The 70512-nt window shown below is 45.6% G+C and overlaps 3 protein-coding genes across 16 annotated transcripts in view; 2 read left to right on the forward strand and 1 right to left on the reverse strand.

The window, feature by feature from the left end:
• Positions 1 to 216: 216 nt before the first annotated feature.
• Positions 217 to 31812, forward strand: Strada (STE20 related adaptor alpha). 14 transcript variants are annotated; one of them, XM_087909863.1, is made up of 13 exons: positions 217 to 354; positions 7231 to 7310; positions 10489 to 10546; positions 13899 to 13927; positions 21704 to 21806; positions 22060 to 22181; positions 24142 to 24250; positions 24333 to 24456; positions 27732 to 27903; positions 28374 to 28478; positions 30111 to 30352; positions 30637 to 30679; positions 30951 to 31812. In XM_087909863.1, the coding sequence occupies exons 2-13, from the start codon at positions 7275 to 7277 to the stop codon at positions 31101 to 31103; spliced, it is 1296 nt and encodes a 431-aa protein (XP_087765989.1). In that variant the 5' UTR covers positions 217 to 354; positions 7231 to 7274; the 3' UTR covers positions 31104 to 31812. The 14 variants fall into 14 exon arrangements, with proteins under 14 accessions (XP_087765989.1, XP_087765991.1, XP_087765995.1 ...); XM_087909865.1 differs by having other exon boundaries at positions 7231 to 7286; XM_087909861.1 differs by lacking the exon at positions 217 to 354 and adding an exon at positions 756 to 896.
• A 2549-nt stretch (positions 31813 to 34361) lies between these two features.
• Positions 34362 to 36498, forward strand: Limd2 (LIM domain containing 2). The gene is made up of 5 exons (XM_085695944.2): positions 34362 to 34489; positions 35101 to 35195; positions 35339 to 35383; positions 35475 to 35614; positions 35709 to 36498. Exons 2-5 carry the CDS (start codon positions 35154 to 35156, stop codon positions 35866 to 35868), a joined length of 387 nt encoding a protein of 128 aa, XP_085552070.2. The 5' UTR covers positions 34362 to 34489; positions 35101 to 35153; the 3' UTR covers positions 35869 to 36498.
• A 1403-nt stretch (positions 36499 to 37901) lies between these two features.
• Map3k3 (mitogen-activated protein kinase kinase kinase 3) overlaps positions 37902 to 70512 on the reverse strand; it is an 84328-nt gene continuing 51717 nt past the window's right edge. The window contains exons 6-16 of the mRNA XM_085695943.2: positions 68658 to 68778; positions 51853 to 51986; positions 48601 to 48674; positions 46108 to 46175; positions 45809 to 45901; positions 45002 to 45193; positions 44256 to 44404; positions 43495 to 43626; positions 42896 to 43025; positions 42237 to 42414; positions 37902 to 40571 (exon numbers count right to left, since the gene is read on the reverse strand). Coding sequence (XP_085552069.1) covers positions 40343 to 40571; positions 42237 to 42414; positions 42896 to 43025; positions 43495 to 43626; positions 44256 to 44404; positions 45002 to 45193; positions 45809 to 45901; positions 46108 to 46175; positions 48601 to 48674; positions 51853 to 51986; positions 68658 to 68778 — 1500 coding nt within the window. The 3' untranslated portion in view covers positions 37902 to 40342. The remainder of the gene's footprint in view (positions 40572 to 42236; positions 42415 to 42895; positions 43026 to 43494; positions 43627 to 44255; positions 44405 to 45001; positions 45194 to 45808; positions 45902 to 46107; positions 46176 to 48600; positions 48675 to 51852; positions 51987 to 68657; positions 68779 to 70512) is intronic.

The raw sequence follows: 70512 nt of genomic DNA on the forward strand, positions 1-70512 counted from the left end.
AGGAACGAAAAAGAGAGCTTTCATTTAGTTGAACAATTTTCTTGGCTTTACATAGAAGGAATTTGGGACACACACACAGGGTGAGTTTCCTCTTTAGTTTGTTCGCTAATGCCTGAGAGACCCAAGCGCGCCCATTTAAGTCCTTCCAGGTGTTTGCCCGTGTAAAGCCTACCAGGTGATGGAATGGGGAGAGGCGGAAATGCTCCTGCCAGCCAAACCAGTACCTGTAGTTAGTTGGCCCTTGACCCTTCTCTTCCTGCTGGAGACAGGAAGGGTACCGAGACACCAGGGCTCTAATAAACCGCAGTTGGCATCAATGAGGTCTTTGGCGTGAGGAAACCCGCTTCTTCCTAGGTAAAGGCGCCCCCAGCAAAGAAAGGGGAAAGACAACCAGCCTTTGAAGCCATAAGAAGACGCTGGGGGAGGGGGAGGGAGGTAGGCGGAGCTTCCTTTGCGGGAGGGGGTAGGCGGGGCCGGGCGGGGCGGAGTTTCCTTCGCGGGCAGGGTGGGGCGGAGCCTCTTCCGAGAGTGGAGCTCGGCGGGCCTTCCTCCCTGGGAGGCGAGGGGCGGGGCTTTCTCAGGGGAAGGGGCGGGACTTCCTCCGTGGGGCGGGGTAAGGAGGAGCAGCTTCCACGGGAGGGGCGGAGCTTTCTTTTTGGGTGGGGCGCAGCAGGGCTTCCTCAACGGGAAGGGGCGGGACTTCCTCCGTGGGGCGGGGAAAGGAGGAGCCTCTTCCGTGAGAGGGGCGGGGCTCTGTCAGCCTCTCTGGCTCCTTTCACTGCGCATGACACGTTGCGTACCTCCCTCCCAGCAACCGGCCTGGCGGCAGCGCGGCCACCAAACTGAGGAGGCGGAGCCGAGACGAGTCGGTACTGCACTCTTGACTCCTAGACCAGGTACCGGGTGGCGGGACCGCCTGGTGCGCTCCCCGGGGGGCCAGTCCCTCTTGCCCGACTCCGAGTCCATCTTCTCGGGGGCGCGCCTCAGCGGTCATCCCGGCTCACCCTCGCCCTCCTCGGGCCTCGTTTAGCCCGGGTTCTGGGTTCCCACGTTGAGGGGTTATAGCCCGAGAGCAGACTAGGCTTGGGCCTGACGGGAGAGGCTGGCTCCTGCCTTCTCTCTCCATCTTTTCCGGTGCTTCCAGATGGGGTGCCTGGGACCATATGTCGTTTTGTCCTCCCGCAAAGTAGCAGCAGACCCTAGTGCTGACCTCCCTCGACCCCTCCATTTCAGGCGATGCTGGTCGGGCTTTGAGTTGAGCACGATCAGGGTTATTTTCTGCTTTGGTGAAAACGAAGAGGCCCTGATTGTCTTTTTTAAGTGCTCCCCAGCAGTTTTGGGAACCGGGTCTGGCGTTCGAGAGTGAGAGTGAGCACGACAGAAGGGGAGTGGTTAAATAAAATCGTTCATAATTTTAGGAAATAGAGATCTAACTTCTCAACTCAACCTTCAGCTAAAGACCCCAAGATACTTCAACTTGACCCGTTTCTCCCAGGCCGTTGAAATCGGCCTTATTGAAATATCTGTTGAGGTAGAACCAAGTTCCAATATGTGGACGGGTCTTCATGAACTACTTGATACTTTAGAGATACCCGACGCCTGAGACTGATTCTGGGCCCTAAGAAGTGATACACCAAATTTGAGAGTGCGGCTGTGGCTCAGTGCCTGAGTGTTTGTTGTCATTAGTGAGGACTTGCATTCCATTCCCAGCACTACCAAAACAGAAAAAGAAAAAGCTACCTAATAATTTAGTCATTATAGTGCTGAACTGGTCAACTCTCTTCACCCTTTAATTAGGTTTCTTAGAATAATTTTGGTTATGTGTTGTGATCTCAGACATGAAGGAAATTTAGGGGATCAGTGACAAAAATAGAAAAAAGTCAGTCAGAGCAAGCGAATTCTTACTGTACCTCTTGTAGTGGGGGCGATAACGGGACAGTTCCGAGTGTGGTTGGGTGGCCCCAGAGGTGGCTCTGGATAAGAGGACATGCTGCTGAAGCTTTAAAGACCCGAGTTCCAATCTCTGACTCGCATGTAAACAGCTCCAAGAAGATCCTATGCCAAGAGAAACAACAGAGCTTGCTGGCTGCCAGCTGGTGTCCAGGGTCATTGAGAAACCTTGATTCAAGGGAAGAAAAGAGAGTGGTAGAGTAGGGCACCCAACGTCCTTTGGCCTGACCATGCCTACAAACAGAGATTCACACACACAGACACACACGCGGGGAAAGCAAGTGGTCAGTGCGAACTTCTGTAACATAGGATACTTGAGGTGATTAGGGAGTGAGTATCAAAGTTAGGCTGGAGACAAGAAGGGAAGCAGGGTCTTTAGCCTCCACTTTTGTTTAGACACGTTGTAGCCAAGGATGCTATTAAACTGATCCTCCTGTCTCTGTCTCCTGAGCGCCGAGATTACAAGCATAAGCTACTGTTTTCAGCTTTGGATTTCTGTCACTTTTACAGCCTTAGCTATTGACCTCTAAATCTAGATAGCCATATTTAACTTGTTCTTAAATATCGATACTACCTTTCTAACAAATGGCTGTCCCCTCATTTTGGAAGATAATAAGCCCTTTCAACATTATTGAACTCTATATTAGTTAAAACCTGACAGAGAAAACCACCTGGTGTTCTTAAGGCCTCTGTATACGCACCCCTCCTGCACACCCTTGTGCACATATGCATACACTACACACTCATACATATACACTGATTAAATAGTTTTTTAAATATTTATTTATTATGTATACAATATTCTGTCTGCATGTATGCCTGCAGGCCAGAAGAGGGCACCAAACCCCATTACAGATGGTTGTGAGCCACCTTGTGGTTGCTGGGAATTGAACCCAGGACCTTTGGAAGAGCTGGCAGTGCTCTTAACCTCTGAGCCATCTCTCCAGCCCCTTAAATAAATATTTTAACTTATCCTTACGTTAAAGCCCCCTCTACTTCTGAGCTTTCCATTTCTCTTTGATCACTCAAGAACACAAACACACAATTAGAATCATAGCCATATATCTAAGAGAGTTTGTAAAAGATATTCTCCAGCCATGCTTGGTGATGCAGGCCTGTAATCCTAGCAGCTAGGAGCATAGCAGCAGAAGAATCAGAAGTTCAAGGTCATGAGCAGCTACATAGTGACCGTGAGATCAGTTTTGTATATAGGAGACCCTGTCTCAAATTATTCAAAGGGTAGAGAATGAGCTTGATAGTTTGGGAAGCGGGGGCAGCTTTATAATTTCTTCATTCGTAGCCACTCATCTGCTTCCTGGTATTTCCACTGCTATGGCTCTTATCTCCAGGAACACTCTTCTAACCAGCATGCTTTCCTCTGGGCCATTTTCACCCCTCCCTTTCTTCATTCCTTTATAGAGTAATGTTTCTTGGAATGTTCTTCCAGACAAGATTTCTCAAATCTTAGTTAATACCGTGGTCCACACGCCAGCAGCGTTGTCACTTCCAGGGAGTGTGTTAGAACTTGGAGCCCACTCCAGACCTGAATTGCAGAATTTTAACAAGATCTCTAAGTGATTTGTGGGTGCAACAAGATGTAAGACACACTGCGTAGACCACCATTGTGTGTCACTTCTATTGAAAGCTCACAGTGGCGTCCTCCCCCTGCTAATACAGCCTCGCATTAGCACGCACCAAAGGCCTGTCAGTGGTCCTCACACACTTCACTTTCGGGCAGTTATTCAGGGTTACTGAGTGGTGACTGTGATGAGCACTGTTGTCGAAGCTGGCGATACACCTTTGCATAATACAGCAAATACTAGGTAATAGTCACACTCTTGGCTTTAAGTCACCTTTGATAGGCCAGGCCCACTGCCACTAAGGCATGTTTTTGCTCAATTCCATAAGAAGTTGGTTGCTCCTTCCTTCTCATCTATCTCCTGTCCTGTTTATTGGTGCACATCCCACTTCCACAACCAGTTAAGGTCCTACTCCCTGGAGTGCCTCATGCGTCTTACACCATTTTGTATTGAGTTAGGCCCCTCTAAGGAGGTGCACACTTGACAAAAGCTGACTGGTTTTCTACCAGAGGCCTGACCCCAACATAGGCTCTGGGGTTTTAAGACATGTTGGAGATACCACAACCTATTCTAGATTCCAGGTTCATCTACTCTTCTTTCAGGTAAAGAAAAATAAAGCTAATTATTTTCATACTAGGGATTAAATTTAGGACCTTGGGCATGCTAGGCAAATTCTATTCAGCTCAGCTTTCCCAACCTATACTTTTTCTTCGTTTTTTTTTTTTTTTAAACAGGTTGGAACTCACTATGTAGTCCAGGCTGGCCTCGAACTCAGAGATTCACCTACTTCTGCCTCCCGAGTGCAGGGATTAAAGGCATGTGCCATTACCACCTGGCTCCAACCTATACTTTTAATGTAAATAAATATTGGCTATCCTAAAATAGATTTTGAATTTGTACAAAGTGTATAGGATTTAGTCATGCTAGCCAAAACCAAGGCCTCATTCTTAATTCTGAGGACTTCATTCATCTCAAGTGATAGTAGAGTCTTAAAATAACTGCTGCTTATAAGTAACAGAGCTGTGGCTAGGATGGGTGTTCTCAGTGGGAGTACTTGTCTAGCATGCCTGAGGCCCTGGCTGGATAGCTAGCACCACAAATCAATAAATAAAAAGTCTGTTTCTGTGTCTATCTACTAAGAATATCCCTCGGCCAGTGTATTATGGTGTTTTATGTTCTTGATAAAAATGCTTTAAATGACGTTTTATCCTTCCACCGTAATTTTGTATTTTTTTTTAAATGGGTGCGATCATGTCCAGCTTTTGTTTTTTGTTTTTTTTTTTTTAAGATTTATTTATTTATTACATATACAGTGTTCTGCTTGTGTGTACAGCTGAAAGCCAGAAGAGGGCACCAGACCTCACTACAGATGGTTGTGAGCTACCATGTGGTTGCTGGGAATTGAACTCAGGACGTCTGGAAGAGCAGTCAGTGCTCTTAACCTCTGAGCTATCTCTCGAGTCCCGTAATTTTGTATTTTAAGGACAGTTGAAAGCAGCATAGTGATCTTAATGTCACACAAAGTAGAAAAGGAAAGTACCTCAATATTCAGATGAATGTCTATTTTGTTTAGATTTTTTTTTTCCTTGACCAAGGATATCTTGGATTGCCAGGCTGGCCTTGAACTCTTGGTCCTCCTACCCCAGTCTCAGTAGTTCTAGGAGTACAGGTCTTTGCCATTGACACCCCGCCTGCAGTGCAGCGTTCAGGTCTAAATTTTTCTTTTGTTTTGACACAGGTCATTTAGCAGAGGCTAGCCTCAGAGTCACAGATAGCCAAGTATGACCTTGAATTCCTGATCCTTGTGCCTCCTGCCAAGTGCTGGGGTTATGCACACAATAGCACACCCATCTTAAAATGTTTTTTCTTTTGTAGAACTCTTAGAATCTCTTAAGTACACAGTCCTGTTACCAGTAAATAGTTTTACCCTCTCGGCCAGGTGCAGCCAGCTGCCTGTGAACCTCAGCCCTTGACCTAGGTCAAGAGGATTGTTTGAAGCCAAACTGTCTAAAGAAAGGCCTTTGTCTCAAAATCACAGATAGAGTACCTGCCTACAGTGGCTAAGACCCAATAGGAAAGAAAGGAAAGTCCTCTCAGCTTACTGAACATTTTTATTCAAACAAAAATTACACCTGTGTTTACAATATTCAATTTCATTAAATCAGACAAAGAAAAAAGTTATTGGGTGGGTGTGGTGTCACAATCCCAGCATTCAGGAGGCAGAGGTAGGAGGGTCAGAAGTTCAAGGTCATCTTCTGTTGTGTCTCTGGGGGGTAAGAGACCACCCTGGTTACCTGAGACCCAGTCTCAAAAAAGAAGGAAGAAAAGCCCAGTGGAATCTCAGCACTCCTGAGGCAGGGGCCAGTCCAATGTACAGAGCATGTTCCACCAGAGCCAAGGCTACACAGAGAAACCTTGTTTCAAAAAGAAAAAAAGGGGAGGGGGGAAAAAGCCAGAGAGTTTTACGTTTCACACACTAGGTGCCTGAAGCTTCTGCTGGCCAGTCTTGTAATGGAGTGGCACGGGAATTGGGGTGGAGGGAAGTAGACTGATGTGAGGAAATGGAGACACAGACGTGGAGTGATATGTGGAAGTGGGGGGCAGACGTGGAGTGATGTTTGGAAGTGGGGGGCAGACGTGGAGTGATGTTTGGAAGTGGGGGGCAGACGTGGAGTGATATGCGGAAGTGGGGGGCAGACGTGGAGTGATGTGCGGAAGTGGGGGGCAGACGTGGAGTGATGTGCGGAAGTGGGGGGCAGACGTGGAGTGATGTGCGGAAGTGGGGGGCAGACGTGGAGTGATGTTTGGAAGTGGGGGGCAGACGTGGAGTGATGTGCGAAAGTGGGGGGCAGACGTGGAGTGATGTTTGGAAGTGGGGGGCAGACGTGGAGTGATATGCGGAAGTGGGGGGCAGACGTGGAGTGATGTTTGGAAGTGGGGGGCAGACGTGGAGTGATATGCGGAAGTAGGGGGCAGACGTGGAGTGATGTTTGGAAGTGGGGGTGGTAGACACCTCTGCTTTGTTTTTAAAGGAATCTCACTCATTGTGCACTTTGTGTTAACTTTGGCTTTTGCACTTGCGATTCTTCAAGTAGAAGAAATTTCTTCCACTTCTGCATTGTGCCTCACTTCTCTGGCCCACCTTGCCCTGCCTTCCTCTCAACAGTTCTGCTGTGTATGAAGCCCATGCTGGCCTGCAGTTCTTTGTCCTCCTGCCTTAGCTTCCTGAGTCTTGGGGATACAGGGAGTGCATTGGCCTGCCTGACTCCAAACTTTTCTCATAGAAATGACAGTTTCAGAATGTACTTGTTCAAAGTATATCCAAGTTTATTGTCACTCAATACAACTGTAAACAAATACTCAGAAGTTAGCAAGTTATATATATGTCTGGTATGACACCTTGGAATGGTAGACTAGTAGTGCATTTCGTTCCACAGAGAAGCTTTATCTAGGCTGGCCATGTTGCTCAGTAGAATGTCTACCTAGCCCTTGAGAAAACACCTGGCTCCATCATCAACGCAAAACCCAGGTGTGGTGCACCCCTGTGATCCCAGCACTCAGGGTGGAGACAGGGGTTTCAGGAGTGCACGGTCATTCTCTACTGTGCAGTGAGTTGGAGGCTAGCCTTTGCTTCAGGGGAGAAAAAGATAGTTCTATAGAAAGATTTAACCAACTCTCCATGTTTCTCTTTTCCTTTTAGGTGTAAGTTTTTGAAATTGAAGTAGGTCTACACAGTAGGAACCCATGTCTTTTCTTGTAAGTAAACCAGAGCGGATTAGGGTGAGTGTTTCCATTCTTCTGGCTTTCTATTTGTTTTTTCTGAAAAGTAAAGTGTGGGTGGACATTGTGGTGACTGCTTTGTCTTGTTTTACTGTGACACTCAGAATTGTTTGGTGAAAAACAGGAAGGTGGCTTGTTTTATGAATTGATCAGTCACATGCTAAATAATTTGGGCATTTTCTATGTAGTTACAGAGCTGGTAAAGATCTATTACTTCTATTTTTCATGGATTTATGTTTTTAAAGTCAATGTCAGGTTATAGTTACTGGAACACATTTCTAAATATAATGAAGAGTCTTTAAAATTAACTGGAAGAGGGCTTGAGAGATGGCTCAGAGGTTAAGAGCACTGCCTGCTCTTCCAAAGGTCCTGAGTTCAATTCCCAGCAACCACATGGTGACTCACAACCATCTGTAATGAGGTCTGGTGCCCTCTTCTGGCCTTCAGGCATACATGCAGACAGAATATTGTATACATAATAAATAAATAAATATTTTAAAAAAAAATTAACTGGAAGAATTTATTATACCTTAAAATTTTTTATCGGGGCTGACCCAGCAGGTGCAAGGGCTTGCTGTAAGTCTGACAGCCTGAGTTCAGTTCCTAGGACCTACATAGTGGAAGGAGAGACCTCACTCCCATATGCCCTCTGATCCGCACATACACACACGCACAAAACAAATACGTGAGACAAAAGCTATTATCCTCACCTGGCAGGAGAGAGACCATGGCCATGAAGATAATTTCATAGACCAAGACTGATCACTTGCGCTCAGACGTGCTGACACCTTTGATTTCCCCAAACGCAGGAAGCTCAACTGTATAGTTGTGGTAGTGCGGACTTGGTTCCCATATTTCCTGTAAAAATTTTAGAATAAAAGGTCTTATCAGATTGTCCGTAAGAATAAATATTAGACTGAGTTTCTTTATAAATAAGCCCAGTGACCTCACTAAAAGTGTCATATGGTCCAGTGAGCTTGCTGAGCAGGTCCAGGGCCTTCATTCAAGCCCGGCAACTCGAGTTCTGTCCCTGAGAACTCATGTGGTGGAAGGAGAGATGAGTCCCACATGTTGTCCCTTCTTCAACAAAGTATATTGCTTAAAAAATTCTTAAAATATCCTCATCGAGGGGGCTGGAGAGATGGCTCATTGCCTGCTCTTCCAAAGGTCCTGAGTTCAATTTCCAGCAACCACACGGTGGCTCACAACCATCTGAAATGAGATCGGATGCCCTCTTCTGGCCTGCAGACAGACACACAGACAAAATATTGTATACATAATAAATAAATAAATAAATATTAAAAAGTCCTCATCGATTTTATCAAGTACTTAATTTTTTAATGTGATAATGATTCTCTAAAGATTTTAATTATTTTTAAGTGTTATGAGAGATGGGTTTATCACTCTCAAATATTATATGGTATAGTGCACAGAAGTTTTTATGTTAAACTGGGGAGGTGTTATTTCTTTCTTTTTTTTTTTTTAATTGGTTTTTCGAGACAGGGTTTCTCTGTGACTTTGGAGCCTGTCCTGGAACTAGCTCTTGTAGACTAGGCTGGCCTCGAACTCACAGAGATCCACCTCCCACTGCCTCTGCTGGGATTAAAGGCGTGCGCCACCACCTCCCGGCCTTGTTATTTCTTTTTTAATTCAGAAAAAATTGTCACAGAAAAGAACCAAAGTGATTTTATAGTTTATAGTTTCAGTGCGTATCATATAGCTTGATTTTATAGTTTATAGTTTCAGTGTGTATCATATAGCTTGTTTTAGGATGTTCTTTAATCTTCCCTTTCTTGTGTTTATATGCGTAAAAACAAGTTACACTGTAAGAAATAAACTTCAGCGTTAATTAAGAGGAAAAGGTAACCCTCTCCTCTGCCTGAACTCTGCTCAGTGGAAAGAATGCCTCTGTGCCAAACTTTAACACCAGTCATGAAGTGAAACAGAATCTGGATTCCGTTGCTTTTAAATATGAGCCACATTCTTATTTTAACCTGGCCTGATTAAGGTGAAACCAGACTCCTGATTAGTATAATGGAAATCTAACACTCATCTGAAATGGACGAGCAAGGTGTACATTGATTGCACTAGTTCAGTCCTGGTGAACTTGATAGAAAGTAAGTCTTCAGAAACCCTTCTAAATGGCCTCTGTACCCATACTGGACATGTGTGGTACATGGATGTGACACCAAGAAGATGCGTGTGCCCTCTATGCAAGTCCGACATGAAATTAAACAAGGGGAAACAGGGTGGGGAAGGGGCACGAAGAGGGTACTGGGCTATGAATATGATCAAGGTACGTGATCTGCGTGTGAAAATATATAAGGAAATTCATCCTCTTGTACAATGAATAGATGCTGTTAAAAAAGAAAAGAACTATGCATGGTGTAATCTCGTACTTGAGAAACCGAGGAAGGAGGATTAAAGAGTTTAAAGTCAGGCTAGGCTACAGAGAGAGACCCCGTCTCAAAAAGATAAAAACAAACAGAAGAAGAAAGCTTTGTAGATAAGAGAACATGGAATATGCTGAGTCTCATTTTATAAACTAATGGAGGCTTGTGAAGAATTCTTTTATTCTTGTTTTCTATACAAGTGTATAGAATTGTACACTTGTACAATGGAATTCAATAAGTGTTGAATTCCAATAATACTTTTCAAATTGGCAATGATGATCCAGGACTTCTGTAAAGAATATCTATGAAAGTTGGGTGGTGGTGGCACATGCCTTTAATCCCAGCACTCAGGATGCAGAGGCAAGTGGCTCTTTGTGAGTTCAAGGCCAGCCTGGTCTACAGAGCAAGTTTCAGGACAGCCAGGGCTACACAGAGAAACCCTGTCTTGAAACACAGAAACAAAAAAGGAGAGTATCTATGGAATAAACAAGATGGAACAAGTTTCTCTATAGGAGAGGAAAAAAATACTCATTCTTAGGGACAGTTCAATGTATTTCCCCTCTGTCCCAATTATGAACCAATCATGTTAGATACAGAAGACCAGAGAAAGAAATGAATCTACTGTTTGTAGCCAATTTCAAAATCCTTTTCAACCTGTCCATGGAAATGGGTCTGACTGTACTGCTTGTTTTTATATTTTTGTGGTATTTTGTCTCTAAAGGCTGATAGCTACTGTGTTGTGGCTTGGAAGATATACTAATTCTCTTTGGGGTTTTCCTCTTTAGCGGTGGGTCTCGGAAAAGTTCATTGTTGAGGGCTTAAGAGATTTGGAACTATTTGGAGGTAAGTACAGTATGGCACTTCGCCATCACTTCAGGATAATTATCACTATTCTTCTGCTGACTAGATCATTGTGTAGAAGTTAGCAGTTTGAAAAGCAACTGTAAACTATAGTTGTTCAGAGTCACTGGCTTCCTTTTTAATCTGGTCTTTCCCAGAAATCTGTGAATGAATCAAGCAGTTGTCCTTGGCCAGTAGGTTTGCCCTTTGAGATTTAACAAGTGCAGACATTCCTGTTTGGCCCTTTCCAAAGTAAGTCCTTTTGGAAATGATGATCTTAGTTCAGGTGGAAAAAAAATTTCTCTGTAAAAATAGTAGTGGTGGCTGGGCATGCTGGCACACACCTGTTTGCTGACCCTGCACTTGGAGTGCCAAGACAGAAATCATGAGTTTGAGGCCATCTTGTACTACATAAGGGAATTCAAGGGCAGATGGCAGATGTAAAACAAGATCCTGTTTCTAAAAACCAAAAAGTAATTATAACAAAACAGTGTAGCCCCATTCATTGTTTCCAACTGTCATGATAGTCTAGGTAAAGAAACAGCAGTCCATAGCATCCACAAATAGACAGAAAACTCAAATGTATTAATTTCTAGATGGTACTATTAACCTATTTTCCTTAAAGAATCTCACCGAAATTCTGGAGTAGTGGTGTTTAGCGACTTGGTCAAAGTATTACATTTTAGGTTAAAAAAAATCACAAAAAATGATAGGCTCTTTTTGTTTTAATTAGAACCAATAAAAATTATTATAGTAGGAGCTGGAGAGATGGCTCAGTGGTTAAGAGCACTGGCAGCTCTAACATAGGGCCTGAGTTCAACTCCCAGCAACTACATAGTGACTCACAACCATCTCTAGTGGGATCTGATGCTCTCTTCTGGCATAAAGTCATACATGCAGATTGAGCACTCATACATAAAATAAATCTTTTAAAAATTATTACAGTGTAAACTAATATAATGAAAAATAAGTTTTGTTACTAGTCTCATCTCCCTCTCATCATTAATGGGAATAAAATGCTCTAAAATTCAGTACTGTTTCTGATGAGATGTTTGTTTTGTCTGGAATCATGTAGAGGTGGTACAAGAACCAATCCCAGAGTTGTCCTCTGACCTCCACATGTGCCGTGACACATGTGCTCGCACACACACTAATAACTTTTTATAGAAATTGATTTGCAAGTTCAATTGATAATGAGTTAGTCACAAATATTGCATACTATGTGACTGGAATGAATGGACTCTCAGTTTCTGGCTGAGGGAGCGATCTTTGGATGTCTGGTATTTGATGGGATTTTTTCTTGTTTGTTTTGAGATAGGGTCCCACTATGTAGCCTTGACTGGCCTCAAACTCATAGAGATCCCTCTGTCACCACCTCCTGGGTGCCGGCATTAAAGGGATGGGCCACCATACCTTGCCTCTGGCTGTCTTGACAGCATCTAGCCTGTGATCTGAGGTTGGTAAAGAGTTGTTCTCTGCATGTTCACAGCTTAGTGTAGACAGACAGTATCTCCCAGTCTTACACAACTTGGAATTTGCCTTCTGTCAATTGGAGTTCATGTAACCCTCCCTGCCCCCCCCCATTTTGGCTTCTCACCTTTAACTAACTACTGTAAGCAATTGCTTCTGTTATTTGTATACCAGAAAACTGCTGTCTAGGGGGGAACCATTACTGCTTTGAGAAACCAAGGCCACATTACTCTTCCTCTAATTTTCTGTGGCAAGTAATGGGATACGTACTCAGTGTACCCAATGAAAGGCGTTTTCTTGGTGATTAAACTTTCCTCCTCTGATTTTCTGTTGTTTAAGGTACTTAGAATTGTGTGGTTTAAGATGTTTGAAAACTGTATAACCAGCCCTGTACTTTACAGTGGAAGCCCTTTCCTTTTTCTTCCGTGCTGAGCAGATGAGACTCAGGGCCTGTGGTTTGCCAGGCAGGCCCACTCCCACTGCCCTACACCTCCAGCCCCCATGTTACTGATTTTTATTACTTTTGAAGATGGAAAGACAAAAGGGCACACACAGAGGATTTGTGAGCAGGAGGAGGTTACTTGGTTATTCTGTGACTTGTCTGTTTCATTCTCAGCAGCTAATACCCAAAGCCACCGCTGTACTCAGTTCAGAGTCAAACACCTCTGACTTTGAGAATTGAGCTGGGCAGCCATCGGGTCCCGTAGATGTGTGCTACTGGGCTGAAAACACCGTTTGCCCTAAAACAAACAAGCCTCCCCACGCCCTCAAAAGGCAGTCCAGTCTCTATACTCTTCCAAAGCGGCCGACCAGCCCTGTAACTTTAAAGTCAATTTTGGAGCTTGACACAATGGGCCGCGACTGTAATCTCAGTACTCTGAGAGGCTGTAGCAGAAGGATTGCCATAAATTCCAGGCCAGCTTGAGATATATCAAGATATTGTCTAAAAAAAAAAAAAAAAAAAAAAAAAAAAGATATTGTCTGAAAAAAAGCCTAACGAGCAGGGCAGTGGTGGCGCACGCCGTTAATCCCAGCCCTCGGGAGGCACAGGCAGCCGGATCTCGTGAGTTCGAAGCCAGCCTGGTCTACAAGAGCTAGTTCCAGGACAGGCTCCAAAGCTACAGAGAAACCCTGTCTTGAAAAACCAACCAACTAACCAAACAAACAAACAAACGAAAAAGCCTAACGCTGAGTTCAGCCCTAGAGCCCACATGAAGGAGAACCATTTTCCACAGCTGTCTTGCTTCAAGCACACAATAATAAATGCTAAAATTCTTTAAAAGGGATGGAGAGATGACTCTGCAGTTAAAAGCACTGGCTGCTCTTCCAAAGGACCCAGGTTCAATTCTCAGCACCCATATGGCAGCCCACAATTGTCTGTAACTTTAGTTCCAGGAGCTCTCACACCCTCACATAAATATATAGGCAGAACACCAATGTATATAAAATAAAAGTAAATAAATCACTTAAAATTTTAAAAGTTTTTAAAGAAATTTAAAAAATACATGAGCTTGGGGGCATGGGTGTGTAGTTGCGTGGTAGTTAGTTGCCTGGCCTGAGTGAGAGTTAAAGAACAAAGGGAAGGGAAAGTGGGATTTTGTTCACCAAGTACAATGCTCAGGAACAGGCATGTGCACAGTAACACATGTGCTTGATGGTAAGTACATGTGTGCCCAGGGCGGTAGCTGTGGACGAGGCTCACATTTCATGTGCAAGTCCCTTGAGGCTGCATCGGTCTCGCTACGGCTCTGTGTAGTGTGCAGTGCTGTATGACTTAAATGGATTCTGTTATTAACTGTAGTCCTAAGTGTGATAATTGCTGGTCTGAATGTGGGCGTGTCTTCTGCTAACAACAAAATGCCAACAATCAATTTCTCTACCCCAGAGCAGCCTCCGGGTGACACTCGGAGAAAAGTAAGTGGCTTTCTGGGCGCTGGCTCTGTGTCTGCTGCATGGAGTTGATGTCTTGTAGAGATTGCGTGTTTTGCTGGCTCTTGTGTTATGCTTCTGCTGTTCTGTCTTCTCAGCTTGATTTGTAGTACAATTTTAATTATTTTTCTTTTTTACTTGTGATGATGCTTCAGGTTTCACCCTGGGAAGACTTTAGTGTGTACTTTAAAGAGCAGAGAAGTCTCAGCTGGGGATTCCAGCCTCCTCTCCTCTCATGCCTCCTTATTACCCACCCCTCCCTCGCCCTCTAAAATGAGTTCCTTAGTTTGAAATTTCAGTTTTAGCAGTTGGTGCTTCTCACTTCCTCATCTGTAGACTGTTAGCAGTAAATTTCACTCTACTGAGAAAATGCAGATCTCTCTCTGGCTCATAAGTCAAGACCTATGTCTCTTACTGTAAAAACAAAACCAAAATTAAAAAGTACAAAACAGGCTGGGTGTGGTGGCACATACCACACCTGTCATCCTGGCTCTCAGAACCGAGGGTAGGGTGTAGCTCTGTATGTCAAACATGCATAAGGCCCTGAGTGCCACCCTCAGTACCAGACAGAAGAGAGTAAACAACCAGAGTCAGGCGTGGTGGCAAATACCTGTAGTCCCACCACTTGGAGGTTGAGGCAAGAGGAGAGCAGGTTCAAAACCAGAGGTGGCTTAGCTGGTAAAGACCTACGTTGTGTAAGCCTGGCACCAGAATGAGAAACCAGCCTGAACCCGTATAAAGGTGGGAGGAAAAAACTGACCACACACTTACACATTTCTGCTCATGAGGAGAAAACTGACTACCACACACGTCCACATTCCTGCTCGTATGCACATGCAATTGGGGGAAAAATTTTTAAAACTCAACCTCCCCACCCCCACCCCCACAAAAAAAAATAAAAACTATACAGATCTTTTTTAAAACTGGCAAAAGCTGCAAGATTCTTGCTATCCTCCCCTCCGCTTGTGCTTTACTTTCCCTAGTAACTAGCACCAGATGTGCACAGTGCACCATGCTGTTTGGAAAATGTGAATCATGGTCTTACAAAAAGAGAGCACAGCGGCCGGGTAGACTGGCACTCACCTATGGGCCCAGCACTCTGGAGGCTGAGGCGGGAAGATTACCGTAAGTTTGAGGCCAACCAGGGTTTGTTCAAGAGTGAGACCCTGAGAGGTGAGGACAAGGTTGGGAACAGAGAGAGATAAGAACAGAACCTTCCCGTGGCAGACCCCTCTTCCTGTGAGCAAGCCCAAGGCTGAGTAAAGGGTGGTGATGCTTAGATTAGTTCTGACTGCATTTACACCGTCTCCCAGGCGTGTCTGTCCGTCAGACCCATGTGTTTTCATTCAGGAGACAAATACAATTTAAAAAATTAAAAATTTAAAAAAACCTTTAAGATTGGATTTTTTTTTCATAAAAGATACTAATGACATGTTTTTCATATGCTCATAGCTGCTGGTGTTCTAGCAAAAACAGTCCTGGGTGAAACCTGTAGAAAGTTGAATGTGTTCATTTGGTGGTGTATCATACTGTCTTATGCTTTATTGGATTTTGTTTTAAATAATGCTACTGGTTTATGGTTATTTGGTTATTTCTAGGTGTCAATGGCTTATGTGTTTTTAAAATGCTTCAAAATAAATAAAATGTTTTTTAATGTTGTGGAGACCTAAACAAACAAACAAAAAAGAACAGAATTAGTGTCTTTCCTTGAGTAATTTGAGATTCCAGGTTACAGTGGTGTAACTATGCTAGGCTGTGTTTAGTGAGCTAAAGTTTGCTCTAAACAGACTTTTAAAATCTGAAAGTCTTTAAAATCTGGTCTTCTGTGAGTCACAGCTGATTCTTCAACCCTAGCTGACTGAACCTCAAATTCTTTATCCCAAAAGCACATGAACAACCTCATAGTCTTCGCTTACTCCTGAAACTTCACAAGCCAGCCCTCCATCATCCACCCCACTCCTAGCGTTGTCTTCCAGGTTCCTGCAACAGCTCAGTGAGCTCTGAGCGCTCAGCAGCTTTTCCAGTCCCAAATTCTCCCCAGTCCTTCACAACCTTCCCAGCAGACCTGGCCGTTCTGACACAGCAGTGCCCATGTGCAGACACATGCACCGCTTCTTAGTGTGTTCTCTGTTGCTGTGGTAACACCATGACTGTAAGGAACTCATTTAGCTTACATATTCGGAGTCCTAGCCCATTGAGGGAAGTCAAGGCAGGAACTTGAACTTTAGGAGTCTGGAAGGAAGAACTGAAGCTGATGCCATGGATGAATGCTGCTTATTGGCTTTCTATGGCTTGCTCAGACTGCCTTCTTATACCACTGATGACCACCTGCCCATGGGTAGAGCCACCCACAGTGGGCTGGGATTTCCCACATCAGTCATTAATCAAGAAGATACTCTACAGACGTGCCTACAGGCAATCTAGTGGAGACATCTTCACAATTGAGGTTTCTCACTCCAGAGAAATCTAGCTGGGTCAAGTTGACAGAAAACTAGCCAGGACACCCCCTTTCTTGTGTCAGCAGCAGACCAGACCTCTCACGAATCCTTCTGCATTTTAATCCGTCTATGGAAGCCAGTTCAGATGTGTAATTCACTTCAGGTCTGTTAGAGGAGTGTAGATGTGTAGCAGTGCAGGTGACCTAGAGGGGATTGTTATATAGTGTGACTAATCCTGTTACCCAAGGAACAGGAAAATACTTCTGTCCTGTTTACAAAATTGTTCCCTCTCTTTCCTGCTTTGTTTGTTTGCTTCCTATGAAAACTGGCCTCTGACTGGCATAGCCACGAGTGGAAGCCTTGTTTTACAGTGGTTTGTGGTGAGTCAGGCAGAACCATGTAGAAGCCACAGCAGCCTCTAGACTAATTCATCCCCTGAAGCGCCACGTTTCCCAGCACCTAAAAATCTGATTGCTAAAGGTTGCACTTTCTGGTCATTTTCTGTACAACTAGATCATGGAAGTATTTGTCAGGTTCCTATGTAAGCAGTTCATTGAGGCTTTCCCTGCATGTGCGCAACAAGAAATGCCATAGTTGGAGCTCATAGTGTGTCTTGTATGCCTCCCTGCCAGAAAGTAGGACACGGGTAATAAAGAAATTTCCATTTGTAGATTTCCACAGAGTTGTTTAAAATACATATAATAAAAAAGTACATATAATAAATATTTTACTCTGAGGACTCAATTGTTGTTCTTCATCTCTTTTTCAAACTAGAGAAAGTTTAAGAAGTTTGGAAATGAGAGACAGCTGTAAACAGTTACTTCTCATCAGGGCCATAGTGTTGCTCACTTAAAAAAAAGTAATGAGCTGGACAGTGGTGGTGCACGCCTTTAATCCCAGCACTTAGGAGGCAGAGACAGGCAGATCTCTGTGAGTTCAAGGCCAGTCTGGTCTACTGGTCTACAGAGCGAGTTCAAGAACAGGCTCCAAAAGCTATAGAGAAACCCTGTCTCAAAAACAACAACAAAAAAGTAATGCTTGATTGCCCGCAGGTGTCAGGCTCTAGTGGAGGTGCTGCAGGACCAATGTATTACTTTGAGCCCTATTTCCAGAGGGATCGCCATTCACCCTACTTTCTCATTGGAAGGTTTCAGGAAGCTTCTTGAGTTCCTACTTTGCTTTTATGATTGTCCAGTTATTCCTGGTTATTACTGTTGTTACTGCTGACAGCAGTGAGCATGACAGTCAAGGACTAGAAATCACTAGCGCATTTCTAGTGGAGTTGACAGGAAATAGATGACTCAGCTTTAGCAGTGACTTCTGTGAGGAATGTAAAGCAAGTAGCGAAGTCAAGTGATGGGACTACTCTGCTTTGCTGGCAGGGTCATCTCTTAAGTATTTGAGACCTAAATGTAAGAAGACAGTGATGAGAAAAAAGATGGGCACATGTGTATTTGGTGTAAAACAGATGTGGTGGAGCAGCCTCAGCTACATAGATTTTGAGGCTAGCCTGAGAGCTGTATAACACTGTCTCAAAACCAAAACAACAACAAAAAAATGGGGATGGAAGTTGTAGCCAAGTAGGAGTGTTCCAGTTAAAGGGACTGCTGTTTTTGTAGAGACCCAAGTTCAGTTCTCAGCACCCATGTGGTGACTTCAAAACCATTTATATATAACTTTGGTTCCGGGTGATGTGACTCCCTCTTCTGGCCACTACAGGTATTGCATACATGTGGTGCGCTTGCTTATGTATAGACAAAACACACACATTGTCTTAGTTTGCTTTCCATCGCTATGATAAACACCACAACCCAAAGAAGCCTGGGGAGGAGAGAGCTTATTTCATCCTGCAGCTTGTAGCTCATCACTGAGGGAAACTAAGGCAGGAAGGCAGGAACCCGGAGGCAGACATTGCTCTCAACAATTTTTTTTCTTAAGTTCCCACAGAACAACCCATTAAGGGCTAAGTACTCAGTGGCTTTTCCAGCTCAAAGTTTTAAACTCTGTCCACAGTCCTTCCTAAACAACACGGACAGGTCTCTACAGCAGTACCCCATGAACCTGGTACCGGTTTCTGACTTAGTTTCTTTTCTATTGCTGTGGTAAATCCATGACCAAAAGCCATGAAGGAAGAAACTTGGGATTTATTTCAATTTACAGCTTTATTGTCTCCCTGAGGGAAGTCAGGGCAGGATCCTGGAGGCAGGAACTGAAGTGACATGCTTGTTCCATGGCTTGCTCAGCCTGCTTTCTTTAGGGCTACTGCCCAGGGGTGGCATCACCCACAGAGGGCAGGGCCCTCCCACAACAACCATTAACCAAGAAAATGCCTTCGACTTGCCTGCAGTCAATCCGATGGAGCCATTTTCTCAACTCAGCCAGTGTTCTCAACTGAGATTTGCTTTTGCCAAATGACTCCAACTTGAGTCAGGCTGGACAAAAAAACAAACCAGGACACAAAATAAGGATAAATTAAAAAAAAAAAGTTTTGCAGGTGAGATGATTGGTACAGGTTCACTAAGAGCAGAAACATGCTTGTTGCATGGGAAAGTGACTGGGGAGATGAGGAAAGTGAGGTGGGCTAGAACTCACAGTCCAGAGCAGGGAACTAGATCTAACAGCAACCCACCGGGCTTCCTGTGAACCAAAACTGGTTTTATTGAGAGCAAGATTATTCAAGAGGACTGGCAGTGTGGCTCAGTGGGTAAAAGCCCTTGCTGTGCAGACCCAGTGACCTGACTCCAGTCCCCAGTTCTCCCAGTTAAAGGTAGAGGGAGAGAACTGACTGCACAGAGATGTTCTCTGACCTCCAAAGCAATACGCGTGCACACCTACACGAGTGTATTATACACACACAATAATAACAATGAAATTAACACAATTAAAAACCATGCAGGACTGAGAGTGTGGTGTGAATAGTGCAGTTGTCTGGGAAAGCAATATTTCATTGTCTCATAGAGTTGGCTGGATGTGGTCTGTAACCTGGTAATTCTTTCTGGTCAGGAGACATAGTCAGACATGTTTGTAGTAGTGTGGTTCATCGTAGCGGAGCTGGGAAAGAACCCAGTCTCATCAGTGTGGGCATGGATGATTGAGATAGATTCCTGAAAGGAATATTATACAACAGTGAACTGTAACTGAATAGAATATTATGACCGAGTCTTAGAGTAGAAAAGATGGATTAAAAAACCGGGTGGCGGTGGTGGCACATGCCTTTAATCTCAGTACTCTAGAGATAGAGACAAGTGGATCTCTGTGAGTTCAAGGCCAGCCTGATCTAAAAAGTGAGTTCTAAGACAGCCAAAACTGTTATACAGAGAGACCCTGTCTCAAGGAAAAAAAAGAAAAAAGAAAAAAAGGGATTAAATTGAAAATAGACTTCATTAAAAGGGATCCATTTTGTTCTACTAGAGCCCTCCTAGTCTGCTCGCTCTCCCCCTTTTCCCTCCCTTCCTCTCACTTGGTTTTTTGAGACAGGGTCTCACTGTGTAGCTTGGCTGTCTTGGAACTCATTATGTAGATCAGGCTGGCCTCAAGCTCACAGAGATCTTTCAGCTTCCCCAGTGCTGGGATCAAAGGTGTGCGCCACTACACCCAGCTTTTAGTATCACTCTTAAGTATAAGGCAGAGCCACTTGGCCTGTTTATGGACTAGGCATTATTAATAGTTCTAAACCAGATGCACTCAGTCAGCAACAAGACACTTTCCCTGGCAGAGGCCTGGGTCTTGTCTGCGTCACATAAGCACATTCTCGTTACTTAGCAGACTGTTTACCTCCCTGGCCCGCACAGCAGTTGAGAACCACTGCTCTAGAACAAGATTATCGAAAGAGCATTAGTATGGTTGAGTTCTCCTTAATCTCAGCACTTGGAAGGCTACCAGGAAGATTACCATATATTCCAGGCCAGGCCCTAGCACTCAGGAGTTCAAAGGCAGGCAAATTCTAAGTTCAAGGCCAGCTGGTTTACAAAGACCTTGTCTTAAAAAAAAAAAAAAAAAAGTCTGTTTCTTCATCTAGTATGGGGAAGGAGGAAGGAAGATGAGACAGTGTAAATGGACTCTGAAGAGTATATTTAAATAGGATGCCAAGCACAATGATTTTGTGGCATCTCTGCAGTCATATTCTTGACTCTCTACCTTGTCTGAACATTTTCAGCTTTTACCGTTAATGCTGAGTCAAGAGCCGTTTGTGCATTGACAACAGTTTCTTCCGATTCAAGGCCAGGTTTGTTTTATTTTGTTTGGCTTTTTGAGGCAGGGTCTCCTGTATCCAAAACTGGCCTGGAGCTCCTGATCCTCCTGCTTCCACCTCCTGAATGCTAGGATTACAGGCACACACCATCACACTTGACTTAGGCCAGACTTATGACTGGTATACAGCATAGGCCTCAGATTTCTGCATTCCAGCTAGACACACCTGCAGGGTGGTGAGAAAATCGCTCCCCAAGTCATTTGAATGCATTTGGGCCTAGAAGGCCTGTGAAAGCTGTCCTTCAGCAATGCTGGCCACTTTTCTTCAGGACTTCAAAGGCTAGAGGTGTCCACATCCTCAGTGGCTGGTACCCAGCTTCATCCTCTGCCTGAGGGGACAGGGACCCAGGAGCTGACCATGCAGACTCTGGGCCTGTAGCTGAGGGAGTCAGTTACTCTCCCATCTTGTGGGGACATCAGGAATGACTAGCCTGGACTCTCGGTTTACTAAAGGAATGGGGCTCCTCTAGCACAGTGTTTGCACCTGCCTAATGTTACCCTTTAATACAGCTCCTCATGATCCCCAAACATAAAATTATTTTCGTTGCTACTTCATAACTGTAATCTTGCTACTGTTCTGAATTGCAATGTCAATATCCGATGTGCAGGATGTCTGATATATGACCTCCCCCATGGGTCACGACCCACTGGTTGAGAATCGCTGCTCTAGAACAAGATTATAGGTCTGACCATTGAGGACCTTGCAGTTTGGCACCTTAAGAATTGGACCCCAATGCAGCAGAAAACTGGAAACCATGTATTTCTCTAACCCTGGTTTTTTTTTTTTTCATGCTTTTCTCCACACATCCTTTCTCCACCAAGAACTGGGTAGACTTTAGCAGCCAGTCACTGGAGAGGTCAGGTAGAGTGGCAGGTGACCGGGACAGTTGTCCTCGTTTGTAGATTGAACAGTTGGTCTGTGAGGAGTGCTCACTGCGTTGTGATCCTCGCACTTTTCTGGGCCGCAGCCAGGGTTGCTGTGTGTGCTGTAGAAGTGATTCTCCCCATGCATCTGCTACCACCTCTGCTCCACCCCCATTTTCTCAGTTAACCTCTTCTTCTTTTTCCTTAGGCCAATGAGGCGAGCTCGGAGTCCATAGCATCTTTCTCTAAACCGGAGAACATGGGCAGCTTTCTGCCAGAGAGCGGGTGTTATGAGCTGCTCACCATCATAGGTAATTCCCAGGGACATGCTCCTCAGCCAGCTGCACAGATTCTTGGTGACAGTGGGATGTTGTGGGTTTCTTGTGCCAAGGATGGGAAGACATCATTTCTAGGAGGCCATGGACCACTACGAAAAGGACTGATGAGAAAACCAAGAAATGTCAGCTATATTATAACTAGAATTTTCTGCTGAAATTAAGTCTCTTTAGAGTAGATAAATCTTTTGTGGCTGTCTTTGTTTAAGTCATTTGTCTTTTCTCTTAGGTAAAGGATTTGAGGACTTAATGACAGTGAATTTAGCCAGGTACAAGCCAACAGGAGAGTATGTGACAGTACGAAGGATCAACCTAGAAGCTTGTTCCAATGAGATGGTGACATTCTTGCAGGTAATAAAGTGTGGGTGTGACCCCTGGAGGGTGGGCTCCCAGTTACATAGTAATCTCGTTTCATTCCTCTAGAAGTTGCTTTAGGTGGGCCATGTGTTCAGAAGTCAGGAGGCAGCAGCGAAGGGTCTTATGTATTTGACACTGTCCATCAGGCTGTGATGGGGCTCAGCCCAGCCGTCCCCTCTTCTTTAAACATTTCTCTTTGCCTTGTTCTGCATTATTCAGAGAGGCAGGCAAACCCAGCAGTGTAGGCAGCAGAGGCGGATTCAGTCCCAGGACGTCTTGTTCACAAGCAGGGCCACCTGCTCTGCCATCAGTGACCATTTTCTGGGCCATAGCATCATGTTTGCTGCAGATGCCTTTCGATTTGATAAGCATGGAGTCTCCATCTTGCTAAACTGGTGTAGGAACCAAGTGGGGTAAGACTCCTCATGGTCCTTTGATACCAGTGTGCACAGCGCCCAGCACAGTACAGTGCCCAGCACAGTGTGGACTCAGGTCTGCGTGCAGCTCCTGCACCGCATGTGGAGTGTGCTCCTCAGTGATGCTTACCTGATCATGTTGTTCAAGTTCCTCTGTTCACAGTTGCTGGATGGGGCCAGTCTAGCTTAGTTATCTGTAGGGGAAAACTTAATTTATTCCAGAACATGTTTTGCCCGTGTGATTTTTTTTTTTTTTGATTTTATTCTCTGAAACAATAAACAGGTAAAGGGAACTGCCCACATGGTCCCAGTTTAGGTCATAAAGGCCAAGAACCTGAAATTTGTGCATTTTTTGTTTTGTTTTTAATTTCTTTGAAGATAGGGTCTCCCATTCCAGCTGGTCTAGAACTCACATAGCACAGGCTAGCCTCAAACTCATCAGTTCTCCTACCCAACTTTCTAAACCAGTGGTTCTCAACCTGTGGGTCACGACCCCTTAGGGGTCCCATATCGGATATTTACATTATAACAGTAACAAAATTACAGTTATGAAGTAGCAATGAAATAATTTTTTTGGTTGGGGTTGCCACGATGTGAGGAGCTATGTCATCAGGAAGGTTGAGAACCGCTGCTCAGAGTACTGGGATCACACGGAACTCCCTGGCTCTTCTGAGGTTCCTTTGAATTTTTTTTAATATTTATTTATTTATTATGTATACAACATTCTTTCTACATGTATGCCTGAATCTTTTTTTTAAATGTTTCATATACCTGCTTCCGGGGAAGGGGATCCCAGTCAAGGTGCTCAGAAATGTCTCCTTGTATTCCATAGTTTCATTTGTCCATTAGTTTGGTCAACTCTTATACTTTGATGTATATATTTGTTTTTAAAAAGCATCCCACTGTTACCCAGCCTGCCCTCAAACTTACAGTCCTCCTGCCTCAGCTCCCAGGCTAGGATTATACTCTTTTTTTTTTAAGATTTATTTACTATGTGTACAGTGTTCTGCCTGCATGTTTGCATGTTCTGCTGCAGGCCAAAAGAGGGTACCAGATCTCATTAAAGATGGTGATGAACCACCATGCACCATGTGGTTGCTGGGAATTGAATTTAGGACCTCTGGATGAGCAGTCAGTGCTCTTAACCACTGAGCCATCTCTCCAGCCCGGGGATTGTACTTTTGTCCTAGAAAGAAGTGTAAGCCTTGACCTAGGATTAGGCGAATCACTTCCCAAGTCTTCAGCCACTGCTTTATTTTGGTCATCTCTGAGGTGGCTGACTCTCACTGTGTTGACAGCAGTGACCCTGCATGGTGAACGGTTACTTTTTGAGCCTCGTGGGTGTTGGTGGCTGGCAGGGCCACCCAAAGGCCCGAGTGGGCAAATCAGGTGACTTTCCCTAGGCACAATGGGCCTTCCTACACGGGAAGGACTCTGAGGAGAGCATCCAGAAGACACTAGGTCTCCACGCTATCCCAGTGCCATCTTCATGTTGAGTGCCATTCGTGACCCTGACTCAGCTTTGCCGTTGCTTTCAGGGGGAGCTTCATGTCTCTAAACTCTTCAGCCATCCCAATATAGTGCCATATCGAGCCACCTTCATCTCAGACAATGAGCTGTGGGTCGTCACATCATTCATGGCATATGGTGAGTGGGAAGGGTTCTAGGACACCTGGCAGTTCCTTCTGTGCCATTTTCTTTCTCCTGTCACCCTTGGCGTCCTTTTCAGGTTCTGCAAAGGATCTCATTGGCACACACTTCATGGACGGCATGAATGAACTGGCGATTGCATACATCCTGCAGGGGGTGCTGAAGGCTTTGGACTACATCCACCACATGGGCTATGTGCACAGGTGTGTTCCCAGCCACGTTACCCTTTCCTAATGAAGGATCTGGATTCTGAGCTTGCCACTTGGGGGACAGTCATTAGTCTGTCAGTCACTTGATCTTTATTGTGTGGGAGATATATCTACTGTGGACCACTGTCCCCTGACCCCTGACCCCTGCCTTACTCCTATGTGCCTCAGAGCAGGCCCATGGTCAGCTCAAAGACAGATTGCTTAGTGGTTTTGTCAGGAAAACCAGCTCATAGTGGGGAAGACAATGGAACTGGAGCCCTCCTTCCACTTCATTGGTTCCAGGGATCAAACTGAGGTGGTAAGGCTTGGCAGCAAGTGCCTTTACCCACTGAGCCATGTCACCAGCCCCACACTGCAGACTTACGTAGAAGGCAGTGTGAGGGACAGTTTTGGGACCTAGATACACAAGAACTAAACGTTTAAAAGCATAAAACAAGAAAATGATAAAGCTTAGATCGGCTTTAAAGATTTCTGTCTTATAAATGACATGATGAACAAAGTAATGTGTGCCAGGGTGACAGGTGTTAGTTAGCTGTGCTGTAACATACATGAGCAACAGGGAGATCTGGCAGGACAAGTGAAGAACAGCAGGGTGGCAGGATGGGAAGTTAGGCTGAGCCTTAGCAATCAGAGAACTGCAGATGAAGACATGATGTCACATTGTATGAGTAACTGGTGGTGGTTAGGAGGCTGGATGGAATCCAGTGTAGCCAGTCAGGGGCATGGACGCAGGCTCGTATCAGCTCTGGCTATGTGCCATCAGTGGATCCACATGCAGACATCTGCCGCATGCTGACATCTGCCGCATGCTGACATCTGCCACGTGCAGACTGCTGTTAGATTTGTACTAAGTAGAAGTATCTTGAGTGTCTCTCCCTGAAGAATGGAAATGGTAGGTCCCTTGAAGTCAGCACTGAGTGAGAAAAGGAGTGAATTTCTTAACAGAAAGGATTAAGTAAATTTAAAGCACATCCATGCACTTCTTAAGAACTGAAAGTCAAAGTATTAGGAGCCAGTCTGGGATGTGCATGGAAGATCTGAGTTCAAGGCCAGCCTGGTCTACATAATGAGTTCTGGGACAGCCAGGGCTACGTAGAGAAATCCTCCTGTCTCAAAAGCAAACAGATAAAAATCATTGGTCTATCTTTTTTTTTTTTTAATATTTTCATTTTCATGTGCAAGTTTACCTGTGTGTATGTATGTGTACCATGTGTGTGCTTGGTAACCATGGAGGCCTGAAGAGGGCCTTAGATCCTCTGGAACTGTAGTGACAGATAGTTGTTAGCTGCCATGTGGGTGCTGGGATTCAAGTCCTCATTGGTCTACCTTATATGCTGGTGCGTGCCTGTAAGAGGCAGACATCAGAGCATTCAGTCTCGGGGCCAGCCTAGATTACATAATGAGTTCCAGGCTGGCTGGTCCCATCCTCCAGAACATGGTCAACATGCCAGGGGCCACACTATTAAATACAACTGACTCTCCCTCCCCCAGAAGCCATCAACCTCTCAGTTAAGGGTGGAGGTTCTTGAGCCCCTTTCTCTCGAATGCTAGAATGCTGACTGGCTCAGTCTTCTTGGGTCCTATGCAGGCAGCCACACCTTCTATGAGGTCATGAGTGCAGTGGTCAGATCGTGTCCAGAGGACACTGTTTTGGTCAGGTCTTCCCCACTTCTGGCTCTTTTGTTTTGTTTTTCTTTTTTCAAGACAGGGTTTCACTGTAGCTTTGGAGCCTGTCCTGGAACTCACTCTGTAGACCAGGTTGGCCTCGAACTCACAGAGATCCGCCTGCCTCTGCCTCCCGAGTGCTGGGATTAAAGGTGTTTGCCACCACTGCCCGGCTCCACCTTTGACTCTTACCATCTTTCTATCCCTCTCTTTGTAATGGTCCTGGAGCCCTGGTGGGAGGAGAGTGACACAGATGTCCCTAGACACTCACTAACTACACTTTGATCAGCTGTCAGTTTCACCACTAGTCATCATCCATGACACAAAGAAACCTCTCTGATAAGGCTTGAGAGCTGCACTAATCTGCGGATATAAAGATACAAATTTAGAGGGTACTAAGGCACATAATCTAGGCACATAGGGGCTAGAGAGATGGCTTAGCAGTTACGAGCGCACACTGCTCTTGCAGAGGACTCAGCACCCACGTTGGGTGGTTCACAACTGTCTGTAATTCCAGCTCCAAGAGCTCTCACAACTCGGTCCCCTGCAGGCATATATGCACATAGCCACTCCCATACACACAACTAACATAAAAAATAAGTCTTTAAGCTGGAGAAACAGCTCAGTGGTTATGAGAGTCTATCAATTCTGCAGAAGACTTGAGTTTGGTTCCAAGCATCTACATTGATATCTCACTACTGCCTACAACTCCAGCTCCAGAGGATCTGATACTGTCTTCTAGCCTCCTTGTGCATATATACACCCACAGACAGACACACACATGTGCTCATGATTAAAAATAAAAAGAAACCTTTTTTGTTTGTTTGTTTGTTTGTTTAAATCAAATGGCTGGGTATGGTGGCACATACCTTTAATCCCAGTACTCTGGAGGCAGAAGCAGGTGAATCTTTATGAGTTCAAGGCCAGCCTGGTCTACAGAGTGGGTTTCAGGACAGTCAGGATTACAGAAAGAACTGTGTCTGAAAACCCAGAACAAACAAATCTAATGGTGGGCTGGAGAGATAGCTCAGAGGTTAAGAGCACTGGCTGCTCTTCCAGAGGTTCTGAGTTCAATTTCCAGCAACCACATTGTGGCTCACAACCGTCTGTAATGAGATCCGGTGCCCTCTTCTGGCATGGAGACATACATGCTGGCGGAACACTGTGTACATAATAAATAAATAAATCTTAAAAAAGAAAATCTAGGGGGCTGGAGAGATGGCTCAGAGGTTAAGAGCACCGACTGCTCTTCCAGAGGTCCTGAGTTCAAATCCCAGCAACCACATGGTGGCTCACAACCATCTGTAATGAGATCCGGTGTCCTCTTCTGGCCTGCAGGCATACATGGAGGCTGAACACAGTGTACATAATAAATAAATAAATCTTTAAAAAAAAAAAAAAAGAAAAGAAAATCTAATGGTACGTGAATGGGGCATGTTACTTTGTTTTCAGGTATGTTTGAAAATATTCATAAATACCTTTACGTATGTATGAGAGGCACTTATATGCATGTGATATGGGTGAGAGCTGACCAGGTCTAATATTTGGAGACTGCAGATTTGTAGCATCAGGACACTGATGACACTGTCTTCACCTCCCTGCAGGAGTGTCAAGGCCAGCCACATTCTGATTTCTACGGATGGGAAGGTCTTCCTGTCCGGTCTACGCAGCAACCTCAGCATGATCAGCCACGGGCAGCGGCAGCGTGCAGTCCATGATTTTCCAAAATACAGTGTCAAGGTCCTGCCGTGGCTCAGCCCAGAAGTTCTCCAGCAGGTCTGTGTCCTCGGGCCCAAGGAGCCCCTTTCTCCCACCCACTCATAATTTCCTAAGGAAGCCCAGGGATTTGCTGGGATGGGGCTTCTCCCTGTTTCTGGTAGAGTAAGAGGTTCTGGAGGGAAGAGCCCCTGTTGGCCAGGTGTGCCTTAGCACCCATTCCTGGCAGCTGTGGATGTGTGGGGTCCCCAACCTTACCCTAGTGTCTGCCTCAGGGACACTTAGCACCCTAAAGATAGAGAACATTCTGGAAGTACTTGGTGCTCTGTATCTGTGCCGAGCAGGCATACCCTTGCCAGTGTGCCTGCTCATTTTTCAGCAGTGCCAGACATTCACTCTCCTCACATAGCAGTCCCTGCAGCAGAAGGTGAGGGGCGTGGTCAGTGTCTGGTCCTGACTGCGACGGGCATTCACCTCCTCAGAGCAGGGCTGCAAATGGAGTTACCTGTGCCTTTTTTCTTCCAACTTAGAATCTTCAGGGTTATGATGCCAAGTCTGATATCTACAGTGTGGGGATCACAGCGTGTGAACTAGCTAATGGCCATGTCCCCTTCAAGGATATGCCTGCCACTCAGGTGAGCCTGCAGACTAGTGTTCCCTTCCTTTTCAGCTGCCTGAGAAATGCCCACTGCTTCCTGCCACACTGGGAAACTAACTGTGGTTACTAACATGTTAGAGTCAGTCTTTTTGCTTCAAGAAGTTTCCCACCCGCTTGGTGGAGGGCGCTTGTGCAATTCTTTGTTCCCTTCTCTGGTGATGAATGTTGTGGTTGCCGAGCCCAACCCATGGGGTGGGGCAAGTAGGGCAGTGCAGAGAGAGGCTCCATCATATTGGACACTGCATGGCTCTGCAGTGAACGGCACTGACCAATTCTGTTATGCTTTGTTTTGTTTTGTGGAATAGCCTCTTCCTTCCGTAGTTCAGGCTGGTATCAAACTTAGAGCAACCCTCCTGCCTCACTTTCAAAGTTTTGTGTTTATAGGCATGCACCACCATGCCTAGCTAAGCTGCCCTGTCCTTATAAACTCATCAGATTTGTTGTCTTCCTTCCTAAGTACAACTAGATGATCAGTGTCCAGTTTCAAATTCTCAGGCATCTCTGAGTATTGCGCCACTGTATGCATTCTGTGTCCAGCTTATGCTCACACCCCTGCCATGCCTGCCTGGAGGCCACCACTCAGGCCGGTGGTGTAGTCCGCTCTTAGACAGACCCAGAGAAAAAACTTGTCCAGGCCCTATCACACCCAGGAAATGGGGTTGGGATTGTCTGGGCAAGTGTCACTTGAATCTTAGGTGCCAAGAACAGGACCTAGAACGAGGAGGAGACAAGAGCCTGAGCAGGCCTCCCCCTCAGGCTCACAGATCACTCACCTTGGGGTCGCAGGTTGAAGCTAGAGAATGGCTGAATCAGCTACCCTAAGCAGAGACCAAAGGAACTTCTAGGGGGTGATAATACTTTGTCTAATACTTAAAAAAAAATTGTGTGCACACACATGTGCACACACGTTACGTATGTGTGGTTGCCTCAGAAGTTCAGAAGAGGGCGTCAGAGCTCCTGGAACTGGAGTCAGACAGTTGAAAGCAACCCAACATGATGCCAGGAACCAAACTCAGGTTCTCAGTAAGAGCAGCAAGGAATGCTGTTTACTGGCTTGCTCCGTCTGCTTTCTTATAGAACCCACCACTCACAATGGGCTGGACCCTCCCCCATCAGCCACTAATTTAAAAAATGCCCAGTGGGCTGGAGAGATGGCTCTGGTTAAGAGCACTGCCTGCTCTTCCAGAGGATCCAGGTTCAATTCCCACCATCCACATGGCAGCTCATGACTGTCTGTAATTCCAGTTCTAGGGGGCTCAACACTCATGGCAAAACTACAATGCACATTTAAAAGAGAAAGAGTCAACAAAATAAAGTTATATTTGGAAAAGAAAAAGAAAATGCTCACTGGCCAGTGGTGGCACATGCCTTTAATCCCATCACTCGGGAGACAGAGGCAGGTGGAGCTCTGTGAGTTTGAGGACAGCCAGGGCTACACAGAGAAATCCCGTCTTAAGAAAAAATGCCCTCCGAGACTCCCCTCTCTCACATGACTCTTGTTAGTGTCAAATTGTCAAACCCTACCCAGCCCCCAACTTTGATCTTCACTCCCAGAGATTCCATTTGTTCAGGGGAGCAAGGGCACAACCCAGACCTGTCTCTTCACCAGATGCTGCTAGAGAAGCTGAATGGCACAGTGCCCTGCCTCCTGGACACCAGCACCATCCCAGCCGAGGAACTGACTATGAGCCCCTCACGTTCCATTGCCAACCCTTGCCTGAACGACAGCCTGGCCACTGGCAGCCTCCGGCCTTCCAATGGTGACTCGCCTTCCCACCCGTACCACCGAACCTTCTCCCCCCACTTCCACCACTTTGTGGAGCAGTGCCTTCAGCGCAGCCCTGATGCAAGGTACTCTGCTGGCCCTCAGCTGAGTTTCTGGGGGATGGGGAGCTTGGGGTTTATACCCAGCAGGGAGGCCGGCTCTTAGGCAGAGATCTGGATTCCCAGAGGAGTGTGTGGCTCCACAGCAAGAAGAACCAGCTTTCTGCTAAGAAGCCAGCCTGGGTGGCTTTGGCTGGTAGCTGTTGGGAGAGCTGAGGGAAGAGGAGGAGGGTCTTGGAGGAGAGGGTAAGTGTCAGGGTTTGGACAGCTGAGCCCAGGGGTCATATGAGTCTCTTTCATTTTCTCTTCAGGCCGAACGCCAGCACCCTCCTGAACCACTCCTTCTTCAAGCAGGTATGGAAGCGTTCCCCTGGTTCCTACCCTGCTGCTGCTCTGTGGTTCTAGGCACCCCCTCACTTCTGACCCCTTAGTGTGGGGGTAGGTGTTCTTGCTCTGCCTGATTGAACTAGAGGAATACCATGTTTCTGAAGCCCTAAGAGGCACTCACCTGCCTTTCCTTTTTGGCTCCAGGGCACCACGGGGCAGGAACCATGGTCTGGTAACTGAAGGTCCTGTGGTGTCCTGAGTTGTAGGATCTACCCTCCAACTTGTCTCTCTCCCTCAGATCAAGCGACGTGCCTCGGAGGCCTTGCCCGAATTGCTTCGCCCTGTCACCCCTATCACCAACTTTGAGGGCAGCCAGACTCAGGATCACAGTGGACTCTTTGGCCTGGTGACAAACCTAGAAGACCTGGAGGTGGATGACTGGGAGTTCTGAGCCAATGCAGCCTGCATCCTCCAGTGGGGGTGGGGTGTGAACCCTGGGGGCCCTTCCTGAGGATCAGCACCTACCCCTGGGTGCAGACTGGGTAGAAAGGACATTATGCTGGCAGAGCTGGCTGCCAGCTGCTTGAAAGGACATTCTGAAGAGACTTCACTGTTTTTGTGGCTTTTGAGACACAGGGAGTCCCAGTCACCAGGGACTTGGAGAGACCGGAAAGCTGACATCCTGTTCTGTGAGCTTGGGGACCTCCTTAGAAGGAAGAGACACTGCTTTAGCCCCGAGGCTGAAGTCCAAGCCCAGAGCTTAACCCGAGGGACCCTTCACTTCCTCTTCCCCGCACTTGCTCTCCTACCAGGCTGTTCCACTCATTTTCTGTGCTCCCAGATCCTGTAGGGCTAAACGGGGGACAAGTCCTAAGCATCCTGCCCCAGCCTTGTCCTGCCCTCAGGCATCTTCCCAGTTTCTGTCTTTAAGCACCTCATCCCCACCTCTCTCTTGGGCCCTAACACCTGAAATCTCTTATCTCGCTGTCTGTTACACTCCTTCCCAAGAATCCGCCAATGCCTCCTGTCAGCTGCTGCCTTGGTGCCTCCTCCAAGGGCCATAAATGTCTTGCCTTGTCTGAGGGCTTGAGTAAATCTTACGTTGTGTTAGTTTCATTGTCAGAACAAATTAAAAATTTCAGAGTATGTTAGGAATGCCACTAATGTTTCCATCTGTGCAGAGACTGTAGCTGGCTTGTAAGGGTGGCCAAACAGACTCAGGTGCAGGCAGGCCATCGTTCTCCCAGAGTGGGCTGAGTGGGTATGGGACATGGCAGTTGTTGCTTTCATAAGCAGACATACCAGTTTCTTTAAAAAAAACCCATGGTCTCTTAATTCCCTAGAATTTCGGGAGTATTATATTAAATTTTGCCTTGGCAAAGTTATCTGAAAAGGGTACCAGGGCTCTGAAAGCCAAGGGTGGAGGTCTTTATTGTGGCTCCTGGTGGTTGATACTAATACCCAGCTAGCATGTAACCCAAGAACCTGTTGTCCTGGCAGCCAGTGACCAGTGCAAGGGGACCGGCTCAAGCCTTGTTTCTGTGCGTTTTCACCTGGCTAGTCCTCTGGCCGAGGCACTTCAAACCCAGGTTTTTGTTTCATTTTTTGTTTTTGTTTTTTGTTTTTTTGAGACAGGGTTTCTCTATGAGTAGCCTGGGCTATCCTGGAACTAACTTTGTAGATCAGATTGGCCTCAAACTCACAGAGATCGCCTGCCTCTGCCCCCCCAAGTACTAGGGTTAATGGTGTGTACCACCACTGCCTGGCATAAATGCCAGTTTAAGGAAGTTCACCCTCCCTTTTCTGAGGCTTCCCAGGCCATTAGATGCCCTCACTTTCCGTTTTCTTAGAAATTTTTACAGTTGAGACTGGGAATGCAGCTTAGTTGGCAGAGCCTTTGCCTGGCATGCATGGGGTGTTGTGTTGGATCCAATCCTGAGCACTGCGTACACTGGGAGTGGCGCATGGTACCTCCCTATAAACCCCACACTTGAGGGTAGAGACAAGAGGATGGGCGTTGAGCATCAATCTCAGGGGCATAGCTGGAGACCTTGTCTAATAACTACAGAGCGCTTAACCTTTTTTTTTTAAAGGGCCTGTGAGAAAGGCCCATGTGATGTCCCAGACAACTATTTCCACTACTTCTACAGACCTGCCCAACTTGGTTTTTTCTTAGATACTTAAATTTTAAAATCCTTTTTTTTTCTTTTAGGTGTGTTCTTGTGTGCATCAGGATATGACTTATAGCCCAGGGTGGCCTCAAACCCAGAATATTGGCGCGGGCCCACAGCTGGCCGTCTTCTCTCCTACACTGTCTTCCTCCTTGCTGCCCACAGATGGCCCCAGCAGGCTAGGCTGCCAGTCAGTGCCCAGGAGCAGCCTCTTGGTATCCCTAAGTGCTTCACATTTCTTGCATCAAACAGCTCCCTTGGCGACTCCTATGACAGGTGTGACAATTTCCCCAGGAAGTCACCCCTAGCTGTGGAGGAGCACCCATCAGGAAGTCCGTGGCTGAGCCTCATTGCAGGCAAAACATGGTCTAGAGCTGGAACCCGAGAATCTGGAAAGCCAAGTGAAGCACAGCGTGGGAGTATTAGCAGCCAGGGAAACAGCGGGGGGGACTGGTGGGGACGGGTGGTGCAGCCTGCTGCCTCCCCGTTTCGCTGCCAGGCGGGAGGCGTTGAGTTGTTCTGTTCCCTGACACGCGTGGGCCCGCGCTAGAGCCACCAGTTCTATTCCTGTCCCGGGTGTGGGAATATGTCGCTGAGGGCTGTGTGCTTCGTGAAACAGCGTCTAGCCCGGCTTCAGGCAAAGCTTCCAGCAGAGGTCCGTGCCCCCGAAGCTGCTGCCTAGAGGCCCTCCAGTGCAGGGCTTTCCTCCCCGCGGGTGGCCGGAGGCACGCAGAGCGGCAGGCGCAGCTCTTGATGTACTTTGTTCTGTGAAGAAGTCCGCTCCCTTCCGTGGAGTGAAGTGTGCTTGCTGCAAGGAACTGGGTACTTTGAACTAAGGGCTTGACCTGGGCCATGGCACAGGCCAGGGGTTACTAATCCCACAAAATCTGGCCACAGAAACCGTTTAGAATACCCGGAGTGAGGGGGTGGGTGCTTTCGGAAACCACGCAGCTGTGGGAGTTCTGGGGGTGGCGGATCTGTCACACCCCTCACATGGCGGCATCGGCCCACCAGAGGCCACCTTGGCCTGACATCGGGGTATGGAGGGACCACGAGCTGCCTCCATCGTCCTCCGCAGCACTCCGTGGCTGCCAAGAGACCTGCCTCCGGAGTCCCCACAATGGGATAGCTCAGGGTACCGGGTCCCCGGAGCGCAAGGAGGGGGCGGAGCTAATGGGACTCGGCCTTCACAACGGCCAACGGGTAAACCGAGGCAGCGAAAAGCCCAGACCCATTTCTGAAGGTTCGCGCAGGGAGAGCCTCGTGTGGCGACCGTAGGCTGAACTCATCCCCGCCCGAGGTATGCTATTCAGTCCCGGCGTCGTCCCTTCCCCACTAGTGGCAGGGGAGGTCGGTTCCGGGAGGCGGGAGCGCGGGCTGCGAAAGCGGGGCGGGGGGCAAACAAAGACGGGGGGGGGGGCGTTGGCGAGCGAAGGGGAAGACAAAGCACAGAGGGGGGTCGGCGGCAGCTTCTCCCGGAGGCGGCCCCGGGCGCGCGGAGCCAATGGGCGGGCGCGGGGCGGGGGCCGGCGGGGGCGGCGCCGCGGTGAGGCGGCGGCTGCCGCTCGGGGACCACTGGCAGCGGTGGCAGCTCGCGCCCGCGCCTCTCGCACCCGAGGCGGTCCCCCAGCGACCGACCCCCGCCCCGCGGCGCAGGCCGGGCCCGGTGAGACCCACGGCGGCCGGGGGGAGGGGCGCGGAGCGTTGCGGGGCCGACGCCGCCTGGTGGTTCGCGCGCAGCGCTCGCTGGGACCTAGAGGCTCGCGTCGGTCCCGCTGGGCCGGCCCGTGGTGGGTTGGGTTCGGGTCTGGGGTCCAGAGGAGTAGGCGCCGGAGGCGGCGCAGCCGGGCCGGGCGGGAGGACGGGCCGAGCGCTGTCCAGGGGCTGGACGTCTGAGCCCGGTGCGGGGGACCGCGCGGGTCAGGCGGTGCCCGGCCCATACCTCTGCTGACCTCCCGTCACCCCCGGCGGGGTCTCCGCCCGTTGGAATCACACGCAGGCACCGCGGAGTCCTCTGTCCCCGGCCGCTCTCGCTAACTTTGTTCTAGCCCTACATATGTTTCCACTCAGGGACCCCCGATCCCTTGGGGAGCTGCATGAGGGGCGGGCAGGCTGGGGAGGGGGAGGATGAAGGGCGGAAGTGGCAAGACCCAGAGCAACAGGAAATGACTTAGGGAAAGTCCCAACCGCAGCCCCTCAACCCCCTGCCTAAAAACACCCCAGCCTGCAGGATGGGGGAGGGCTCTTGGGGCCCCACTGACTGACTTCCCCTTACAGAACCCTCCTGGCGCCGCGTCTCCACCCAGGCCGCCAACCATCTCCGAAGAGCCATGTTCCAGGCTGCCGGAGCCGCCCAGGCCACCCCCTCTCATGTAGGTGACCAGTCAGGTGGGAGGGGTAAAGGGGACAGGAGCAGCTTGTTTGCTTGGCACCTTCTGCCACCTCTCGAGTGCCCCTGGGATCTGGGCTGGGCCACCGGAGAGCTGACCCCGCTCTGACCGCTCCTCTTCCCCAGGAAGCCAAAGGCAGCAGTGGCAGCAACACGGTGCAGCGCTCCAAGGTAGGGGCCCAAGGGTGGATGTGGGTGGAGGAAAGGGTGGGTGCTGTGCTGATTAGGCTTCTTGCTGAGTGTACCCTACCCCACTCCACAGTCCTTTAGCTTACGGGCTCAGGTGAAGGAGACCTGTGCAGCCTGCCAGAAGACTGTGTACCCTATGGAGCGGCTGGTGGCAGACAAGCTCATTTTCCACAACTCTTGCTTCTGTTGCAAACACTGCCACACCAAACTCAGGTGCGCCCCTGCCCTGCCCATTTAACTTGCCCCCACCCCTATCCTGTCTTCCAGTCCTGACCTAGACTGACCCAGCTGTTCTCTGCTTCCGCAGCTTGGGCAGTTATGCTGCACTGCACGGTGAATTTTACTGCAAACCTCACTTTCAGCAGCTGTTTAAGAGCAAAGGCAACTACGATGAGGGGTTTGGCCGCAAACAGCACAAGGAGCTCTGGGCCCACAAGGAGGTGGACTCAGGCACCAAGACAGCCTGAGGCCCTCTAACATCCATCCCCTCCCTGCACATGGCCTACAGCTGGCCAGTGGGAAGGAGGTTGATCTGGGCTTGGGGGAGCGGGTGGGAAAGGATGAGGCTCCCTCAGATAGGTTTCAGGCTTAGGGCTCTGCTCCAGGATTCCTTACTTTTCCCATAGGAGGTAGAGGTTTGGGAAGCAGAATTGGAATTTTCACCATACCGCTTCCTTCAGACCATCTCACCTCACCCCAAGGCTCCCTGGGATGCCCACAAGCCCAGCTTCCCTATTTAGGTGCCTTTTCTCCAGCAAGGAGTCAGCATGCCCTCCTCAGGGTCCCAAGCTCCCACACTGCCACCTGGGCCTTGTGCAACCCCGTGTCTCCCCATCTACCTCTGCCCTTAGCCTGGTTCTGAGCCACAGAGATTGGAAGAAGAGGAAGAGTGCCATCTGCTGGGCCTCTTATATGTCACCTCACCAGTGGGGGAGGAGGCTGGGAAGAGACAAGACACCCCCATAGCCTTGGGGTCTAGGGGCCCCTTGCTGGAGCCTCAGCTAACAGGGTCGGCAGTAGCTACGCTCCCCTCCTCTCCACTGCTGTGCTGTTCTGACTGTTGTGATCAACCCTGTTTTAAAACATGTTTAAACAGATCTTGACTCTCTATTATGTGGCCTGATGGGGGAGCTTTGTGGCAGTCAGGTAGGCTACAAATTCATCACAGGGATAGGTAAGGGGGGCTTTTGGCCTTGAAGGGGCTGGGTGATGGTTGTCCAATAAGCATTAGCTTGAAGGACTGGCCTCTGCCAACTCAGGATATCAAACTGTCAAAACTTGGAATCCCAATGTGTACTCTTGAGTTGTTGGAGAGAAGCCAGGCCCCACCGATTCACATCCACACAACAGTTTTGAGATATTGTTTCACTTAGTATGTAGCCCTGACTGGGCTAGAACTCTGCCTGCCTCTGCTTAAGCACCGAAGTGCTGGGGTTAAAGATGTGCATCACCACTGCCTGCCTCACTGCAGTTCCTCAGAGGTGGAGTGGGGCCCAAAGCAGAACTTTACAACTTGGACAAGACTGTGTCTGCCTTTCTGCTAGCTGGTTCCAGCTGTCCAGTTTCCTCCTAGTCCTTTGCCCTAGAAATTTGCAAGGAATGATGGGAATCCAGACGAGCATATGCCGCTAACTTTCAGTGCTGCCACCTTTTCCTTCTCATGGCTGTCATCTTCCCAGAGCCTCTCCTGGGAAGGGAAAGGTCACAACTGCTGTGCTGGGTCATCCAGGAACAAACTTTGCTCCTCTAAGAGCCCATGCACACTGGGGATGACAGCACACAGCAGAGAAGCAAGGCAAGTATAAGACGCTCCCTCAGCAGAAGTCTCAGTTGTCCTGCCCCACGCCCTACTGCCCTGACTCCTGCAAACGACCTGTGGGATAGATGAATTGGTGAGCAAGGGGGTAAGCAGACTGCCAGGGAATCCTGCCTCTGGTCCTGCTGGCAGATGAACCACTGCGGCCTGTTCCTTCTCTGCGGTAACCAGAGATGGCAAGGCCTTGGATCTATGGGGACAAAGATGGTCTCTTGCTGCAATCAAGAAACAGTGGCAGTGCCAGGCAGTGGTAGTACACAACACCCTTAGTCCCAGCGCCAGGGAGGCAGAGGCAGGCAGATCTGAGTTCAGGACAGCCTATCTCCAAAACTAAACAAACAGTGGCAGGGTTGGGTGCTCAGGAGGCAGAGGCAGGTGGTTATTTGTGGCCTTGAGACCAGCCTAGTCTATATAGTGAGCTCTAGGGCAACCAGGGCTACATAGACCTTTTCTCAAAAAGAAAAAAACAAAAACAAAACAAAACAAAAAAACCATGTATTGAGACCAGATGGACCAACAATGCTGCCTCAGTGGAATGAGAGGCCACCTGGGCTAGCAATGATGCTTTAGCCAAGTCAGGTCAGGACCTCACTTTTGGCAGCTATTTAAACTTGGTGTTCGGCATCCCATCCCAGTACAAATTTCTACCAACCACCTTTAACCACAAGCATGGTCACAGGACCCTTCTGATATAAATGATCCCTTTTATTGTAAGTAATGCACTGGCCTGGCTTTGCACTGCAAGCCCTCAGTCAAGATATAGTCAAATAACTATGGCTGCAGGTTCTTCTGCACAATCCACAATTCAGACACAGACACAGAGCTGGGTGAGTGGGAGGAACAGGAGGGTGACAGCATGCACCTGGCCCAGGCCTGGTCCTTCCATGTGGGGCTGGCCAAAGCAGACAAACCCCATGGAATGTCAGACAAACGATGGCATAACACTTTTCATAACAGGCAAGGGCTGCTTGAGACCATCCTTCAGAACCATCGGGCCCATCCTAGAGCCCTACAACTGCTCATCTGGATTTATTAATAAGAAAAAATAAATTAATAGCTTGGCCCTGAGGATGCTGAACCAGCATGTCCACAGTTTTTGGCACAAAAAAAAAAGGGGGTCTTTTTTTTTTCTTTGGAGTGCAGGATTTGTTGGCTTACTTTTAAGTTCATTTTTAGAAACATTCCCTCTGAGGTAAGATACCCCCCTCCCCCGTGTGGGGGCTTTGTGAGAGCCTGAACCTGGGACAAGCAGAGTCGTCTCATCAGACATCTTGTCAGCCCACCAAGCTCTGTTTCCTTTTGTGGTTTGGGGTTTGGATGGGGGTAGGCTAAGGGGTGCTACAGCCATCAGGATGGGGTCAAGGAGAGGCTGAGCTGCCTTTTGGCAGCTTTGGTCTAGAAGAGGGGCCAGGCCAGTCCCCACCCTGGGCAAAAGCTAAGGTGGAAGCAGGACTTACTCACTGGCTTCAGAGCAGTTAGAGGATGGCCTGACAGAGACCCCCAGGGAAAGGAAATAAAACAGAGGGTCCAGGCCCAATTGGCACCGTGCAACACACAAATCTGCAAAACCAGCTGCTTTCAATTTCTGTTCTCTCTTCAGGAGTCCATCACCAGTAACAGTCTAGAATTGATATATATAAAAACCATCAAATATGGATCTGAGATATAAATTAACAAGTACAAGGCCTCACATTACATGATGTGAAAAGGCTAAAAACAGCGATAGAAACTACATTCATAAAAGTGCATCGTCAACATACAACGAAGGCTTTGGCTTGTTCTGTGCCCATGGGGAAGTGGGCATGGCTGGCAGAGCTGCCTGGCGCTAATCCCCAGCTCCCTGGAGATGCCCATCCCTGGGCACTGGCTTTTTTAAAATTTTTTTTTCACTTTAATGACAACTCCTAAGAAATGGGAGTTGGGAGGGAGGAGCTGTAGCAATAGGCACATCTGGAGGGGAAGGGGCTGGAAGAAAGACCAGCGCCCAGGCTGAGGTAAATATGGCCGATCTAAGCTGCTCGGAGTCTTTCCCCAACCCCTGTTGGCATCCTCCCTTGTGGGAGGAACAAGGGATGAGCTGAGAACACAACTGGGCAAGGCAGGCTAAGGAAGAGCTGGTGGTTTTGGACATGGTTGGTGGCAGCACAAGGGCTTCCTTTCTACCCAAACGAGTGGGCTCAGGCCTGACAGGTTTGAGATGCAGACAGCCTGAGACAGCCCTCCTAATTTTCCTGAACTGCCCAATGGGGCCAGAGCCAGATGCCCTCATTTGTGTTGCCTACTTTCTCTGCTCCAGTGAGGGAACAGATGCCAGGCCAGAGGCCATGCCATCAGCTCTTCTCAGTCCAGCCCAAAGCCCAAGCCCACATGGGTCTCCAGAGCTCAGAGGCAAAGTCTCCAGTTTAGAAACTGGGAACAGCATAAGAGTGACTCCAACTTGTAAAACAGAGACAATTGCATTGACAAGACTGGGTTTCCCCAGTTACTGGAGGCAGCTCCATTTCTCAGGCCCTGCTTATGGTGGCAGGCTCCTCCTTCCCAGAATAAGGCAGCATAACATTTGCTTCTTTCAATCTTTGGTAAAAGACAGGACTGGCGAAGCACACCTGGAGGCTCTAAGTGAAGGCAGCCCACACGTCTACCTTGTGGTGGCTGGGAATGCTAGGCTTGAGTGGGCTCATGCAGCCCAGAGATAACTCTGGCAATCTCCAAACATTGGGAGGAGAATCAAAATAACACTCTGAATGAAATAACACTATTCATACCCTTGAGTAAGTCCTGTGCCCCAGTCCCTTCTGGCTTCAGTGCTGACTGCAGTGTTAGGACACATTGAGGCCATGGCTGTCTTACACACTGTTCCCAGCCCCTTTCCTTCTGCATTGTGATGATGCAGCTTAGGATGATGGAGCTCTTGGGTCTTATAGGCTGGGGTTCCCAGTCTTGATGCCACACAGCTATCCCATCCTGGCTTTGAGTCCCAGTGACAGAAGGGGCACAAACAATGGCTGGACCGAAGCTCCACTGTCCTTAGCCTTGCCTGGAAGAAGCAGCAACTTCACTGAGCCTGACAGCAGCCCCTGGCCTTCTCAGCAGGTGGCAGCTGGCAGCAGCATGGCCTTGAGAGCTCAGTACACGAGCTGTGCAAAGTGGTGTGTGAGCAGTTCCTCAGCTGAGGGTCTCTGACGAGCCTCCACAAAAATGCGTCTCAGGAAGTCCCTGCCGTGTTCTGAGATGTGAGAGGGCAGCTGAGGATTAGTCGGCTGGGTGGCAATCTTGAAAATGGCAGCCATAGCTTCATACTCTGCCCAAGGTGGTTTCTCTGTCAGCATCTCCACTACAGTACAGCCCAGGCTCCTACAAGAGAGAATCTTATGTCATCTGTCAGCCACCCTACCATCGGTAAGGAAAGGAAGTATCATTCTCAGGTCACAGTGAAGGACAAACAGACCAAGCAAAGGTTACTTACTGAGACTGGAAAGAGTACTGACCGACTCCAAGATAACTATGTCAGCTTCCTTTTGGTGTAAATAGCTCTTATTTCCTTGCTTTTCCAGTTTCTGGGGAATGTCTGCATTTTTTCCTGTCTATGTCTTTCTCATGTGAGAGATTGAACCCAAGGCCTTGTGTGTATTTAGCATATTCAATATTATTAAGTGCTGGGTGGTCATAGGACACACCTTTAATCCCAGGACTCGGGAGCAGTTGCAGGCAGATCTCTGTGAGTTAGAGGCCAGCCTGGTTTACAAAGTAAGTTCTAGGACAGTCAAGGCTATACAGAGAAACCCTGTACACACACACACACACACACACACACACATACACATACACACACACACACACAGACAGCAATAGCTATCCTAAACCTACTGTGTCTCTTGGCTTCTGGTCCCTCACTCCTTGACTGTCCTTTGCCACATTTCCCACAACCCACTCTGACCTGTTTTTTTCTCTAAGGAGCTCATCACTACTCCAGGCCCATCAGGTAATTCAGGATAATGTCTCAGTTATAGAAGCCCTACTGCCAGATAGGTTATATTTATAGGTTTTGGCAGATAGGATTTAGACATCTTTGGAGGACAACCCATGATAACTTTCCAAGGAGAAAAGTTTTCATAACTCTTAGGTCCTTTATGATAATGGACATAAAAATTAAGTAAGTCAAATGCAAGCTGTTTGGGCACAAGAAGGGGCTAAGTCTACTCATGTTAAGAGACAAATCTAGGTCTTCAGAACATATCCTGCTCTGTGTGTGTGTGTGTTTTACATGCATTTGAGTGTGTCTGTATCGATGCATGCAGAAGCCAGAGCAGGACAAATGTCTTCTCTGCCTTACTACCTTGAGACAGTGTCTCTCACTGAAATGGAAGCTTGCTTTTTCAGTTACACTGGCTGGCCAGAAAGCTCGCAGGATCCACCTGTGTTTGCCTCCCAATGCTGGAGTTACAAGCATGAGGAACCATGCCTAGCTTTTTCTGTGAAAGCTAGGGACTTGAACTCAGGTCCTTATACTTGTACAGCAGGTATAACTATTAGGTCATACCTAACCCCTGAACCTACCTCCCTACTTGCCTGCCTTCCTCCCTCCCTCCTTTCTTTTACTTTCTCTCTCTTTCTTTTTTGAGAAATAATTTCATTATGTTCCTGGTTGGCTTAGAACCACTCTGTAGACCAGACTGGCCTTGAACTCACAGCTATATGTCTACCTCTGCCTCCCTAGTGCTGAGATTAAAGATGCCACAACATCCAGCCCAAACCTTGCTTCTTAAAAGAGGTCCAGCAAATATGGATTTTGACACTCATGGCCTAAGTCTTTAGCCATAACCCTTTGTTGTTTGGGATAAAAATTCTTTCCATTTACTCCTCCCCAACCCACTGAATCTAAGCCCTGGGTGCACCAGTCAGCAAGAATAGGTCCTCAGTCCCCCTTTCTCACACTGTCAAGTTCACAAGTTCATGTTTGATGTAGAGAACCTTCAGCTCAGGCAGGGAGATAGGTTCCCGGCACACCCCAGTGCTCACCACACGTCTGCCTTCCTTCCGTAGCCCTCGCCGCTGATGACTTCAGGGCTCATCCAGTAGGGTGTGCCAGTGACAGAGCGCATGCCTGTCCCTGACATGCAGATGGTCTGTAGGCGTTTGCTGGCCCCAAAATCCCCAAGCTTCACATTCCCAGCTGAGTCTCGGAGAATATTGGCTCCTAAGGCATGAAAGGGCAGAGGCTACCACTTTGGACCCTCTTATATTTTTCTTTTATCTCCCCTTCTAGGTGACTGAAGGCCAGGGCCACCACTGACTTAGATATAAGCTGCAAAGAAGTCTCACAGTATAAAAGAGATCACCCCCATCTCAACATTTGCATTTTAAGGTATTTTCCCCATACTGCTCAACCAATTTTTACACCCATCTCCAATTAAGGAAGCAGTTGGGATCCTATTTTTCAGAGAAAGCTCAGAGTAGTTAAGCTAGTGATTCGTCTACTCATAACTGAATGGTAGCCTTGAACCTAGGCTTCACTATGTTGGCCTGACTGGCCTGGAACTCACTGTGTTGACCAGGCTGGCCTCTAATGATTTACCTGCCTTTGCCTCCCTTCCAAGTACTGGGATTAAAGGCGTGCACCACTATGCCTGGCTGAACCTAGGTCTTGATGCCTCCACCGCAGCTTCACCTCTACTCACCCTTGATGTCCCGATGCACAATCATGTTGCTATGCAGGTATGACATGCCCTCCAGGATCTGCCGGGTATACTTGCGGGTCACACTCTCTGTCAGAGCTCCATAGGCCTTCAGCTGGTCTTTTACAGAGCCCTAATAGACCACAAGAGAGTCCCCTCAGGGGCTAGCTTATGAGAGGAGACAGGTTATTTCCAGTCCCCAGGACTGTAGCACAGCCGTGATCCATCTGAGTCTCATTTGCATGTATAGGGCCACTTTTGCCAGGAGCTATCAGACAGTTTAGGAAAAGCCCCAAACAGTCCTTATCTTAAGCAAGGAGGACGCACGACCGGGCTGAGGAGATCCTCTGTTCCAGGCAGAGGTGCTTACTTGACGTGAACCAGCCCTTCAGGACCCTCAAGTTAGATAGAACCTGGGACATTTCTCATCTCACACCCTCTCTGTAGCCAAAGGCAGAGCCCTCTTGACATCAATCCTGCCATCACATAGTTTCCAAGAGCCTCATCAGATGAGGCCCAGGTCAAGGGTGACCCACCCCCACAGCCACTACCCTAGAGTCAAGCCCTCTGTGTCAATTCCACATGCATCCAAGAGCACATACCCCTGGCATGTACTCCATAAAGATGGTGAGGATCTTCTCAGCACGGTCCCGCAGGCAGCCATAGTACTGCACAATGCGTTCATGCTGCAAGTTCTTCAGCAACTGGATCTCACACTCCAGAGCACTCACCTCCTAGAGAGGGACCACTGGTCACCTGGGCATTCAGGGCCCAGTTGTGCCCACCTGGGGTCAGCTTATCTTGCCCTAGTCTATGATTCACAGGGGTCTGCTTTGGAAACTTCAGCTGGAGAACAGCAAACTCTCTCAAATGTCTGCTCCTTGGCCACAATGCTGGGTAGCCCTTGGGATGCAGCATTCTTTACCCAGAAGAAGGCAAACAGGAAGGAGTGAAGAGGGAGAAGGGGCTACAGAATCCTACTTAAAGTAACTACTATATTTGTCTATTCACATTGAGGTATAGACTATGTGACTCCTACTTCCAAAGAAACAAATGGGCGAGCTCCATAAGCTTCCTTCTGCACCAAGGCTCTGTTAGGGGGAATGGGTCCAAAGAGTGCTCTTTGGGAAATTAGTCCTCATTGTCTCAGTTTGGGCTGCTAGGACTTTAGCATGGATGCAGTCCTTCTCCTAGAAGCTCCACACCCTTTGGGACATTGGCCCTTCACCCCTTGGCTAGAACTAAGATGAATAGTAAAAAATCTTGGAAGTTTGGGAAGTACTTGTATCACCTTAGGCAAATATTCAATAGGTATTTTGGCTAGGGGGAGAAGCTGGAGGTTTGTGTGTGGGGAAGGCCATACCTTGCTTGTCTCAGGACTATCTGGGTCAAACTGGACCTGCTTAGAAGCAAGTTCACGTCCTGTGTCCACATCATAGCACAAATAGACCCTGCCAAAGGCACCTTGACCCAGGAGCTTCCCCCGACGCCAATTGATGGGAGCACTAGGAGCTAGAGAGAGAGAGACAGAGAGACAGAGACCACATTAGATTATGAACTTTCTGTCCTTGCACCCTCCTGTCCTACTGACCACAGAACTCTGCTCAGATCCTCCTTGTACCATCCATCCCTTCCTTCTCTTGCAGGCCTAAGCCCTTGGTCAACAGGGTAGTTCTGAGAAGCAGGGGACTGGTAAAATGGTGTGGTATTGAACAAATAACTTTATTTTCAAAGCTCCTAAACATGTTTTTCATCTATTATTCACTTTTTGAGACAGGGCCTTGGTGTATAACACATACTGACCTTGAACTCACTATGTAACTCAAGTTGGTCTCTTAAGTGTTCAAGCTTCCTGAGTACTGAGATTACAATACCATCATGCCTAGCTTGCTCTTAATAGCCCAATGTGGCAAAAAGCCCTTTAGCTTTAAACATAGGAAAACTAAAACCAGGTAGAAGAAATGCCTTATCCTACAGCCATCGAGTTAGGCCTACATTCTAGGGTGTGGCTCCTCCAAACTCTGAGAGGAGCTGCCACAGTGGCACAGCAGAGCTCTTGTCCCTGCAGCTAGCTGTCTCAGCACTCTCCTAGTCAGGGACATGTCTCACATTTGGTTGGTACATTCCTTTCCTGCACGGAGAGGGCATTCTCGCTGTCTGCACTCCGCAGGCGCCCACGGGGGTCCAGGTATTGCACAGCTACACCCATGTTCTCGCCATTTGTGCTCAAGGAGCGACTTGAGGGCACCAGAGTGAAGAGGTTGCCTTGATGCCGCCGTATCCTGGGAAATGTTCTTCTGCCTACAGAAGTGCAGGAATAAGGACAAAGCAAGTCAGAGTCCTGGCCACAAACCCGGATGTGCAAAGCAGGTAACAGTGACAACCAGCTCAGGTGTATTCCACCTGCCTTCCCGCCTGACTCATGCCAGAAAGGCTGCTATCCTAGCTCCCTAAGAATCAAGACAAAAACAGGAATTAGGAAGTTGCCTGGCTAAAGAAGCCCTGAACATAGGGAAGTCTTAAGACTGATCCTCAGACCCAACAAAAGGCAAACCACAGCTTGTGTGTTCTGTTCAGCATCCTATTCCTGATCCCTCTGCCACAACTTCAGTTCATCTGTTGTGCTGCAGAAGACAGCATTAGAGAGGTGGCACCCTGGAATACATGTGTACTCAAGGACAGCAGTCCAGTGGCAGCATCTTCATCTACCCCCCCCCCCCCCATATGTGCCTAGTTCCTTATCTCTTTTGCCTCAAGCTTGCGGCACAATGTCTCAAAAATAAGGGAAAACGCTGAGGTGTGAGTACCTGGTTTCCTTTCCATCAACCCCGAAGCCCTCCTTTTGTGGTGTTTTTTTCCAGGTAAAACTTTGATCTTTCACCACCCAACCAGCAGGGGGCAGTGTAAAGCACTCACCATCGTTGTAGTCTTTGTGGTGTACAGACACATGGTAGCGCCTGGGATAGGTTCCACCTTTGACTCCTTTATCATAGAGCTGGGTCTCCCGATCTGAGAAAGACAGGAGAATTACTAGACTGTGGGTGAGTCAAGATAGGTGAGTCACTTAAGCTCCCAAGCCTCCTGAGATTTTAGAGTAGCAGCTCCAGGAAAAGTACCATACAGTTTTGTCTTCCCAATTTAGAGGCATTTGTGGTCCCAACACGACACTCTTTCCCCAACCCCTGCAGTACCTACCTAGGCTCTGTGGAATTTACCTGAGCATTCCTTTCTGTTGTCTGGGAAGCTCCTGGCTCGGGACATTTGTGATTTCCTGAAGGATGGGCTGGAAAAAACAAAAGACTACAAAATAAACTTTAGTGCACATCCAGAGGGCAGAAGGAAGGGTATCTAAGTGGCCCCCCTTCCTGAGGATGTTCACAGAGGGAAAGGTGCAGGGGAGTTGCTCTGCCTGGAACCTGGTCTCTGGTGCTCACCACCCCACTTCATCAGCCTGAGGCCAAACAGGAGTGACAACTCTGCCTTTCCTGCTGCATTCCGTGCTGGCTGGTTGTCCCCTTTCTATTCCTGGCCTTTTTCCTAATCTCTAATCTCTATGCCAGGTGAAGAAATCAAACTAAACAACAATAAACCAACTTGGCTTAGGCAGTAATAATGAAAACACTGTAGTTTAAAGAATGCTTTCTTTCTTTCCTTTCTCTTTTGTTTCTTCTTTGGTTTGTTTTTTTTGAGGCAGGGTTTCTTTGTGTACTCTTGGCTGTCTTGGAACTCACTCTGTAGACCAGGCTAGCCTTGAACTCACCTGTCTCTGCCTCCTGAGTGCTGGGATTAAAGGTGTGCACCACCACTGCCTGGCAAAGAATGATTTCTAATTTTATAGAGGATTTCTTCATACCTCTGTAAAGTAGGACACATAATAAAACAGCAGGTACCAGTTATTGAGCAGCTGCTGTGTTATTACTATTCTTCACTGATCACCTGTAGGTTAAAAATAAGACTCCACTTTATGTGCCAAGGACATTCAAGACCCAGTATGCTACGCCAGTCTTTTTCTATTTCTCTACCAGGCATCCTCCATTTAGACTGCCATCTCATTTTAGAGTGGGGAAACTAAGAGGGAAGTTGGTAAATGTTAGCTACCTTTTCAACATCCAGTTAAATCTGAATGAATCTTTGACAAGCAAGTACCTTGTATGTGTATGCATGTATAGGTCAGAGGCTGACATCTGGTATCTTTCCCAATTGTTGTCCCTCTTATTTTTACAGACAGAGGTTCTCACTGAACCTTGAACTTTCAGGTTCAGCTAGCTGGGCTGGCTAGTGAGCCTCAGTTATCCTCCTGTCTTTACCTTCCCAGCACCGAGATTACAGATGTGCAGTGCTGTACCCAGCTGTTTTACTTGGGCTCCGAGAGACTGAACTCAAGCCCACATTCATTTTTTTTTTAAATTTTTAAAATTTATTTATTATGTATACAGTATTCTGTCTGCATGTATGCCTGAAGGCCAGAAGAGGGCACCAGACCTCATTTCAGATGGTTGTGAGCCACCATGTGGTTGCTGGGAATTGAACTCAGGACCTTCGGAAGAGCAGGCAATGCTCTCAACCACTGAGCCATCTCTCCAGCCCTCAAGCCCACATTCTTGAACAACAGCACTTTACTAACCAAGTCATCTCCCTAGTCCTCCAAGTATCTTTTGAGGTCAGAAAACTCAAGATAGTTTTGGAGAGCTGCCCTACTTTCAAACAACTGGACCACCATCCTCCCTTGACACTACACAGTTTTGAATAGTCCAAAGATACAGTCAGTCCCTGTTCTGACTGAGATTTTGGCCAGTGGTAGCACCTCCTGTCATATTTACTGGTACTGTTTTGTTCCCTGATTGGAGAGCAAGTCCCAAAGAAACCTACATAAATGTATGTATTCTGTGACATCTAGAAGAGGATGGTGAGTAGATTAGTCACAAGATCAGCACCTGATCCATCAACTGATCACACAATTAAGGAAAGAAGGAAGTTATTTCTATTTTCTAGCCCTAGACTACTCCCCAACCCCCAATCAAATGAGTTCTCAGACATAAAGAGGTGAAAGTCTGCTCCAAACACCCTCACAAGCCACATAGGAAACTGAGGTAGGAAGACTGTGAGTTCCAGACCAGCTAGCTATCTAGTGAGAACTCGTCACAACAAAACAAAACAAAATAACACTTCCTCGACACAGTTGTTTGGTATATAAAGAAAAGCACTGACTTCTAGTGTAAGAACAAACATACTACATAAGGAGATAAAAGTTAAGTTACAAAATCTGGATATTCTGTTTTCTCATTATTATAAGCTAGCTTCTTCTTCAACCATAAACTTTTGGAGAAAGAAAAGAAAGAACAGACATACCAACCTATGGGTGAGATCCCATTTTTTTCCCCAAATTTCAATAAGCTATTGCTTCTCAATTCAAATCACAGTAATGAGGTGAAAAAGTAGGCAGACTATAGTATGTGCAAAGTCAAAACACATAAAGCGCTGGGAACAACACAGCACGCAGTAAATGAACTGTTCTTCTAAGCTATTATTAAGTTTATTTTATTGAGCACCAAACCGTTCTGACAGTCCTTGGGAAACTGAGGGCCTCTCTAAAAGCACACCGTTTTAATCCTGGGCCTATGGCTGTATCAGGGACATGGACTTCTTTCCCTAAAACCATTCCAAAAATGCCTACTCATTGGGCCCCCAAACCACCCATACCTTCATACCTGTCTGCTGACCTGTCCAAGGATTGGCAGCTTCCTGACAAGGAATTTTCAGCACTGCTCAAGGGATCTAGCATCTGAAAGGAAAGCCACACAATCAAACCACAGTTTCCACTCAAATCCCAGCCAGTAGACCCAGGCAGAGCTAGCATATGGTTCTTTTTGTCAAAATATGGAAGTGTCTTTGTTTCCCCATGTAGTGGAAGAAGGGTATAAGGTGCAATTCTCTCCCTTAGTTTGAAAGGCAAGCTTCTAGGATGAAGGAAAATGTTTGGCTGGCATCCCTAGGAGTTCTGCCAATAGAGCAAAGCAGAGACACTGCCTTTTCTTGTTGGCATTTTCTTGGCCCATCAATATTAGTGTCTGGCACTTAAAATGGTATTGCCCTGCAGAAGTCTCCAGTGGAGTTTGGGTGGGAACCTAACACTTCTGTTTACACTCTATAATTCATAATTTACAAGACAAGCATTACCTCATTTCACAGAGGAACACTGCAGACCAAGGAAGGTTAGGAAACAGATATCTAAACTCAGAAAACTGGTGAGTAAATAATAGGTGCCGAAAAACAAATTCCTAGGTCCTGACTCTAACGTAGAGGTGAAAGATACCTATGTGAATTAAATATCATTCTAGCTTATAGTCAAACGCATTAACAAAATCAGAACATGTTTTTTTGGTTTTGTTTTTCGAGACAGGGTTTCTCTGTAGCTTTGGAGTCTGTCCTGGAACTAGCTCTTGTAGACCAGGCTGGCCTCAAACTCACAGAGATCCGCCTGCCTCTACCTCCCGAGTGCTGGGATTAAAGACATGCACCACCACCGCCTGGCCAGAATGTATTTTTTTCCGTAACCTAAAGGCTTCATTTTTTTTCCCTGTCGGAGGAGTGGTAATGATGGGAGTGCAGCCTTCAAATTCAAAATACAGTCATCTCTATATGCATGGGGGCTGCTTCCAGGACTCCTGCTGATATCAGATCATGCATGCTCTAGTCCCTTATATAAGATAATGCAGTATTTATCGATAAACTGCACACACATCTTCCTGTACACTTTACATCATCTTGATTACTTATACATAATAATATAATGTAAATGCCTTAAATCATATTGTTTAGGAAACAACAAAAAAGAAACGTCTGGACATAGTCAACACACACAAATAGTATTTTCTGACCAGGAAAGAAACCTGCAGCTGAAGGCCGTCCAGGTTACACAAAATCCCCTGGGAAGAGGGAGCACAGAAGGAAGAAGAATGTAAAGGGCTTCCTATAGCCCATATAGTTTGAATAATGAAAGTTGCAGGAATCAGCTTTCTGTAAAACCCCACATGTACTGATATTAAGTTTTTTTCTTTTATGGTGTGTGTGTGTGTGTGTGTGTGTGCGCGCGCGCGCAATATGAGTGCAGAAGCCCACTAAGTACAGAAGAGATGTCAGAGTTCCTGGAGCTGAAATTATAAGCAGTTGTGAACCATCCAGCATAGGTGATGGGAACCAAACTTGAGTCTTCTCAAGCATGTCTAATTGCCGCACCATCATTCCAGCCCACCTCCGTTTTAAAGATTTATTTTTTAATTTTTGTTTATGTTCATGTATATTTGTGGGGGGGCGGGGGGTAGATGCAGATACCCATGATGGTTAGAAGACAGTGTAAGATCTCCTGCATCTGGAATTACAGGCAGTTGTGAGCTATCTGACATGGGTGCTGGGAATCAAACTCAATTCCGAGCCATCTTTCTAGCTCCTTCTGTTGGCTATTTTATCTGTTAGGAATTTTCTCTTCTTAAGTCAAATTCCAGAAACCCGATGAACTTAACTCTTTGCAAAATAAAGACAAGCTCCTTGAAAACAAACAAACAACAAAAAATTCAGAAATAAAAGAGATCTTTTTTATTTTTTATGATCATTAGCATTTTGCATATATGTATATCTCTTTGAGGATGTCAGAAGCCCTGAAACTGGAGTTACAGACAGTTGTGAGCTGCCATGTGGGTGCTGAGAATTGAACCTGGCTCCTCTGGAAGAGCAGCTCCTAACCTCTGGAAGAATGCTCCTAACCGCTGAGTCATCTCTCTAGCTCCCAAATAGAGATCTTATCTTTACTCAGTTTACTAACCCAAAGTGTAATTTTAATACACTTTTATTAAGTAAGCTACTGGTTAAAAGCTAGCCATCATAATGGGTGTGCCAGTGTGGTGGACACGTTATCAGGTGACCAGTGAGGCACCCTTCCCTTGAGTGCAAGTAGAATTGGGACTTGGTTCTAGTCAATAAACTAAGGCAGAGACAATAGGAATGCCCACCCCCATGGTTACATTATATTACAGAAGTCTACAGTTTTGCCGGGGTGGTAGCACACACCTTTAATCCTAGCACTTGGGAGGTAGAGGCAGGTGGATCTCTGTGAGTTCAAGGCCAGCCTGGTCTATGTAGTAAGTTCCAGGACAGCCAGGGTTACACAGAGAAACCCTGCCTCGAAAAACCAAAAAGAAAACAGAAAAAAAGAAGAAGATGACAATTCCAACTTTGTAGACAGGAACAACAGAGCTTGGATTGGCTTTGAAGAAGGCCATGATGTTAGAGAGAGTCACAGTTCTACCAAATGTAAGGAACTAAATTGTGATAAGAACTCTAAGCTCAGGATGGAAATGCAGTTGGAGAGTACCTTGACTGTAGTAGCCCTGTGAGACCATGAGGGAAAAAAAACACATTATGTCATGTCTGTATTCCCCATCTAAAGACACTAAGATAATAAAGGTATACTGGTTTAAGACCAAATTTGTGACAATTTGTTATGTAACAATAGATAATTAATACAGCTACTAGCAAAATCATGTTATTTTATCAGTTCTACAGTTTAATTTACATACACACACCTTCATCAAGAAATAGCAAAACTAAAATATAGCCAATAAAGACATAACCTGTTGTCAGTTCAGGGTTGTTCCTAGCTAAAACTGCTGACTGAGATCAGGCCACTGTCAGAAGTCTGCACAGTGCATGGTGTTTTGCAAGTGGCCTAGTGAGAGGTCCTAAAGAGGAATACCATTAAGTGCTCACCTAACACTAGTGAGGTTAAGAAATTCAGATCTCATCTTTAAAAAGAACTAACCTTTGGCCCCTCAAAGGAATAATCCATCTTGGGGCAGGTTTGGTTTCCAAAGAACTATGGGATGGGTATCAAATTCTTCAGGTCTGTAATGTGTCACTGAGAGGCCTCATCACAATCTTGGTACATCCTATCCCTCCATACTCACACACTGCTCACTGGTCTCTGGGATGAATTCGCCTTCACTGTTAATGCTTGTATAGGATCCCTGCCGGGCAATGTGCTGTTGTCGCTCAGGTACGTAACCAGGTGGAGGAGAGCTTCGGCCAGGGTTCTGGGAGCCTAGAGCACAGAAAGAAGACCCTTTAACAACGAGACAACATGTGGCACGAGAGAAGCGGGTCCAGATAGAAGACTGGGCCCAAGAGATCAGGGATGTAACTCAGATGATCATGGCACCAGAGCCAGCATCTTCAGCTCAAGGGAGCAAACAACACCCCTTCCTTACAAACTAACTTTCAGAGATGGAACAGTACTAAAGCATATAGAACTAAGAACCTTGGCACAAAACATCAATCAAAATTAACTCTGTGACACAAGTTAGAAGTCAGTCAGCTTTTAAAAAATGCTCTTAGGACCTTGAGATGGTTCAGCAGGTGAAGGTACTTGTCACCAAGCCTGACAACGTAAGTTCATACACCAGGATCCACATGATAGAAGGAAAGAACTGATTCCTACATGGTGCGGGAGAATTGTTTGTATTCTGTCAATCATGTATTTTAATAAAACGCTGATTGGCCAGGCAGGAAGTATAGGCGGGAAAACCAGACAGGAAGTAGAGGCGGGGCAATGAGAATAGGAGAAGGCTAGGGAGGAGGAAGCTCCCTCCGCCATTCCTGCCCAGACCACAGAGAAGCAACATGTGAGCTGACAGCTGAAAAAGGTACCAAGCCATATGGCTAGCGTAGATAAGGATAATGGGGTAATATGTGTTATAAGAGCTAATAAGTAGCCAGAGCTAAGGGCTAATCAGTTTATAACCTAATGTAGACTCTGTATAATTTTCTTTGGGACTTGCCGGCTGCGGGGTACCGGGCGGGACAGAAACCCCAACAAGCCAGCCCCTCATGCTATACCTACATGTATTCCAACCTCCACACATACTGTGGCATGCTCGTGCACATATGTACATGTATACACAAATACACACATAAATAATAAAAATTTTGATGTTCTTATGTATTATTCATAATGTATTGTGGAAATTCATTCCACCAATAACTTTGGAGTACCAGCCTTAGGGTGTGGCTTCTTGTCCGTGGACATGATCTCTTAAAAGGAAATAGACAGAGGCCACATGCTCTCTTGGGTGATGAAGGGTCAAGTAGCGTGAAGCAGCATTTGGCCAGCTCCCAGTTCCATGAGTCTGCTTTCTCCACAACCCCCTTTTTAATAAATTGATATATGTATATAACATATACACATATCATTAATAAATTGATATATGCATATAACATATATAACATATACATATATCAATTTATTTTATATAAATTGATAAATTTTATATAAATTTATATCTATCTTTGTGGTACTCGCTATAATATCACATCTCTTGATAATAATGTCACATCTTCCTCTTTTTCTCTTTTGGGCACCAATGGCACTTTCTCCTATCCAAGGAAGAACCTAGGAAAATGATCATTTCAATCCTTGATACATATAATTAGGAAATATACTTCAAGATCACAAGCAGATGCCTGAAACCCTAAATAATAGCAAACCCAATGCATATATATCTATCTCAAAAGTTTAATGTATAAATTATGTATAAGAGATTAACAATCACCAGCTTCGCTGGATGATGCACTACTATAATCCCAGGACACAGGAGAAAGGAGCAGGGAAACTGAGCTCCAGACTCTCCAGAATAACATAAGTTATATACCAAGACCCTTTTAAAACAAAACAAAGACAAAAAAAAAAGCCCACCAGGGCTAAGACTGTAGCTCAGTGGAGTAACACTTGCCTAGCATAGCATATGGAAGCCTAGCACTACACATTGCAAAACAAACAACAAAAACTCAAACTAATAAAACAGAACAATTATAACAAAATACTGTAATAACATTACTAGTATTACTACTCTTTGGTGCCATCAGGTCAAAAAGGGGTTACTTGAATGCAAATACTAGCAATATAATCCAATCTGATAATTGGGATAGTCATTAAGTGACAAATGGGCCAGCTGCAAATATATCATGGATATATAGGATAAAAGCATATTTCAGGTAGAATGGTGTAAGATTTTATCATGATACTTGAGAGTAAAGCACATTTTAAAACTTATTGCTGGGCCTGGAGAGACAGCTCAGCAGTTCAAGGTCCAGACTGCTCTTGTAAAGCATCAGAACTGGATTCCCAGCATCCATGTTGGGTAGCTCACAATTGTCTATAACCCCAACACCAAGGGAATCTGACACTTCTGGCCTCAGCTGGCATCGGCACACACACATACATATCCACACCCAGATCCACACATATATATGCATAATTAAATATAATAAATCTTTAAAAATTAAATTAAAAAACAAAAAAAAAATCCAAGCCAGGTAGTGGTGGCACACCTTTAATTCCAGCATTTGGGAGACAGAGACAGGTGGATCTGAGTTTGAGGCCAGTCTGGGCTACAGAGCAAGTTCCAGGATAGCCATGGCCACACAGATAAACCATGTCTTAAACAAACAAAACAAAACAAACAACAACTAAAAAACAACTCCCCAAAACCAAAAACTCAGGCCAAGTGTGGTATTTTACCTCTTGAATCCCAGGCAAATCTCTTTTGAGTAGCAAATTTCAGGTCAGTCAAGGCTACATAGTAAGACCCCATCTCAAAAAAAAAAATTAAATAAAAAAAAATAAAATAAAGCTCACTGTGTGTGGCAGTTAGGATAAAAGTAGCTACCATAGGTTCATGTATTTGAGGGCTTGGTCTCCAGTTGATGGAGCTGTTTTGGGAAGGACAGGTGGGCCCTGGTTTCAGGTTTCAATGAAGGTACGTTCTGAAACCTTTGAGGTTTTAAAACATGGGCCTAGGTGGGCAGTGGTGGTGCATGCCTTTAATCCCAGCACTGGGAAGGCAGAGGCAGGTGGATCTCTGTGAGGTCAAGGCCAGCCTGGTCTACAGAGTCAGTTTCAGGACAGGCTCCAAAGCTACAGAGAAACCCTGTCCTGAAAAACAAAACAAAAACCAAACCAAAAAAGCTGGGCCTAGTGTCTCTCCCTCTGCCTGTGCTTATGGATCAGATGTAAGCTCCCACCAACTGCTCCAATGTCATGCCTGCCTGCCACCATGCTCCCTACCATGATGGCAATTCACAGCAATAGAAAAGTAATCAAGACACTGTATTTTTGATTTCTTCTTTCTCTCTCTCTCTCTTTGTATTTTTTGAAACAAGGTCTCATTATGTGGTCCAGGCTGTTCTGGACTATGTAGACCTGCCTGGCCTTAAACTAAGAGATCTGTCTTCCTCCTCCTCCCAAATCCAAATTCTGGGATTAAAGGTGTATACCCCATTTAATTTCATTTATTATTTTTTGACTGTGCCAGATGTGGAGGAACATGCCTGTTGTTTTGCTACTCTAGAGGCTGAGGTAGGAGTATCTTGTGAGTTTAGTGAAGCCAGCCTGGGCATAAGTCTAAATTAAAAAAAGAAAGAAAGAGAAAGATATATATATATATATATAGATAGAGAGAGAGAGAGAGAGAGAGAGAGAGAGAGAGAGAAGGGAAGGGAGGGAGGAAGGAAGGGAAAGGGGAGGGGAGGAAAGAAAGAAAGAAAAGAAAAGAAAAGAAAAGAAAAGAAAAGAAAAGAAAAGAGCCAGACCTGATGGTACATGCCCATAATCCTTACATCTGGGAAGCAGAGGCAGGAAAATCTGCTACACGGGAGTTCAGGGCCAACGTGGGATATAAGAGATCATGAACAAAACAAACACTAAATTCTGAACAGTTGATTGGTGGTAACTGAAACTGAAAAAAACTATAACCAAGAGGTCCTTGTGCATTAGTTTGTCAGTTTAGTCCTCTGGAGCTTTGGGCCCCAACAACATTTTGAAACTGATCCAGGAAGAGCTAACTGGATATACCTGTACATATGACTCTGGGGCTCTGTTCTTTCAACCAGTACCTACTCTATCTGTATCAGATGAGAAGACACTGAGCTAGGCATAGTGGCACATATCTATAATCCCAGTACTCAGGTGGTTGGGGCAATACCAGCTTCAGTGAAGACATTATGGCCACTGAAAAAAGACTATGTCTCTCACTGCCACTTACTCTCACAATTCCTGACTTACAGTTATGAATACATTATGTTGCCCTTAAGTAGAAGTTTCCTTTTTGGCCGGGTGATGGTGGCGCACACCTTTAATCTCAGCACTCGGGAGGTAGAGGCAGGTGGATCTCTATGAGTTTGAGGCCAGCCTGGTCTACAAGAGCTAGTTCCAAAGCAACAGAGAAACCCTGTCTCGGGAAAATAAAAAAAAAAAAAGAAAAGAAAAGAAAAAGAGAGAAAGAGAGAAAGAAAGAGAAAGAAAATAAAAGTTTTCTTTTTGTTGGGCATTCACAGTAATTGCATCATTTGATTCCAACAATTGGCAGAACACTTTTGGCAAACATTCTCTGGGTAACTCTGAGGTACTCTGCAAGGTATATTTACATTATTACTTCAGGAAAAAAAACCACAATATTTAGAAGGTTCAAGAAAATACTAACAGGGCCAGTGAGATAGCTCAGCAGGTAAAGATACTTGCTACTAGGCCTCACAACGTGAGTTCAATCCTCAGGACCTACATAGTCTAAAGAGAGAACTGACTCTAACAAGCTGTCCTCTAGCCTTCATATGTGCTCCTTTAGCCCTTATTTGGGGGGACATATTTATCCCGCCATGAAGAAAGCCAGAAACATAACAACCCTTTCCTCTCTTATACTCTCTACCTCTCCCCTACAACCCAGAAATCCCCAGACACCAGAAACGGCAACGTGCCACCCCATCACAAACTACTTCCCAGTCTAGTTCAGGACCATGGCACTAGGTTTTCTGGGCTAGAACTCTGCAGGCAAGGTGTTCCATGGAATTGCTAAGAAAGCAAACAAGTCTCGCAGCTGGAGATGGAGAAGAACTTGATTCATTCTACTCTAGAAGATGTGACCACTCAATGCCAGCATCCCTCTTCCCTGAAAGAAACTAGTTTCAGAAGGAAAATGTAAAATACATACTGTTTTGTTGTGGTGGTTTTGGTTTTTGTTTTTCAAGACAGGGATTCTCTGTGTAGCAGCATTGGTTGACCTAGAACTCATTATGTAAACCAGGCTGGTTTACAGCCAGCCTCAAACCCACAGACATCCACCTATCTCTGCCTCCCAAGTGCTGGGATTTAAAGGTGTGTGCCACCACTGCCCAGCTTGGATACATACTGTTTTAACTTCGTATATAGCTCACTCAGCCTGGGCTCCAGGACAGACAGATGGTAAGTACATTTATAGTGCAAGGGATGCTGAAAAGTCTGGCTCAGGTACTTCTAATACTCTGAGAGACTATACTGAACGTAAACATGGGTCTCAACAAAACTTTCTGAGCCAGGGAGTCTCTTCCTAAAGAAAAAGTGACCAACAAACGAAAGAAAAATGCTTGACACCCCCCTCAAAAATAAAAAAAGGTACAATAGGTTAGTCCTTGAAAATGCTGGGGCTTTTGTGTTTTGAGATAGGGTTTCACTATATGATTCTGGCTGGCCTGAAAGACCACAGTAGCCTTGAACTCACAGAGATCTACTTGCTTTTGCTTCTTGAATGCTAGGATTAAAGGCATATGGGGGAAAATGGGATTTTTGTTTATTTGAGATAGGACTATATACAGCAGGCTAGACTTGAACTCATTCTCCTTCTTCCATCTCCTGACAGGTATGGCAGTAGTCTCATACTTGGGGCTTGAAAGATGGCTTCTAAGGAGTTTAAAGTATTCTCAGCATTAAGAGACTCAGTTCTTCATTCTTTCAAATAAAGTTAATTGCTCCAACATATGACTCATTCAGATGTGCTGAAGACATCTGATAAATTTACTGCCAAGAACACTTCCAATTGATTCATGGAGGCATCAATCCAAGGACACAGTCTCAGATGAGAATACTGACATAAAGCTATGAAATAGTCCTGAAAACAGGCAAATAATTTTGTGGATTTCATGCCTCAACATCTCATTCACAGAGGGAAAGCTACATTTCTGAAGTAAGTCGGCTCCTGAGCCATGATACTGAAATGACCTCAATAGCCTGCAGGAGACAGTCTTTCCAGGTATTTAAAGCCTTATAAGAAACTGAAGCTGCTCTTAGTATAAATTTAGGGATATTTTTGTGAACTCACAGAATAATAAAATCAGCTAAGATGACCCCTGCCTCTCTCTTGTGTGTCTGAACCTAGGAATCAGCTTTTCTCAACTCTCTCACTGGTTCCATAATCTAGAATTTTTCATTGACTCTCTTCTCCCTGAAACAAGTTAGAGAAGTTCTTTTCTAGCATTTTAACCCAAGATGCTCTGGAATAAGCCTAGAGCAAATTTTTAAAAATGTCTTTTATAGTCAGGCATGGTGGCGCACGCCTTTAATTCCAGCACTTGGGAGGCAGAGGCAGGCAGTTCGAGGCCAGCCTGGTTCACAGAGCAATTTCCAGAGCAGCTAGGACTGTCACACAGAGAAACCCTGTCTCGAAAAACAGCCTCCCACCCGAAAAAAAGGCTCTTATAAGGGATTAGTTAGAAATAAAAATTCTTTCTTCTCGATGATATTTGACACTGTTTAAACCATTCCCTCTATTACCAGCTCACGGAATTCTCCCCTGCTTTTATAGTTGGGATGAAACTAGCACATATGAGGCCACTGCTGCAGACACAGGAGGGCCTAGGGGAAAGAGCAAAGGTTTTCTGGACTTTTATTTCCAGCCAGAGACTTTCACTTTTTCCAATCCACACTGTGGCCTACAGAAAGCCAGCCTTGTTATCTGATGGGCGACATGCCAGGGGCTATTGTGCACAAGCCCACTGCCTGGAGCAGGAAAGGGAAGTCTCCCCAGACCAATGACTATCAGAGGAAGCAAATGGAAACACCAGGAGGTGGCATAACTGTTCCAGGGTATTTTCAGTTTTGTTTTTATCTTCATTTCAAAAATTGAGAGCCAATGAGAGGCACATCAGCAGCTGAGAACAAGTGAGGGAAGGAGCTGTACAGGCCATAATGATGCTGAACTACAAGACTTGATGATCACATAATTACTAACAATGACCAGGAGTGAGCTAGAAGGCACAAAGCTCTACTATTAAAGCACAAGTGACTCCTTAGGTCTTAGAGGGCAATGGTGAGAGGATAAGGGGGAGGGGGCTCCCATGGGGCATCCTTTCCTGATACTCCAGGCTGACTATGCTGTTCTAGTCACATCAAGGGGCCCAGGCCAGTATCAAAGGAGAGTCTATCTGCAGCTTCCCCTGAAGGCATTCTAAGTGGAAAGAGAAGACCAGAGCTGTTAAAATCCCTCCACATTATGTTACTCTGCTAGCTTCTTTAACCCAAAGAAGCCAAGCAGAAATAAACTGTTCCCAGAGCATGGGTGATTCTTTTGCTTATACTCTGACTTAAGGCTAAAATGCAGTCTTCTTTTCTCAGAGAACCCTCATGAGGAAGCTGAAGGAGGCAGGAAGTTGCCTCCACAGGGATTTCTAGGGCTTTGGGTCAGTGTTAATGTGTAGGTCACTGCAAGTACAAAGAGATATTTCTAAATCTTTTTCTCTTAGGGGACAGATGAGATAGGAGAGTAATCAAATCTTTTGTTCTTCTTCAATAGAAAATTGTAAGCGACATTTCCTGACCTGCCTACAAGGGACAAGACTGCAAAACTACTTCTCAATCTTGTTTTCCCACAGACACTGACAACAACCTACACTTCAATTCTGAAGTAGCTACCACCACTATACACATTATAATCTTATCTAGAAATGCAAAGGAATCTACTACGAGAAGCAAAGAACCTCTGGAATGAAGGAAGACGACCATTTTATTTTCTCAGTGTATATATGAGTGTTTGCTTGAACGTACGTCTGTGCACTACGTGCATGTAGTGCCCACACAGGCCAGAAAAGGGCATCAGATACCCCAGGGACTAGAGTAACAAGTAGTTGTGAGACACAGTGTGGGTGCTGGGAATTGAACCAAGGTCCTCTGATTCTATTCTCAGCTCCAAATAAACCAGGCATGGTAGTGCATGCCTGTAATCCCAGGAGTAGGGAGGGGAAAGAAGGATCAAAAGTTCAAGATCATCCTTAGGTACATAATGAGTTTGTGGCTAGCCTGGGACACATGAGACCCTGTGTCTGTCCTGTTTCTCTTTCTTTCATACACGTACATACTACCTCACATGTATAACCCCTGGAAAACAACTGTATGCTTGTGATGAGTTCCACGTTTTAGGGTGATGGTAATAATAATCTTGTCGGGCGGTGGTGGCGCACACCATTAATCCCAATACTCGGGAGGCAGAGGCAGGCGGATCTCTGTGAGTTTGAAGCCAGTCTTGTCTACAGAGCAAAAGCAAGTTCCAGGACACGCTCCAAACTAAAGCTAAAGAGAAACCCTGGCTCCAAAAACCAAAAGAACAGTCTTGCCCTCACAGAAGACCTAAAAGGAACTTAAGAACACCCCTGATTCTTCACAGCATATTGTGAAAACCACTAAAGTGCCATGCTCTATCAGTGTTATCTCTGAATGTCTCAGATCTACTTGTTCCTTGTCTCTCTCACTGCTCCCAGACTAATCCAAGCATCTGCCTTCTTTCACTTATATGGTTTCCTGGATCCAAACTAGCCCTTCCAGTCTGTCCTTCACACTTCAGCCAGAACAGTCTTTGACAATGCAAATCTGAATGTCATTCTACCTTTTCATCATTACTTAAAAACCTAATGACCTTTCATTGCTTTCAACAAAGATTAAAATAAATCTTTATTACTATCCATAGGGCTCTTCTTCCTCTTTAGGCGAGGCCTGCTCTCCTTGCTCCTGTCTTAGCACTCCAGACATCATCTCTGAATCCGACAGTGCACCTTTCTCTAGCCCTTAGTCTCAACAAACGTGACATCTCCTGTCCAAAGCACTTGCCCTCAAATCTCTGCACAGCTTTCATATGTACTTTAGGTGGTAGCCTAAGGTTTCCTGACCCCAAGATCAGGTCCTACTCTTCACTTGCATATTCATGCAACACCACACAACTTTTGAACCACAGTTTGTAACTATATACTGATCACATTATGACAAACAAACATTATATATATATATATATATATATACACACACACACACACACACACACACACACACACACACACACACAAGGTCCACAGCACAAAGTCCATGACTTTTTTGTATCCAAGCTTCTGGCCCATAACTGATTTTTTGGTAATGAATGAACAAAGATAGAGTTTGGTGGGAAAGATAATATGATTAGCATTCTAATGGAGATAAGCATAAGGCAAAAAAATTTTCTGTGACTTCCCACCAACTACCAAAAAAAACAAAATATTCCTATGTATAGTCAAGGGTTCTTAGAAAGTGGCCTTGGGATACTTTCTTGGCCTTCTCTTTGCCTCTTCTTTCTTTGGTTTTTCGAGACAAGGTTTCTCTGTAGCTTTGTTGCCTGTCCTGGAACTAGCTCTTGTATACCAGGCTGGCCTCAAACTCAGAGAGATCCGCCTGCCTCTGCCTTCCAAAAGCTGGGATTAAAGGCGTGCGCTCTTTGCCTCTTCTAAATATGTCAGCCTACCGGGACCTGAAAGATGAACATTCTCCAAAGCTCATCCTTTCAAGTCTGCCTATGGAAATCTTCCAGAATCTTGAGAGCCCAGCTCCTCCACAGAATGTACTTTCCATGTTACTCTAGTAGAAATTAATTTCCATTAGGCCAGGCATGAAAGAAGCTGGATATGGTAGTGTATGCTTATAATCCCAGCACTTAGAAGGTACAAACAGGGGGATCAGTTGCTTAAGGCTAGCTTCTACAAGTCTAAGAGCAACTTGGGCTATATTAGACTTTTCTTCCTTTTTCTTCAAGACAGGGTTTCTTTATGTAGCTTTGGTCACTCTGTAGACCAAGCTGGTCTCAAACTCATAGAGATCCACCTGCTTTTGTCTCCTGAGTGCTGAGATTAAAAGCATGTGGAACTGTGTTTTTATTTTTTACCCTATTTTATTTTATGCTCACTGGTATTTTACCTGCATGTGTGTCTGTGTGGGGGTGTCAGATCTCCTGTAACTGGAGTTATAGACAGGTGTGAAATGTCACGTGGATGCCAGGAATTGAACTGGTTAAGAGCCACTGAGCCATCTTTCCAATCCTTTTTACTTTTTAAAACCCAAGTTCCCCCTTCCCGGGTTCCACTTCTTCCATACCATATCTATAGTTTCTCAAACATACACAGTATATTTTGGAGCCCACCATGTTCTTTTGTTTGGTTAGTTGTTTTTTTTATGTATTTTATATATGAGTGTTCTATCTGTATGTATGCCTGCACGCAAGAAGAGGGTATTAAACCCCATTACAGATGGTTGTGAGCTGCCATATGGTTGCTGGAAATTGAACTCAGGACCTCTGGAACAGCAGCCAGTGCTCTTAAGTGCTAAGCTATCTCTCCAGTCCCCATGTTCTTTTGTGATGATGCCTAGTAGGTGTTCTTTCCTATGTCTGGAATGCTAGTCTTAAATCTTCCTGTGTGCTTCAGTTCTGATGTTCCTGTTGCTGTTTCTCTTCTAGGCAGAATCTGTTTCTATAACCCTTGACCTTTCATGGGCTCCACTGTTTCGTTCATTCCAGGCCAACATGGTGCTCATGGAATAAAAGAAGTCAGAACCTAGGTATGCTGAGATATAGGTGTCCATTTTCCAGATAAACAGAAACTATACAAAAATTCTATCTCTTAACATGTCTAGTCAAGGAAGTGATTTTCACATATGGCTTCCTACAACACAGAAAAGGACCTTAATGGTCCAGCAGTTAGCCCTTGCTCCACCCAGGAATCACAGGTTTGCGCTTAGGGGACAGAAAATCCAATTCCTGCTCTGTATCAATCTTCATCAATTAAAAACATGAGGCTGCCCATCTTTCCTCTTCTATTTCTACAAAGACTTTGGGAGAGGTTTCTGCTTCTCTACTTTCTCCCTGATACATCTGAAACCCATCCACCACTCACTAACCCTTGTTCTATGGGAAAGAACAGGAGAAATAGGCAATTCCTATGTTGCCTACTTTGCCCAAGTTGGCTTCAAACTCACAATTTTCCTGTTTCAACCTTTGTGAGTGGCTGGCACATGCTGTCATGCCTGAAAGTGAGAACACCTTGGGCAGCGTGTAGACACCATTTCAGTCCTAACAGTATAAAGTTTCCAATCCTCAGAGGTCTGTTTACTCTTATTCAGATTTGGAATTTTATTAACTTTGTGAGCCTTTATTCATCCACAGTCTGAAATTTAGTAAATCATAACTTTGCTATTGTTATATGTTTCTTTATAGTTATTTTTCAGTCTTCATTTTTCTATCGTGCAATTGCTATCTTGAACATTCTCCATGTCTGCCTGTTTTATTACTTTCTCCAGCAATTTTCTTTTCTTTCTTTCTTTCTTTTTTTTTTTTTTGAGGGAAAGACTTATGTAGCATAGGCTGGCTTCAAACTTACTATGTAGTCAAGGTTAGCTTTGAACTCCTAATATCTATCCCCTAAAATTCTAGGATTAAAATTATACACCCCAACAACATTTCTTCTCCAACAACTTGGTTTGTGTTTAAGTACTGCTTTTATTTTCTTGATAAAATATCTTTATAAATATACTGAAAGCTATATTGTATTTCTACTTAAAGTACTATTCTAATTTTTTTTTTCGAGACAGGGTTTCTCTGTAACTATTTCTACCTTGGCTTTTTTTTTTCTTCAGTATGCTATATGTGAGTTCCTGTGTGTATGTGTATCATGTGCATGCCTAGTATCCTCAGAGGTCAGAAAGGGGCATTAGATCTCTGGGAAATAGTAATTGTAAACTGCTGTGTGGCTAATAGATCCTCTGCAAGAGCAGCAAGTACTCTTAACCACTGAGCTCTCTCTCAAATTAACAAGATCAGAAATGAAAAGGGGGACATAACAACAGACACTGAAGAAATTCAGAGAATCATTAGGTCTTACTACAAAAGCCTGTACGCCACAAAATTGGAAAATGTAAAAGAAAAGGCCATTTTTAAAGATAAATACCATATACCAAAATTAAATAAAGACCAGGTGAACAATTTAAATAGACCTATAAGTCATGAGGAAATAGAAGCTGTCAGCAAAAACCTCCCAACCAAAAAAAAGCCCAGGACCAGATGGTTTTAGTGCAGAATTCTACCAGAAGAGCTAACACCTATACTCCTTAATGTGTTCCACATAATAGAAACAAAAGAGTCATTGCCAAACTCTTTTTATGAAGCTACAGTTACCCTGATACCAAAGTCACACAAAGACTCAACCAAGAAAGAGAATTACAGATCAATCTCATTCATGAACATCAATGCAAAAATTCTCAATAAAATACTGGCAAACCGAACCCAAGAACACATCAAAAAAATCATCCATTATGATCAAGTAGGCTTCACCCCAGAGATGCAGGGCTGGTTCAACATATGAAAATCTATCAATGTAATCCATCATATAAATAAACTGAAAGAAAAAAACCATATGATCATTTCATTAGATACTGAAAATGCATTTGACAAAATTCAATACCCCTTTATGAAAAAGGTCTTGGAGAGATTAGGGATACAAGGATCATTTCTAAATATAATAAAAGCAATATACAGCAAGCCGACAACTAACATCAAATTAAATGGAGAGAAACTCAAAGCGATTCCACTAAAATCAGGAACAAGACAAGGCTGTCCACTCTCGTCATATTTCTTCAATATAGTGCTTGAAGTTCTAGCAATAACAATAAGACAACATAAGGAGATCGAGGGGATTCGAATTGGAAAGGAAGAAGTCAAACTTTATTTGCAGATGATATGATAGTGTACATAAATGACCCCAAAAACTCTACCAGAGAACTCCTACAGCTGATAAATACCTTCAGTGATGTGGCAGGATACAAGATCAATTTGTAGCCCGGGGTTGGAGAGATGGCTCAGTGATTAAAAGCACTGGCTGCTCTTCCAGAGGTTCTGAGTTCAATTCCCAGCAACCACATGATGGCTCACAACCATCTGTAATGAGATCTGGTGTCCTCTTCTGGCCTTCAGGTAGAACACTATATAATAAATAAATCTTAAAAAAAAAATCAGTAGCCCTCCTATACACAAAGGATAAAGAAGTGGAGAGGGAAACCAGAGAAACACCACCTTTCACGATAGCCACAAATAGCATAAAGTATCTTGGGGTAACACTAACCAAGGAAGTGAAAGATCTATTTGACAAGAACTTTAAGTCTTTAAAGAAAGAAATTGAAGAGGATATCAGAAAATGGAAGGATCTCCTATGCTCTTGGATTGGTAGGATCAACATAGTAAAAATGGCAATTCTACCAAAGGCAATCTATAGATTCAATGCAATCCCCATCAAAATCCCAACAAAATTCTTCACAGACCTTGAGAGAACAATTATCAACTTTATATGGAAAAACAAAAAACCCAGAATAGCCAAAACAATCCTATACAATAAAGGAACTTCTGGAGGCATTACCATCCCTGACATCAAACTCTATTACAGAGTCACAATAATGAAAACAGCTTGGTATTGGCCTAAAAACAGAGATGGTGACCAATGGAATCAAATTGAAGACCCGGATATTAATCCACAAACCTATGAACACCTGATTTTTGACAAAGTAGCTAAAATTATACAATGGAAGAAAGAAAGCATCTTTAACAAATGGTGCTGGCATAACTGGATGTCAACCTTCTGGGTTATGAAGGTTGAAGAAGAAGAATTTCATTCTTCTTGAAGAAGAATGAAAATAGATCCATTATCTATGACCATGCACAAAACTCAAGTCCAAATGGATTACAGACCTCAATATAAATCTGACCACACTGAACCTGATAGAAGAGAAAGTGGGAAGTAGCTTGCAATACATGGGCACAGGAGACCACTACATGCGTATAACCCCAGTAGCACAGACAATAAGAGCAACAATAAATAAATGGGATCTCCTGAAACTGAGAAGCTTCTGTAAAGCAAAGGACACAGTCATTAAGACAAAAAGGCAACCTACTGAATGGGAGAAGAGCTTCACCAACCCCACATCAGACAAAGGTCTGATCTCCAAAATATATAAAGAACTCAAGAAGGTAGACATTAAAATTCTAAATAACCCAATTAAAAAATGGGGTACTGAACTGAACAGAGAATTCTCAACAGAATTTCAAATGGCCAAAAGATACTTAACAACATGTTCAACTTCCTTAGCTATCAGGAAAATGCAAATCAAAACAACTTTGAGATACCATCTTACACCTATCAGAATGGCTAAAATCAAAAACACCAATGATAACCTATGCTGGAGAGGATGTGGAGTAAGGGGAACACTCATCCATTGCTGGTGGGAATGCAATCTTGTGCAACCACTTTGGAAATCAATGTGGCGGTTTCTCAGAAAATTGGGAGTCAACCTATCTCAGGATCCAGCAATACCACTCTTGGGAATATACCCAAGAGATGCCCAGTCATACTACAAAAGCATTTGTTCAACTATGTTCATAGCAACATTATTTGTAATAGCCAGAACCTGGAAACAACCGAGATGCCCCTCAATGGAAGAATGGATAAAGAAAGTGTGGCACATCTACACATTAGAATACTACTCAGTGGTAAAAAACAATGACATCTTGAATTTTGCATGCAAATGAATGGAAAAAGAAAACACTATCCTGAGTAAGATAACCCAGACCCAAAAATATGAATATGGTATGTACTTACTCATTAGTGGATTCTAGCCATAAACAAAGGACATTGAGCCTATAGTTCGCGATCCTAGAGAAGCTAAGTAATGAGGTGAACCCAAAGAAAAACATATATAGATCCTCCTGGAAATTGAAAGCAGACAAGATTGCCAGGCAAAAGTTGGGAGCATGGGGGTGGGAGTCGGGTGGGGGGATGGGGAGAGAGTGAGAGAGAAGGGAGAAGGGGAAGGTTGGGGAGAGCTTGGGGGAGTGGGATGGTTGAGATGGAGGAAGGACGGATATGGGAGCAGGGAAGACAATATCTTAATTAAGGGAGCCATTTTGGGGTCGGCAAGAGGCTTGGCTCTAGAGGGGTTCCCAGGTGTCCATGGGGATGTCCCCAGCTAGGACTCTGGGCAGTGGAGGAGAGGATGCCTGAACTGGCCTTGTCCCATTGTCAGACTGATGACTATCTTGAATATCACCATAGAACCTTTGTCCGGTGACAGATGGAGATGGAGACAGAGACCCTATCAGAGCACTGGACTGAGCTCCCAAGGTTCAGCAGAAGAGCAGAGGAGGGAGAATATGAGCAAGGAAGTCAGGACCACAAGGGGTTGGTTCACACACTGAGACAGTGTGCCTGAGCTAATGGGAGTTCACCAAATCCAGATGGACTGGGACTGAAGGAGCATGGGATCAAACTGGACCCTCTGAATGTGGCTGACAATTGGGGCAGACTGAGAAGCCAATGATAATGGCACTGGAATTTGTCTCTACTGCAGGTACTGGCTTTTTGGGACCCTATTCTATTTGGATGCATACCTTCCTAAGACTAGATGTAGGGGGGAGAGCCTTGGACTTCCCATTGAGCAGGGTGCCCTGCCCTCTCTTAGGACTGGAAGGGGGTGGGGAGAGGGTATGTGGGGGAGCAGAAGGCAAGTGGGAGGAGGGGAGGAAGTGGAAATTTTGAATGATATTATTTATAAAGTAATAAAAAATTTAGAAAAAATGCCTACATTAAGACAGGGTTGCAGGAGGCTGAAGAAATGGCTCAGTTCAAGTCTCATCACCCACATGGTGACTATCAATTATCTGTAATTCCTGTTCCAGGGTATCTGACATCCTCATACAGACACACATGCAGGCAAAACACCAATGCACAGTAATAGGAAAAAAAAAAAAAAGGAGCTACAGGAAGGCCTGTAGGGCATTTACTTAATCCGTGATATGGAAGAGCCCAGTCCATTGTGGGTGGTACTACCCCTGAGATGGTGGTCCCAAGTACCAAAAGAAAGCAGCACTCTTCTGTCGAGTCTTAATCAGCTCCTGCACCCGCCTCCTGCCCTGTTTGAATTCCTGTCTGCCCTGACTGCCTTCAATTATGAACTGTGATATGAAGCAGTAAGCAAGATAAACCCTTTCCTCCTCAGCTTTTAGCCATGGTGTTTCATCACAGCAATAGTAACCCTAACCAAGACAGACCCTGAGAAGTATCCGGAGGAACAATGTTATATAATGCACAAGTCTGATTTAGAATTCTTTCCTGAAGAGGCCTAGTAGCAACTACCTAACTTCTTTGTTACTCAATTGTAGATACTATGCTAAAGCTTCCAGGATAACTCAGTCGCCTTTCCAGGAGTTTCACTGGCTGGCATCTTATATGAAGCATGGGGTTTTTCAGGAATAAGAAAGAAATCTATGTACAAAACTGAAATGTGGACCCGACTCCTAATTCTACAGGGCCCTTGTAAGCCTTCAAAAATGACGTCTCGGGAGATCACTTTTGAAGGGATGTTTAAAAGAATTTAATCAGGCCATCACATTATTATATTCTAAGGTCTTCAAGGGTCAGGGTCTGAGACTAGTCATGTCCTCTCTTCCCCAAATAAAGGCATAGCGTGCTACTTTGCATAGTGATAATTAATGAATATTTGATGATTGTTGAGTAGTCGACTATTTTAAACGTGAGTACATTAAATATACTAGGACAGGGAAGAAAAGAGTAAAATACTCACTGACAGAGAGGTGCCTGCTTCTGGGCTCAGGAGCTTGGTAAATGGTATTTATATCCCCTGCAGACTGGGAAGGCTTGATCCGAACCTGCCTGGACACTCCAGAGTGGGGAGAGGAACTGGTCTGTAAGAGAGGAGAAAGTGTGAGCTAGATCTGTAAGTAATCAGATCTGTGAAGGATCTTTGTCTTTCCTTAGGACTCCTCACACTCTTCAGGTACCTTTTAGTACACAGACTGCCAGGCTTTTCACCAAACCCCAACCCTCAATCTTCTTGGCAAATCATTATTTCCTTGATGTATTTTTACAGCCTAAGTAATATATAAATACTAAATTCTGGTCTTCAATTCAATGGATGATGATCCAGATACAGAATAACAGGCATTTGTGTAATAATCTGCCAGACGAGAAAGAGCTCTAAATACCTTCTTAGAAATTTATCAAGAGGCTGAAGAGGTGACTCAGAAGTTGAGAGCATATGCTGCTCTTACAGAGGACCCAGGTTCAGCTCCCAGTAACTACATGGCAGCTCACAACTATGTAACTCCTGTTCCTTTCTGGCCTCCTCAGGGACCAGCGCATATATACATATATACAGGCAAAAAAACATTCACACATAAAATCTTTAAAAAATTATCTAGTGAACAGCAGGAAAGTCATCTATGTGAAGATATTTCACTGCCCTACAAAATTCTGGCTACTAAATATATATATTTCCTTTTTCGAGACAAGGTTTTATTGGGGGCCCAACTGGCCTTGAACTTGTGTTTTCCCTGTCTCAGATGCCTGGGTGCTGAGATTATAAGTACGTACTACCATGCCAGACTAAATATGTACTTTACAAAGCCACTCAGGGGATCATGTCAGTGTCCCAGGGCCTTGCTGCTACAAGGGCCATAATGAGTGGCCTGTAGTGTCCCCATTGGAGCCATGGTGACACTGGGCCAGAGTTGCTGCCAAGGTCTGTATCTGTGTCCATGTACCTGGTACAGTTGGGGTCTGTGATGATGTCCATGGTCCGTGTTGCCACAAAGAGTCATCTGAACCATGCATGTTGAAATTCAAGGGCCATGTGAAGCTGGTCACACCCTTCACTGGTCTTGGGATAGTTGGCTCTGCCCCTTACTGGACACAACAGTAGGAGAGCTGGTCCCAATGGCATGGGCCTAGGAGATGTAGTCCTAAGGGGGTAGTCCCAGTGGCCCAGACAGAACAGCTCAGCTACCACCCAAATGCACACATCCTAGACCTTGGTTGGCCCTCCCTAACATCTACCCCATCTATGATCTGCTGGAATACCCAAAGGGACTGGTCCTACAGAACGATAACTTCAGGATCCCCATGACTCAGGGCAACAGCAGGATATCTGAGGAGTTCCAGTGAGGGTCCAGTGATAATGGTGTGCCAGAGGACTTGAACTGAACCAATGACTTACTGCAATGAACATTTTGTGGATGGAACCAATTGGACAAAAGGGTATATTGCGTGACACACCACAGCACACAGTGCCACTAGGATGAATGAAGAGGTGTTAGAAAGATGGAAGAGAAAGGTGTTTTGTTGCTGTTTATTTGCTTGTTTGTAATTGATTTGTGGGGATGTTCCTTTGGGGACGATGTTGCAGAGGTTAGGGGAGAATATAGTGGGACTGAGAGGTGAGTGGGACTGGGGTTCATGATGTGAAATTCTCAAAGAATCAATAAAGAATTATGTTTAAAAAAACAAAAACAAAACAAAACACCAGGCAGGTGGTGACACACACCTTTAATCCCAGCACTTGGGAGACAGAGGCAGGTGGACTTCAGGACTGTTGCACAGAGAAACCCTGTCTCAAAAAACCAACAAAAAAAACCCCCAAA

The sequence above is a fragment of the Myodes glareolus genome, chromosome 9, assembly GCF_982192425.1.
Source record: "Myodes glareolus chromosome 9, mMyoGla1.1, whole genome shotgun sequence".
Classification (NCBI taxonomy): domain Eukaryota; kingdom Metazoa; phylum Chordata; class Mammalia; order Rodentia; family Cricetidae; genus Myodes; species Myodes glareolus.

What these genes read in the sequence shown, in the direction of transcription:
- Limd2 (XM_085695944.2), top strand. Translation starts at nt 35,154, where the DNA reads ATGTTCCAGGCTGCCGGAGCCGCCCAGGCCACCCCCTCTCAT. An exon ending in ACACGGTGCAGCGCTCCAAG is followed by an intron (nt 35,384 to 35,474) that starts GTAGGGGCCCAA and finishes CCCACTCCACAG; the next exon opens with TCCTTTAGCTTACGGGCTCA. An exon ending in CACTGCCACACCAAACTCAG is followed by an intron (nt 35,615 to 35,708) that starts GTGCGCCCCTGC and finishes CTGCTTCCGCAG; the next exon opens with CTTGGGCAGTTATGCTGCAC.
- Strada (XM_087909863.1), top strand. Translation starts at nt 7,275, where the DNA reads ATGTCTTTTCTTGTAAGTAAACCAGAGCGGATTAGG. An exon ending in GTAAACCAGAGCGGATTAGG is followed by an intron (nt 7,311 to 10,488) that starts GTGAGTGTTTCC and finishes TTTCCTCTTTAG; the next exon opens with CGGTGGGTCTCGGAAAAGTT. An exon ending in CGGGTGACACTCGGAGAAAA is followed by an intron (nt 13,928 to 21,703) that starts GTAAGTGGCTTT and finishes CTTTTTCCTTAG; the next exon opens with GCCAATGAGGCGAGCTCGGA.